At 38.0% G+C, this 72,089-nt stretch overlaps 1 protein-coding gene across 1 annotated transcript; it reads right to left on the bottom strand.

Moving 5' to 3' along the window:
- Nucleotides 1-33,743: 33,743 nt before the first annotated feature.
- LOC308700792 (interferon-induced very large GTPase 1-like) lies at nt 33,744-45,835 on the bottom strand. The gene is made up of 2 exons (XM_081382575.1): nt 45,702-45,835; nt 33,744-37,644 (listed from the first exon to the last, which is right to left on the bottom strand). Exons 1-2 carry the CDS (start codon nt 45,702-45,704, stop codon nt 35,764-35,766), a joined length of 1,884 nt encoding a protein of 627 aa, XP_081238701.1. The 5' UTR covers nt 45,705-45,835; the 3' UTR covers nt 33,744-35,763.
- Nucleotides 45,836-72,089: the final 26,254 nt, after the last annotated feature.

Genomic DNA, 72,089 nt, shown 5'->3' with positions numbered 1-72,089 from the left:
TCTTACTCCTGGCATATTAGTATTTTGGCAATTATTTTCATCAATTATATGTAGGTCAAACTCAGGAGTTTTTTACACGACTGCACAACTGATGTGGGAGTTCATGAGCAACTTGTGAATAAAAGCCTAAAGTAAATATTTTCCAGCATTTAAAGCGATAGTCTCTTCAGAAAATTTGGACTAAACCGCTCAATTCATATGGATTAGTTTTACGATCTCTTTATGAACTTTTTGAAGCGTCAAAGTGTTAGCTGCATAGCTGTCAATGGAGGAGAAAGCTCTCAGACTTCATCAATAAGATCTTAATTTGTAATCAGAAGATGAACGAAAGTCTTACGGGTTTGGAACGACATGATGGTGAGTAAATGATGGCAGAATTTTTATTTTTGGGTGAACTAACCCTTTTAAGCCTTGCCTGTGAAACCGGGCACAAGTCTTTTATTTTTTTCTGATTGGATGTAAGTCATGCCTGGCATGTGGATTGTTGATGGTGTTGCAGGAAACTGGAAGAGACCCACTGGCAGTCCCAGAGGTCCAGTGTAGTGGATGCTGGCCGTGGAAGTGCCAAGACTCAGCGCAGCCACTCAATTGGGTTATGAGGAGCCATTAAAGGGGTCCTGTTGTGCTTTTCCATATTATATTATATTTTATTATATTATATTTATATTTTATTTTACAGAGTCCACTTTTCAAGAACTGCAACGAATGGCTCGTTCAGGCTACAACACGATTTTTCCAGATCTTATGAAATCATAATGTTTCTCATTTAATAATCTCTGCCCACGCAATACGCAAAAAGGTTGAGGCCTGGCTAAGCTGTGTTAGAGAAGATGAAGAGTCACGTTTGTAAATGATAAATCACGTTTGAGATTTGTGCTGGCTACTGTATACAGGCCACCAGGGCACCATACAGACTTTATCAAAGAATTTGCGGACTTTCTGTCACTGGCTGCAGATAAAGTCCTAATTGGTGATTTTAATATACATGTAGATAACGAAAAATATGCAGTGGGATTGGCATTTAAAGACATTCTTAACTCTATTGGAGTTAGACAACATGTGTCAGGACCTACTCACTGTCGTAATCATTCTCTAGATCTAATATTATCACACGGAATCAATGTTGATGCCGTTGAAATTCTGCAGCAGAGCGATGACATCTCAGATCATTATCTAGTCTTGTGTAAACTTCATTTAACCAAGGCTGCAAAGCGGACCTCGTGTTACAAATATGTTAGACCTATCACTTCTGCCACTAAAGATTGCTTTATTAATAATCTTCCTGATCAGTTTCATCATCTCAGCATCCCAGATAGCTTAGACGAACTCGATATTGCGACAGAAACTTTTAACTCTCTCTTTTCCAGACACAGTTGCTCCGTTGCGCTTAAAGAAGATTAAAGAAAATAGTCCAACGCCGTGGTACAACGAGCACACTCTGGCCCTTAAGAGAGCAGCCAGAAAAATGGAGCGCAACTGGAAGAAAACAAAACTAGAGGTATTTCGCGTTTCATGGAAAGAGACCTCGATTGCATACAGAGAGGCCTTAAAAGCTGCTAGATCTGCTTATTTTTCAACCCTATTAGAAGAAAATAAACAGAACCCTAGGTATTTATTTGAAACAGTGGCTAAACTAACGAAAAATAAAGCTTCAAGCTCAGAAGTTTCCAAGTAGCACAGCAGAAATGACTTTATGAACTTCTTCACTTGTAAGATTGATAATATCAGGGAGAAAATTGCAACCCCACCCTCATCCGGAATGCAGAATCCCTGACAACATTCAGAAGACAGCTGAAAACCCATCTCTTCCGGGAGCACTTAACCTCATATAAAAAAAAAAAAAAAAAAAAAAAAAAAAAACCTCCCCTTTCCCTCTAAACCTCGCTTATCGGGCTTATGCTACTCTGAATAATGCCTGAACTTTGTATCTGGAGCACTTCTTGCGCTGCTTTTTGTTTTTGCCTCTTCATGATGACTCGCTTAATCTAGTCCTACTTTGTAAGTCGCTTTGGATAAAAGCGTCTGCTAAATGACTAAATGTAAATGTAAATGTAAAATTATAACTATGTAACCGTCTTCTACAGTATCGCATCAGGCAGTGCATTGTAGTCTCCCTAAGGAAAAATTTTATTCATTCGTTGCTATAGAAGAGGAAGAATTCGTTAAACTCGTTAAATCATCTAAATCGGCAACATGTATGTTAGACCCTATACCGACTAAGCTACTGAAAGAAATACTTCCAGAGGTCATAGATCCTCGTCTTAATATCATTAATTCATCTTTGTCATTAGGATACGTACCAAAAACCTTTAAGCTGCCTATGATTAAACCGCTTGTTAAAAAAACACAACTTGATTCTACAGAATTAGTCAATTACAGGCCGATCTCGATTCTACCTTTTCTGTCAAAGATACTAGAAAAGGCGGTATCCTCACAACTGTGTTCCTTTCTTGAAAGAAATGATATCTGTGAGGATTTTCAGTCAGGATTTAGACCGTACCATAGTACTGAGACTGCTCTCATCAGAGTCACAATTGATTTGCTCTTATCATCCGATCGTGGTTGTATCTCTCTATTAGTGTTACTCGATCTTAGTGCTGCATTTGATACTATTGACCACAACATTTTTTTAAATAGACTCGAAAATTATGTTGGCATTAGTGGAATTGCATTAACATGGTTTAAATCATAATTATCTGACCGTTATCAGTTTGTAGCAGTAAATGAAGAGATGTCTCATCGATCACAAGTTCAGTATGGCGTACCACAAGGCTCAGTACTAGGACTGTTGCTTTTCACTCTGTACATGCTATCCGTGGGAGTTATTATTAGGAAACATGGAATTAGTTTTCACTGTTATGCTGATGATACTCAGCTCTATATTTCTACACGCCCTGACGAAACTTACCAATTCACAAAATTAACGGAATGCATAGGTGATATAAGAAATTGGATGACTAGTAATTTCCTACTACTTAATTCTGAAGAAACAGAGATTCTAATTATTGGACAAAAAACTTCCTCACGTAATAACCTAGAATACTGTCTAACACTTGATGGCTGCTCTGTCAAGTCTTCGTCGTCGGTTAGGAACCTGGGTGTGCTCTTTGATACCAATCTTTCATTTGAAAGTCACGTGTTTAGTATCTGTAATCCCGCATTTTTCCATCTTAAAAATATATCTAAATTACGTCATATGCTCTCATTGACAAATGCGGAACAATTAGTCCATGTGTTCATGACATCAAGGCTAGATTATTGTAATGCTCTACTGGGTGGTTGCCTTGCACACTTAATAAACAAATTACAGCTGGTCCAAAACGCAGCAGCTCGAGTTCTTACCAGATCCATGAAGTATGACCATATTAGCTCAGTTCTGTCAACACTGCACTGGCTCCCTATTAAACATCGTATACATTTTTAAATATTGCTGATTACTTACAAAGCACTAAATGGTTTAGCTCCGCAGGACTTGAGCAAGCTCTTAACGCATTATAGTCCTTCACGTCTATTGCGATCTCAAAATTTCGGCCAGTTGATAATACCTAGAATATCAAAATCGACTGCTGGTTGTAGATCCTTTCCCTATTTAGCACTAAAACTTTGGAACAGGCTTCCTAACATTGTCCAGGAAGCAGACACACTCTGTCAGTTCAAAGCTAGACTAAAAACACGTCTCTTTGACCTAGCATACACATAAAACATTATAGACATTTATAATTCAAGGTTAGAATGCATAGATTAGGTCAGCCGGAATCGGGAACACTTCCCATAAATCCTGATGTTCTTGTTACATCATAAGAAGAATGACATCTACGCTAATATTAGTCTCTCTGTTTATCCCGAGGTTTACCGCAGTCCGCCGGATCCAGGCCGTATCCAGATCTGATGAAGGACCTGTGCCTGGACGCGACGACAGCGCAGTCCTGAAATGTCAACTAGGCTCTTTCCTGTGAAGGCCTCCCTCAGTTTTTAAGGTCAGAAGTTTGTTTCCCAACAAAGCAGAAGTCTTTTTCTTGAAGATTCATAGAGGAACAGACCATTCTAAGACAGACCATTATACCGTTGTTTCTCATTCAATTACATGATTATCAGTAATAAGCATTTCATTTCCTCATAAAAGACGTTCTCACTGTCTTATACCTCAAGGCCTGGTTTCACAAACAGGGCATATATTAAGCCAGGATTAGGCCTTAGTTAAACTAGGACTTTTAAGTAGCTTTTATAAATGTGCCTTAGAAGAAAAAAACATTACTGGTGTGCATCTTGAGACAAAACAATGGCACGGACATATTTTAAGATATGCCAGTGCAAGTTGCTTTCAGTTAAAACAGCTCAAACATTCAGTTTAGTCTTGAACTAGATTTAAAGGGTTAGTTCACCCCAAAATTAAAATTTTGTCATTACTCACCCTTGTGTCGTTCCAAACACGTAAGACTTTCGTTCATCTTCAGAACACAAATGAAGATCTTTTTAATAAAATCTGAGAGATTTCTGTTCCTCCATTGACAGCTACGCAACTACAACTTTGACACTTCAAAAAATTCATAGAGATCGCAAAACTGATCCATATGAATTGAGCAGCTTAGTCCAAATTTTCTGAAGAGACTCAAGCGCTTTATATGATGAACAGATTTAAATTAGACTTTTATTCACATTTAAACATACATCAGCGAACAGATGTGCTGCGTAACACAAGAATGAACCTCATTGATTTCTATAAGAAAAATTTAAAAAAACATACCACTCTGAAATGCCCTGTGAAATCTGAGCTTGCAAAGTCCATGCTTGAAATCCGTTCTGCACGATCTTCTTGTTCGTTAACATTGTCAGGGTCTGAATCGGGTTTGAAATGGTTTGAAATTGACTCCATCGTTAATATTTGCATCTGAGTAGAGCTTGCGGTTATGTAGGGGCGGGACAATTCCTGAATACACGCTAAGCTATGCGAATCACAACACACTGTTCCAGCTAACAATCACAGCACATTTCGTATGTCGGAAGGAGGGACTTCGAAAATGATAACGACACGTTCAACCAGACTGGGGAGAGAGGAGCTGTAATAATGTAAAAATTAGAAAAATGTGTTTTTTGAACAATCAAGCATGAAAACATATTCTAGTACACCCCAAAAACAAAATCAAGACTTAGTTAAAGGATATAATAGGACCCCTTTAAACACGCACACAGCAGTGAAGAACAAAGCTGTTTAAGTTGGCTGTAAATGAAGCTATTTTACTTTTTTTATTTTACAAGCTATTTTAGTTACAAGGCTAACGGTGTTGAAGGGCTGGTAACACTGAGGTGCTGTTCTTGACCTTTGAACTTTAAATACCCTGTTTCTGCCCAAGTTGAGGCTCACAAGTTTATGGCCTGTGCTGTGTGTATATCTTATCCATGCCTGAACTAATGGAGACATCAAATTAGTCAATGGTAAACAAAGTCAGACTGTTTTTTTTTCTGGGCGGCTCCCGAGTCCCAGCAGCAGCATGTGTGAAATGATCAGTGGTGTTTGTAAGGGCAAGTATCAAACCTCATTGGTTTTCACACGTCAAGTGAACATGCTTGAGCTTCCGTTTAGCACAACTGATGTGGGAGTTGATGAGCAACTTGTGAATAAAAGCCTAAAGTAACTCTTTTCATGCATTTAAAGCGATAGTCTCTTCAGAAAATTTTGACTAAACCGCTCAATTCATATGGATTAGTTTTACGATCTCTTTATGAATTTTTTGAAGCGTCAAAGTGTTGGCTGCATAGCTGTCAACAGGCACGTGCACAGGTAGGGCTCAACCTGTGCAGAGCACATGTCCTTTTTGCCCTTACACTCCGAAGTGCCCTTTTTTTGGTGGTGTTTTTATTTTTATTTTATTTTTTAAATCAATGCTATTTCTTAAAGTGAGCTTGTGTAAATCTTATTCGATCATCCTTAAAGCCGTCTAGTCATAGCCAATGCATATCCTACACTTAAATAGCCTGTGCATACAGTAGCATTTCATCTTTTATAAAATGCGATTTTGGCCAAATGTATTTTACAACAGGAAAAACTGAGCGCCCCGCATAATAGCTACAACACACTTGTAACCTGTTGATGAAAATGTAATGTGAGTCGCCGGCGCCGTTTTAATGACGGACCAAAAAAAAATGCACATTTGCACACATTCGCTGGTCAAAAACTATATATTGATAAGTAATACAACAACATATAATTTGTTTGTACCATCGGAAAATCATAACAGGTGCGTCCCCGCGCTGTTTCGTACTGGAACTTACACAAAGCGACGAGATCCTCGTCACCTAACATATATTTCTAAGAAATGTCTTCTTTGCTTTATGCTTGCTGATACACTTAATTGATTAACATTTAGGCTAATCATGTTATGGTGATAATATTAAATTATGGTTAATTCACGGATGTTAATATGCATGTATTCGATATCTAGCTAATTTTTAAATCAATAGTAGGCTATTCTATACTCTCGTCCTCACATGTATAAAATGTAGTAGGCTATAACATGGTTTTACTACAGTAATGTTGCAGTAGTAACTAAAAAAAAACATTACAGAAGATCACTGTGAAATCTTTATAATTTATCATACAGAATGCTATAGTTTCTTATAATCTGGAATTGAGTTGGACATAATTACTTAAATTATATTTCAAAATAATTTGTCAAAAATACTTGACTCATTGCTCTACCTTCCCCTCTTCTCAATGTCATACATAATCATGTTAACCAAATAATACTTGGCTTATAAAACCACAGAATAGCTTACCCTGTTTATCTATATTATTATTATTATGGTTGTTATTAATCGTGAATAAATCTAAAGCTTTTGAGACTATTATTTTGTGTTATTGAATTTGTCATGAAGATGTGACCATTTCTTCCTTTTATGTAGGCTTAAAAAAAAAAAAAAAAAAGGCAGGGGGGTGCCCTTTTTCAGTTTCAGCACATGCCCCTCAAAAGGTCTGTGCACGGCCCTGGCTGTCAATGGAGGAGAAAGCTCTCAGACTTCATCAATAAGATCTTAATTTGTAATCAGAAGATGAACGAAAGTCTTACGGGTTTGGAACGACATGATGGTGAGTAAATGATGGCAGAATTTTTATTTTTGGGTGAACTAACCCTTTTAAGCCTTGCCTGTGAAACCGGGCACAAGTCTTTTATTTTTTTTATGATTAGATGTAAGTCATGCCTGACATGTGGATTGTTGATGGTGTTGCAGGAAACTGGAAGAGACCCACTGGCAGTCCCAGAGGTCCAGTGTAGTGGATGCTGGCCATGGAAGTGCCAAGACTCAGCGCAGCCACTCAATTGGGTTATGAGGAGCCAGCTTTAAAGGGGTCCTGTTGTGCTTTTCCATATTATATTATATTTTATTATTTTATATTATTTTTATATTTTATTTTACAGAGTCCACTTTTCAAGAACTGCAACGAATGGCTCGTTCAGGCTACAACACGATTTTTCCAGATCTTATGAAATCATAATGTTTCTCATTTAATAATCTCTGCCCACGCAATACGCAAAAAAGTTGGCGAGGCCTGGCTAAGCTGTGTTAGAGAAGATGAAGAGTCACGTTTGTAAATGATAAATCACGTTTGAGATTTGTGCTGGCTACTGTATACAGGCCACCAGGGCACCATACAGACTTTATCAAAGAATTTGCGGACTTTCTGTCACTGGCTGCAGATAAAGTCCTAATTGGTGATTTTAATATACATGTAGATAACGAAAAAGATGCAGTGGGATTGGCATTTAAAGACATTCTTAACTCTATTGGAGTTAGACAACATGTGTCAGGACCTACTCACTGTCGTAATCATTCTCTAGTCTAGATCTAATATTATCACACGGAATCAATGTTGATGCCGTTGACATTCTGCAGCAGAGCGATGACATCTCAGATCATTATCTAGTCTCGTGTAAACTTCATTTAACCAAGGCTGCAAAGCGGACCTCGTGTTACAAATATGTTAGACCTATCACTTCTGCCACTAAAGATTGCTTTATTAATAATCTTCCTCATCAGTTTCATCATCTCAGCATCCCAGATAGCTTAGAAGAACTCGATATTGCGACAGAAACTTATAACTCTCTCTTTTCCAGACACAGTCGCTCCGTTGCGCTTAAAGAAGATTAAAGAAAATAGTCCAACGTCGGGTACAACGAGCACACTCTGGCCCTTAAGAGAGCAGCCAGAAAAATGGAGCGCAACTGGAAGAAAACAAAACTAGAGGTATTTTGCGTTTCATGGAAAGAGAGCTCGATTGCATACATAGAGGCCTTAAAAGCTGCTAGATCTGCTTATTTTTCAACCCTATTAGAAGAAAATAAACAAAACCCTAGGTATTTATTTGAAAGAGTGGCTAAACTAATGAAAAATAAAGATTCAAGCTCAGAAGTTTCCAAGTAGCACAGCAGTAATGACTTTATGAACTTCTTCACTTATAAGATTGATAATATCAGGGAGAAAATTATAACAATGCAACCGTCTACTACAGTATCGCATCAGGCAGTGCATTGTAGTCTTCCTAAGGAAAAATTTTATTCATTCGTTGCTATAGAAGAGGAAGAATTCGTTAAACTCGTTAAATCATTTAAATCGACAACATGTATGTTAGACCCTATACCGACTAAGCTACTGAACGAGATGCTTCCAGAGGTCATAGATCCTCGTCTTAATATCATTAATTTATCTTTGTCATTAGGATACGTACCAAAAACCTTTAAGCTGCCTATGATTAAACCGCTTGTTAAAAAAACGCAACTTGATAGTACAGAGTTAGTAAATTACAGGCCGATCTCGATTCTACCTTTTCTGTCAAAGATACTAGAAAAGGTGGTATCCTCACAACTATGTTCCTTTTTAGAAAGAAATGATATCTGTGAGGATTTTCAGTCAGGATTTAGACCGTACCATAGTACTGAGACTGCTTTCATCAGAGTCACAATTGATTTGCTCTTATCATCCGATCGTGGTTGTATCTCTCTATTAGTGTTACTCGATCTTAGTGCTGCATTTGATACTATTGACCACAACATTCTTTTAAATAGACTCGAAAATTATGTTAATTGCATTAACATGGTTTAAATCATAATTATCTGACCGTTATTAGTTTGTAGCAGTAAATGAAGAGATGTCTCATCGATCACAAGTTCAGTATGGCGTACCACAAGGCTCAGTACTAGGACCGTTGCTTTTCACTCTGTACATGCTACCCTTGGGAGATACCATTAGGAAGCATGGAATTAGTTTTCACTGTTATGCTGATGATACTCAGCTCTATATTTCTACACGCCCTGACGAAACTTACCAATTCACAAAATTAACGGAATGCATGGGTGATATAAAAAATTGGATGACTAGTAATTTCCTACTACTTAATTCTGAAGAAACAGAGATTCTAATTATTGGACAAAAAACTTCCTCACGTAATAACCTAGAATACTGTCTAACACTTGATGGCTGCTCTGTCAAGTCTTCGTCGTCGGTTAGGAACCTGGGTGTGCTCTTTGATACCAATCTTTCATTTGAAAGTCACGTGTTTAGTATCTGTAAACCCGCATTTTTCCATTTTAAAAATATATCTAAATTACGTCATATGCTCTCATTGACAAATGCGGAACAATTAGTCCATGTGTTCATGACCTCAAGGCTAGATTATTGTAATGCTATTATGGGTGGTTGCCCTGCACGCTTAATAAACAAATTACAGCAGGTCCAAAACGCAGCAGCTCGAGTTCTTACCAGAACCAGGAAGTATGACCATATTAGCTCGGTTCTGTCAACACTACATTGGCTGCCTATTAAACATCGTATACATTTTTAAATATTGCTGATTACTTACAAAGCACTAAATGGTTTAGCTCCACAGTACTTGAGCAAGCTCCTAACGCATTATAGTCCTTCATGTCTATTGCGATCTCAAAATTCCGGCCAGTTAATAATACCTAGAACAGGGGGCGGCAAGTAACTTTGGCCGCGGGCCAATATTTTTTTTAGCCAGTAGATGGCAGGCCAGCTACACGGAGTAGGCCTATGGATACAAATTAAATACTCGTAATGAACTCTGTCTCACCTACCATTTCAATAGCAGTCGCAATCGAATAGCAGTCATGCCTCATTCGCTTACAGTCCGACTTTTGAACTGTATTCCTTTTTTTATTATTATTTATTCGGGACACACACATATACACCTAAGGTTTAAGGAGGTCTGTGCGGGACTGTTTTTTTTTTTTTTGTCCCGAAAATATAATGAATAGAATATAGAATATAATGCATAGTGCTAGTAGGCCTAAGTTTATTAGTCACATTCTTCCACTTAGAATGAAGTATCGCTACTATATATATATATAAATGAGCAAAACTTGGCCACTAAATATTTAATATTTAATTATTTTAATGATCACAATTAAAGTTTTAATTTTATTAAATTGAACAAGCGCAACATTCAGCATTCAATCAAATATTCAATCAAATATTCTAAAAGATATGTTATTAATAATAATGTTATTTTAACATAATATCTCGTTATTTCAACATAATATGTGTGCGTGCAACAAGCAAGTCAAGTTTATTTATATAGCGCTTTTCACAATACAGATTGTATCAAAGCAGCTTCACAGTATTAAATTAAAATAATACATCAATGTTTGTTTCTAGTGGAAAACGTCCACGTTTGGTAATGCTGATCAATAGTATTGTTGATTGATTAATTAAATTAAATATCCCCAAATATCCCCAACTGAGCAAGCCAAAGGCAACAGCAAGATATGCATTTGTAAATCCGGTGACGCACACATTGATTTTTATTAATAAATTAGTGTTTTCTGACCGTGTCGACTGCAAAGATGAATTTGACAATCGCCATCTCCGTAGTGAACACGCCTATAGAGAGAAATGCACATCATGGATTACATAATCAGAGAGTAGCCTTTTTCTTTTCGTTTTGAATTATTTTGTTTAAAGACATTTCAAGCTTTGTGTATTCGATGTATTTCTCATGTCTGTGTGAGGCATACGCTGAGTTTCGGTTAAAGCAGACCTCAGCAACTCTAGCGAACTCTAGTCACTTCTTCGCTGATTTTCCCTTTTGTTGTCGCATGTTTTCCCCACGAGCTCCCCCTACAGCTGTGGGGCGTATATTTCACAACACGGTCATAAAAAAACTCACTTGAGGCGGTCCCCCTCTCTACCGCTGCTCATGTGCGTTTGTTATGATCGGAGCAAGCCAACTGTATCGTGTGGAGCTATGTCTACCGAGGTGGGTAATCTGGTAATACATCATACATGCGTGTGTGTTTATGTCGTAAAGCAATTCGTGTTTCGTGCTCGTTCTCGTTCTCGCTTCTCACGAGACTTCCAATTTCTATTTTGCCGGGACGGTAGTCCCCAAGTTGCAAGGTTGGTTTTTTGCCTGGGAACGCTGGGGGGAGCTAGCCTGGTAATACCAGACTCTGCTACTTCGCTTTGCTTCGTAGAGAGAGTCTGGAGTTCCGTAATAGAAAAACGTTTTCTTTACCGCCTGGGGGCGCTAGTCTGAAGCTTAAAATCATTGGTTACCCGTAGCCAATTACAACGTTTGGCTATGGCGTGTGTTATGCGCATACTCAGCCGCATCTAACTTCCACTGTAAACACATGTATGATCCGAAAACAAAACCATCGAGCGAAATACCGGAGTGAACATGGCTGTGAACGACTTTTGCAGATTATGTGAAGTAAATCTTAGCATCCACGGTACAATCAGCGTCTACGTCACGGCTCTCAGCCCGCCCTCTGTTCGTTGATTGGCCGGCTGTTTCCAGGCCGGAGGAAAACGGAAAGCTATGATGCGGTCTCAGACTGAGTACAGAAGCGAAATGAAATTGAGCGGAAGTACGAAGTCTGACGTAGTCAGGCTAGGGGGGAGCGGGGAAAGTCACTAATATCACCAGAACAGGTTGTTTAACCATCCAAATGATTTCTAGACAGTTTTATTAAGTTACCAAGTTCTGCTTTAAGTTAGGATGAGATGCGCTCCAGTTCACGTGCAATGCAAGTGACAGCGCGGGCGCCTCCATGATTATGTTGTCTGTTATATTTGCTTCTTATTTATTAAATCCAGGCAATTGGTTGATGAAAAAATGTATTAAAATTAAGATACAATTTATACAAAATGAAATTCACTTTAAAGAAAGGTTTTCTACAAAACAAAACTTAATGAAGTGGTCAAAATCATGGCTGACCTGCTCCATGTCTCTCGATAGCGCATCCATATCTTACTCGTGCTGTTCACTTTTCATAAATCAACATAAATGGAAAAAAAATAACATTATAATATTTTAACAAATATGAAACTAAATGCGCTTATTTAATGGCTACAACAAGCCTACAGACTCTCTATTTGTACAAATTGCTGCACATTCATTTAATTCTGAATTTTACACACACAAGTCGAAAGGCATTTGTTCAAATCAAGTTCACGGATAATTGTGCGTGCATTTATTAATCATTATGATACTAAAATCATAATAAAGTAGGCTATGCTATGTACAAAAAATCAGATGAGCCCAGAATATGAATGCAACGATTAATTTTATTTTATTTTAATTTATTTTTATATTATTGTATTTATTTATGAAATACAATAAACATACAAATAAATATCGGAAATGTCATCCAGTTTTCGAATACTATTATTTGATGACAACAACACATTTGGAAAACAAAATACAGCCATTTCTGGTTTCAGCCAACCAGTTTTGGCCCGCGGGCCGCCAGTTGCCGCGGGCCGCCAGTTGCCGACCCCTGACCTAGAATATCAAAATCGACTGCTGGTGGTAGTTCCTTTTCCTATTTAGCACTAAAACTTTGGAACAGGCTTCCTAACATTATCCGGGAAGCAGACACACTCTGTCATTTCAAAGCTAGACTAAAAACACATCTCTTTTACCTAGCATATATATAACACATTATAGACTTTAATAATTAAATGTTAGGATGCATAGATTAGGTCAGCCGGAATCGGGAACACTTCCCATAAATCCTGATGTTCTTGTTACATCATAAGAAGAATGGCATCTACGCTAATATTAGTCTCTCTGTTTATCCCGAGGTTTACCGAAGTCCGCCGGATCCAGGCCGTATCCAGATCTGATGAAGGACCTGCGCCTGGACGCGACGACAGCGCAGTCCTGAAATGTCAACTAGGCTCTTTCCTGTGAAGGCCTCCCTTCCCTCCCTTTACCTATCTACAGATAAAGCGTTGTCGGGATAATTCCGATAATTCGCGTGGCTAAAAATTCTGTATTATTAATTTTAAGGCCAGACAAGTACTATGTTAAGGGTTAATTTGTAGGGAAGGACTATACGCCTGCGCACATATATTCAAACGCTCATACCTATCCACAAGTTTCCTACGTCCCATGAGGCATTGCGTCAAAAGTGGGCGCGACTTCTGGTTCGAAGTAAACAAGCGGGAGTTGACACTCATTCATTCATTAGTTGACCGTCATTCAAGATTTAGCGATCCAAACTTAATGATGTGGGAACGCAACCTCAACGAAATTAAAAGGGGTGATATAACAGTACCTTTACCATCCGCGGTAGATGGTTGGGAGGATGATGTGATGAAGTGGCCTCGTATCATGTATGGTAACATTTTTAGCTATTTTGTAGATTCAGTAGCCTGTGATGGTAAGGAGATGAGCAATCTGAAAAGCTCAGAGGCATATCAATATCTACACAGTGATAAAGTCGGTCGAGTGTTGTTTAAGGACGTCGGAAACGACCTTGCGTATCTAAAAGCTGACATTGAGCCGAGCCAGAGCCTGCACGTAACACATCATAAGGCTTGGGTGCTAGTTTCAGTGACAGGTGAAGTACAGACAGCGGGTTGTTCATGTATTGCAGGGCCAGGACGCTCTTGTTGTCATGCAGCAGCACTTTTGTGGAAGGTCAGTAAAGTTAGGACAATTAAGGGCACAAAATGTATTATTGTATTGTGTATTACTGTATATTTTTAACTAATTAAAAAATGCACTGAACTGAAATGTTTACTCTGTGTGTCATTCATATTCTGTATATGTTGCTTCACAGTAGCCTTGACTTAAAATATTTATTTTAATATTGTTGGATAATAAAATTGAATTCAATTTAGGTTGAGAATGCAGTCAGGCAGGGAAAGACAGGGATGGCATGCACTGATGTGCAAAGGAAGTGGAATTCAGGTGCGAAGAAGAATGTAGGAATGAGGAAGGTGATGAACATTAATTTTAACCATCACAGGCCATACCACATTTATCCAGGCACATCAACAATGCAAGAATCAACAATGCCTCCCCAACTTTTTAAGAACCACAGAGAGTTCATAGCCCACAGTAATTCATCAGTGATGGCCCCACTGTTTCAGCTCCAGACAAATGGTCTTATTCAGTTAAGTTATAGAGCAGATGTAGACAGCAACAAGGCAGGCCACAGCAAACATGATCCAACCCTACAGTAATACACTCTGTCATACTGAACACAGCACAACACTAACATGTCCAAAATGCACACATTTTTATGAGGCCTACATTAAAGTGTCCCCTACACAAGCAGCTACACTGATGGAAGAAACCAGGATGCAAAGTGCTTCACAGTCATGGCATGATGCTAGAAAGCTTCGTCTAACAGCCAGCACAGCAAAACAGGTCCCAAAACGAAGCACCACAGATCCTCAAAAATGTCTAAATGAGCATCTGTACCCAACATTCACCGGCAATACAGCAACACTGCATGGCAAAGAAAATGAGATAAACGTCATCACACTCATGGAAAGCAGAGGGCATACTGTGGAGAAGAGAGGCCTGGTTGCGCACCCTGACCATCCTTGGTTGGGAGCCAGCCCAGATGGGATCCTTGACTCAGCACAACTCCTTGAGATCAAGTGCCCCTTCAAGAGTTCCATGTCACTGGCAGAATTTCTGGGACGGCCAAATGGTGACATCAAAAGTTTAGGTGATGGACAGTACCTGATTTGTCCTAAAGGAAAGGATGAATACTACTCCAGGTGATTCTTTAATAATTTAATAATAAAGATTATTGTTTTTATGAAAGTAGCTCTATTATTAGACTAACATTGTATTGTAAACTTACAGGTGCTTCTCAATAAGAATGTCGTGGAAAAGTTAATTTCACGAATTCAACTTAAAATGTGAAACTAATATATTATATAGACTCATTACATGCAAAGTGAGATATTTCAAGCCTTTATTTGTTGTAATTTTGATGATTATGGCTTACAGCTTATGAAACCCCCAAATTAAAATAAATGAACTTTTCCACAACATTCTAATGTATGCACCTGTATGCATTAATTAAACAGATTATTTTCACAAACATGTACTCTTAATCCTTCTTTCAGACACAACTGACCATGATGTGTCTGGGCCTACAAAGTTGCAAGCTCTGGACACCAAGTGAGGACATGGAATTGGAGATTCCATTGGATAAGCACTACACAGATGCACAAGTGCAACAGCTGCAGAACTTCTTTGTACACATGCTACCTAAATACCTAAATTGGCTGATGATTTTGCTGACAAGAAAATACATCTCTGTCCAACATACCTGCAGATGTTTAATGCATAGTTGGGGGAATGTTTACACTGTTCTCAATATTATAATAATATTATTAATAATCAATACTTATAAAGGCATGGTTACAGTTGTGTGAGGAAACAAACCACAATTAAAATAAAAAAAATGCACACTGAATAAAAACATATTACACACTTAGTCATTGGCTTTTGAGTTTATTTATAAAAATAAATTAATGTGCCATTTGCACATTCGGTTAACAGTGGTATTCAGAACATTTCATTAAATAAAAATAGCAATACTATACTGTGAAAGTACACACACTTCTCTCTTTTGCAGAATATTACAAGATTGAAAAATATTAAGAATTTAAACAAATTTACACAGCAAAAAGAAAATAGCTGTCTGAAACAACAATTAAAAGAAAAAGTGTTGGTATATCAGTGCAAGTAAAAGTTGTGTATTGGTTTATACAGTTGATAAAGTTAGAGAGAGAATTGGACATTTAAGCTGATTGTGTAAGATATGGTGTCTGTTCTAGAAATAAGCTCTCCTCACAGATTTACGAGTGCTGCACAGATTCTTAGTATTCTGTCGATTTTAGGGACAAAATGAATAGGCACAGTTTGAGAGAGGATCTTGTACACCTTAAGACGTCTGATTGCTCGCTCAATGTGTATGCGTACATTAGCAATGCGTCTTGTGCGAGTGACCTGCTCATTTGTTAGCTGGCATTTCTCGCGCGTAAAAGCTGGCATGATCAAACGAACATTCCGTTCCTCTAGCAGATCTCTGATGGTGAATCCACGGTCCCCCATCCCATCATCCCCAGCACGCAAATGTAGAGAAACCCAGAGTTCTGTGTGATGAATCTGTCGCTACATTTGCCACCGTAAGCCTCTGAAATGAACATAACCATACCAGATGGAGCAATTGCTACTAGATACTTGACAGTATTGTTTGCATAGTAGTGACTATAAGATTCAGTTCTTGAGTCCAGATTTTTTGCCTTCTGCAAGACACTTTCTGTGCAGTCAATGACGCAAGTTGTGTTGGGGAAATTGTCCTTAAAAATTTGCGGCAAAGTGGCTTTTATTGTTTCGCGCGGCAGCCATGGAATGGGATCCTGGGTGTGCTCAGCAATCACATCTATCCAGAATGTCAGCGTTTTACTGACCTGACCAGGTGACATTTTGAAGCGTCTAGCTAAATCGGCAATAACAAAGTTCTGTCTAAGCTTCATTAATGTCAAGAGGATTTGGTCCTCTGCTGAAAATGCTGACGTTGTGGGGGCAAAACGTTGCAAGCAAGACACAAGGGTTTTGAATTCGAGAAGTGGAATCCCTGTGTACAGCAGACAGTCTGTATCGTCTTTCAAAATAACATCTTCAACAGGCAGTGTCCTCTCAGTGGATGGGGCAGTTGTCATACCACATGTGATGGTAGGTGTGGTCCTCCATTGTTGGGTCTGACCACTGTGTCTGGGCATCATGGAAGGTCTGTAAGGTAGGATCTGGGTCCCCAGAAACCTGCATCACATCAGGCTCATCTACAGGGAATACATTAAGTACATATTTAGCTGTGGCGGTCTTATATTTAGCTGGTTAGTCCTTCAATGACGATTTGTTTAGTGGCAGAAAAAAACAAAACAATTAGGGGGCATTAGAGTCTTGAAAAACATCTAGACTGCGTTTAATACCATCAATATAGATATTCTGTAACATTAAATGTTAACTAATAGAGGAAATTAAATTAGCATCTGTCACTGTGTACCATTGTGCCCTCCAAGCTCGTCACAATAAAAGTTTATGCGAGGCAAAAACATCTGGCTATACCTGTCTACCATCATGGCACAGTTTTTCATATATTAATAATAAAGTAATTCAAGAAAAACAAAGAAAAAAAAAACAAGCTAGTTGACATTAATGTTAAGTTACCTGTTGTTGTTGTTGTGACATGTCGAATCCTAGGTCGGCGTCTCTTCTCCGGTTGCTTCTCGTAACCCAGAAAGAGCGTTGGGTACGGGTTATCCAGTGTTGGCTTCTTGTCCACGAAGTGAAACGAGGCACACAAACAGGTGTTTTGGGGGTGTTTTTAAGTTTAAGTTCTTCCTCCATATTCTAATTGATTCGTCGTCTTTTGGGAGTTGATGGAAACTGTATAATCGTTCACAGGAACACTCAGATTTAGTTTTAGGCTTATGTTCAAAACCCTTAAGCCTCGTTTAAGCCACTGAATTAGTTTAGTGCGGTTATATGTACAACCACGAACAGCACATGTTGTCCCTGAGCTCCGTAACAACATCTCTCATTAATGTTTGCGACTTTAAATAGTAGAAAAATGTACTCGAAAAATACCCAACCTCTTCGCTATGTAACACAAAATACCGTTGATTTACTACACAGCAAAATCCCTATAGTGTTAAATCAACACTGATCAGAGCACATATGGTCCCACTCTACAGAGTGTTAAAGTAACAAAGTTAATGAGACAATTAAGTGATCAATTGAGTGATGATTGAGCATTAGTGATGAACACCTGTTGTTGTTAAGCAGAATCACTGAAGGAAAGCGAAACAGTAGAACTACAACTGACTTCAGCCACAGCCTTAAATTAAATCAGATGAAGATAAAAAGACATTAAATCTGTGAAGATCTCAGCAGAGGAGGATTAAACAACTCCACAAACAGAATTACCAGCTTCACTTATTACTAACCAGACCAGAGCATATGAGCGGAGTGGAGCGGTGAGAATCTCCGCTCATCGCTCACGGAACTGTTCACCCCTCCGCTCCCCCGCTCAAAGCTACATCAGGCCACTCCGCTCATTATCGCTCAGCCCTCAAGGAAGTTTGCTTCGCGCTCCACTCAAATCGCCCCCCGCTCGCTCCAAAAAAGGAAAAAAATCTACATGTAGGCCTATATCACTTTTAGCTTAGACCACAGCCTAACCTCCTAAAGAACTAATGAGTGACAACAACATTTTCCAAATAGAAATGTTTTATTTCAAATTACAGGCCTATGTAAGAAGGAATATACACTCTCAATAAATAAAGTACATAATTGTACCTTTAGGGGTACAATGGCTTGTCACTGGGGCTGTACCCTCAAGGGTACAATATTGTAGACATCAATAATCAGCCTGTGAATCTCAACAATGGTGACAATAATAAAGCATGTTGCAGTGGCTGCCACCAATCACAACTCATTAATGGCTCCCATCATGCATTGCGGTATGAATAAATTATGATCTGAATTGTCTATGTAATTTACTTTTCCTAATTGAATATTCTGCTCCTCACCATTGTTGAGATGCATAGACTGATATGCTGTAACCAACAACATAAATCGAAGTCAGAAAGAAGGACATTTAAAGAGTGCAATGATCAAGTTCAAATGATGGTTGTCATAATACAACCAACACCATCAGATCACATTTTATTCTTTGTTCAATTGGCAGTTTTAACTCAATTACAACAGCCAAACCAAATCTAAAGAACACATAATAGGGTCAGAGCCCAACTAAAGCAACTACTCATCACAATAATGGTAACTTACAATTTGCGATTTTCTCCTTCAGCGATTCTACTTGTTAACATCAGGTGTCTTCAATAATGCTCAATCATCACTAAATTAATCACTTAGTTATCTCATTAACTTAAACACTCTTGAGTGTGGACTCATACACTCCCAGGAGTGTTAATTTAACACTGGATGTTTCGCTGTGTACAAAGAGCCGTAGTTAAGTGACAAGCTGAGCCATATCGCATTAAATATCGCTGGCGATACGTCCGCGATATTGATGTGATATGGCTCAGCTTGTCAGTTAACTACGGCTCTTTGTAGTAAATGCCGCTCCATCTGAAAGCAGGTGATGGTGATTTACTACTAATCAAGGAACCGGCTTTACTGATGAGATGCGCATAACAATATCGCGATTTAAATCGCCCAGCCCTAACTGCAGCTAAGAAGCTAAACCAAACTATCTTAATATGTCTCATTTTTCAGATCACAGCATGATTATGTCAAAACATAACCAACACTAAATGATAACATTTTGCCTTGTTCAGTTAATTGTTATAAAACATTAACAGCAGACGAATAACAATAAATATTAGAGTAAACATACAACGGTCTAGAGCCCAACTAAAGCAAACACCCATCACCTTAATGGTGACTTACAATTTGTGATTTTCTCCTTCAGTGATTCTGCTTGTTATCATCAGGTGTCTTCAATAATGCTCAATCATCACTAAATTAATCACTTAATTATCTCATCAGCCCTAATGCCGCTTCATCTGAAAGCAGGTGATGGTGATTTACTACTAATCAAGGAACCGGCTTTACTGACGAGATGCGCATAACAATATCGCGATTTAAATCGCCCAGCCCTAGTTCAGAGTTGACCAGTTTATCTGAATATTTTTGATTGTCACCATTGTTGAGACACATACGCTGATTGTTTATAAGTGTGTGTGTCACACTGTAGGTAAATATTTTGTTTTCATATTTGTTAAAATGTTTTACCTGGTGTATAATACTGCTTGAGCTCATGCTGCAGTAACAGTGCTTATGATCTTAATATGTTAATTGAACAACTCAATTGTATTATACAAATTGCATCAGTGATTCAGACAATAGCATTATGATTACAAAGCCATCAATAGTTAACCATCATCACCTGCCCTGATTAAATACAGCATTCTTTGCAGCTGCAAATGTGTTTGACAAACACACTATCTCAGCAGCCAAAAATGGTAATAAGAGTTAAGAGCCCAACTAATGGAAACGCTAATCACTGTTATGGTAACTGTTGGTAAAATTAAACACGTCTCAATAAGGAGTTCTAACAGAAATAAAGTCAGTCTGGTTAGTAATAAGTGAAGCTGGTAATGCTCTTTGTGGATTTGTTTAATCCTCCTCTGCTGAGATCTTCACAGATTTAATGTCTTCTTTTCTCTTCAGTGGATTTAATCTGAGGCTGTGGCTGAAAAGTCAGTTGTAGTTCTTGTGTTTCTGCTCGTCTCTTTTTCTGTTCTTTTCAGAGGTGTAAAGTCCAGGTTCAGAAAGTAAAAGTCCTGCTCAGAATTTTGTTCCAATCACCTGGATTTGCTAATTAGCAGTTTTTCAGCCAGGAGATATAAATCAGCTGTCTGAGGTCATGGGTGGAATAAACATATGGCAGGACTTCTACTTTCTGACCCCTGGACTATACAACTCTGTTAATGGCTCCCATCATGCATTGCGGTATGAATAAATTATGATCTGAATTGTCTATGTAATTTACTTTTCCTAATTGAATATTCTGCTCGTCACCATTGTTGAGATGCATTGACTGAATATTGAGGTCTGTGTGTGTCTAAAAGAATGATTTTTTTTAAAGAAATCTTTTATATTATATCAAAAATTCTGGACATTTATTCAGATTCACAGTTATGCAGTAATCAACAACATAAATCGAAGTCAGAACGAAGGATCTTAATGAGTTCAGTAATCAAGTTCAAATGATGATTGTCATAATATAACCAACAACATCAGATCACTTTTTTCTTTGTTCAATTGGCAGTTATAACTCATATACAGCAGCCAAACAAAATCTAAAGTAAATATATTGGGTCAAGAGCACAACTAAAGGAAACAATCATCGCCATAACGGTGGCTTACAATTTGTGATTTTCTCCTTCAGTGATTCTGCTTGTTAACATCAGGTGTCTTCAATGATGTTCAATCATCTTTAATTAATCACTTAATTATCTCATTAACTTCAACACTCTTGCGTGTTCATATACTCTCCCTTGCACTGTCTGATCTTAAAAATATATCAGTGCCTTTTTAGTTTTAAGATGCACATCGGTAATGATTTTTTTCTAAGCTTGTTTATAAAAAATACTTAAATGTCCTAATTGATCTATGGTCTAATCCTGGCTTAGTCTAAGCCCTGTCTGTGAAACCGGGCCTTGAAGTATTATAATGATCTGAAATAAAAAAATATATATATTATACAGAAAAAGTTTTGAACCGGCTCATTTATTTTTTTAGGATAGAGACATCAAGAATCAACATATGAATCTCAACAATGGTGACAACCAACAAAACCTTTTTGTGACTTTATAGTACGTCAGAGTTGATCAGATTTTTTTTTCATTGTCACCATTGTTGTGATTCATACGCTGATTCTTGATGTCTGAGTGAGTCTATATGATCCTGTCAAAACATTTTCTGTATAATGATTTAATAAAATCTGAGCATCACAGCACTGCAGAATCATCTATAGCAGTCTTATCATGCAAAATTAACAACTAATATTTAACAACTTAATCAGATATTACACTTCAGAAGATATCACTGCAGCAGGACACTACATGATGACTATTATCACTAAAAAGTAACCAACATCATCTGATCTGAGTTTCTCTTGGATTCCTACCATAACTAATATATATTAATGACACACAGTTAAAGCAGCCAGAGAAAACTAGAGGTGGGCAGATCGATACTAATATCGATAATATCGATACCAATGTTGGTATCGGTATTGATCGATACCAACGTGAAAATATCGATACTTAAGTTTCAGTTTCTCTCGTTTTGCGACCTGACCGTGTTTGTCAAAATGCTGCTGCTGTCACAGAGCAGAGCAAGCAAGCTCTCTGTGATCCTCCTCCCAAGAGTGCTGCTCGACACTGCTCTCCTTCCCCTCTCCTGTGTTGCACCGTCACGTGACTCACCACTAGCGCGCTACCACCAGCAGTCAGGCGCGTGCTCAGCCGCGTATTTCTACAGCACAGTCAGAGACGGAGAATGGAATTATTATTTTTTTAAGAAAAAAATCCTGAAAAGAACTGCACTAAAGAGGAGAAACGTCATTTTATTCTCATTATATCTTACAAAGAGAATTTGTTTTACATTTTTTATAATATTTGTTGTTAAGTAAAACTTTGTGACTTTGTTTATTTAAGAAAAAAATCCTGAAAAGAAGTGCACTAAAGAGGAAAAACATTTTTTGTTAACATGCTACTTGAAAAGAGAATTTGTTTTTACATTTTTATATTTGTGAAGTAATAATTTTGTAACTTTGTTTAAATAAAACAGAAGTAACCAAAAGTTGTTTCTGAACAAAAGCTTTTGTAGTACTGATTTTAACTGATTAATAACCCAAAATGCAAATCACAAAAACAAATTTAAAGTCATGAAAATTCATTTAGATTTAGGTTGAAGACGCATCCACCTTAATTTAATATAATATTTTGATATAATAAAAAGTATCGGTATCGGTATTGGTGATACTGGCCCTGTAATTACTTGGTATCGGATCAACACCAAATCTAGCGGTACCACACACCTCTAGAGAAAACCTTAAGTTAACCACTAAAAAGGTCAAGAGCCCAACTAAAGCAAACACTGATCTCCATCATGGTGACATCAAACTTTATTCTTTTCAATAAAACTTAAACTTCTAAACCACTGTTAATTCTCAATAAGAATGTTAGTATGAAAGAAATAAAGTCTGGATTGTAATAAGTGAAGATGCTGAGATCCTGAGAGATCTGGTAGTGTTTAATGTTCTGTTGGGGTTTAAAGTGTTTCTGTATGGTGTGTTTCGTGTGTCACCATTCATTGTGTTGAAGAGTAGAGCCTGAGCTTCAGTCCAGAATGAGCAGAGAAACACTGATGAAATGCTGCATGTTGCTTTATTTAACAGACAGTAACTGTGTAGTTGCTGATGCAGTGATGAATAGTCACAGCAAATCATGCATGTAGTTAACTCTATGTTTTTCAGTAAAAAAAAACAGAACATAAATGTGAAATAACTGTGTTTCTGTAAAAGTATTTTGCACTTACTTAAATTAAGATATTTTATATTAATTTTACATTTTTTGTATGGCAGTCGTAGCTGACAGTCATTGACCCTTTTTTTAAGATTTTATTTTTTACAGTGTAAAGCCAACATTAACAGAAATTAGCATAACAAAACATTAATCACTACTAAATATCTCATTTAACATTAATCTTACACACACAAAAAACAAAAACAAAAAAAAACCCATTACATTACACCTAATTTTAGCATTTACTCTCCCTTTCGAGTGCCATCGGCAAAGCATGCTGGGAAATAGACATCCCAGCCGTTTCAGTTAAACTTAAGTTTGTCTAAATTAAAATAAATAATTTCATAAAACTCAAAACAATGAAACAGTTCAGTTTACTTAAAATATATCAGTTCTGTGAACTTGAAAGAAAAAGAAAGTGCTAAATACTCAAACAGGTTAATTGGACTGAACTAATTAGTTGAATTTAAGTTTTTCCTACTCAAACCAATTAATGATTTTGAGTGTTAGGTTTTACAGTGAGCACTTTGCAATTATAATTGATAATGTAAATTTATTTGTATTTATATGCAGAGGTGGAAAGTCCAGGGGTCAGAAAGTAAAAGTCCTGCCATATATTTATTCCACCCATGAACTCACACAGCAAAAACTCCAGTGTTAAATGAACTCTCCTGGGAGTTTATTTGGCTCCAGACTCAAGAGTGTTAAAGTTAATGAGATAATTTAGTGATTGATTGAGTGATGATTGAGCATTATTGAAGACACATGATGTTAACAAGCAGAATCACCAAAGGAGAAAATCTCTTTTTTCAAGTTGCCATTATGGTGACTTTTACTTTCTGACCCCTGGACTTTCCACCTCTGTTTATATGACTCTTATCCTCCTTTATCAGGAAGCCATGTGTAAGATTGAAAATTTGGAACAAAGACTCTAAATCCTGCTGGACCAAAAACAAGGAACTTTTATTATCTGTATGTTCTCTGTCGTCTTAAGTCTAATTTACATTGCACAGACAGATGTCAACCAACAGCAACAGACATGTTCATTGAGTTTTGTCAACCTGTTGGCGTCTGTTGCCAATGGTCGGCACTGACTAAACATGTTCAATCACCATTTGCCAGTCATGCATGTCAAGTTTAAGAGTAACCCAGAACAGAACACTGTGTTGTGTTTAATTTGTGTTGTCTTTTAACCTTGTGTATTTGCTGAAATGTTGATGAGTTCAGTCTCCCTGAAACTCAGTTCTGATCTGTGATCTGAGGAGAATCCAGAGATGAAGAGTATTGTACTTTATCTAACAAACTCTCAACAGCTTCCTGTTTTGAGTATTTTCTCCATTCATCTGGGATTTCAAATATATCAAATGTTTTATTGTAGTATTTTTCCAGATGTTTCAGGAATCGACACACAAACCACTTCCAGTAGGGCAGTTCAGAGAGATCAGGAGTGATGCTCCAGTCTGCATAAATTCCTCCTGCTCTTCTGTATTTTCTGCAGAGGACCTTATCATCTGAGGCATTGGGATACAAATACTGATTTCTGCTTGCTACCACCGATGTGCAGATTTTAACAGCCAAGTTTGCTTTTTTTCTGTAAATCAGCCCTGCAATTCCAGGCACTCTGTGGAAAGCAACACTGTGATCTCCATCATGGTTTTCTATGGTGTTGGTGCAGGTGGCTCTACAGAACGGACACTGAACCCAACAGCACTGACAGAAGTGATCAATCAGAATCTCATCTGGTCTGAGCTTATAGTCCAGCTTTACTGGAAATGTCTCTGCATTGAATCCACTGCTGATTTCAGACATTATAGCAGGAAGTTCCTGTCTTATCACATCTTCTATGAGTTTCACATCAACATCATCATGATTCACTCCACTGAGGTCTTTTTCAGAGAAGATCAGCTCGTCTGAGAGCTGCTGTGTGAAACTCTTCAACCACAGACCAACATCTCCACTGTTCACTTGAACATGTTCAGTAGATTCATGTGCTGCTGTCATTATCTTCTGCTGCAGGAGTTTAATGTTCTCCTTCATCTTGGGTAAAACACTGACACTGAACTTATCAGTGATGTACCGACTGACTTCATCTCTGATGAAACTCTTGAAGTGATCTCTGGGATTATGAATGTAGTTCATGTATTTTCCAAAATCCTCCTCTTCTGCCAGTGTCTTCAGGATGTGTTTCTCCAGTTTTGATTTGTTTCCTTTCAGTGATTCACAGTTTGATCTTATTTCACCAGCCAAATCTCTGGCAGTCTTCTTGAAGACACTCTGCTCAATGGGCTCTTTAAGTTTCTGCCAGATGATCTCTCCAAAAATGGCAGCAGAGGTTGATCCATTACAGTATTTCTGGAAAATACTATAGTACTCTTCTCTCTTCTTCTCAACATATATTACTGGATCATTGGATTCCTTGAACATCCTGTGTTGGTCAGTGATCATCATGTTTGCTCTCTTACAGATGGAAAGGACTAAATAAATGAAGAATTCATTCTTGAACTTATATTTCACAGGTCCTTCCTGATGTTCTGTTACTCTCTTCTTAGTGTAATCTGTGAGTTGTTGAATGCAGCTGATGTTGTAGCCCATCTGTGAAATGTTAAAAGACTGAATCATTATGGCTGTCTGTAAAGCAATATCTGTGATTAAAGATCTTATTTGGACTTCCTCGTCTCTTGATAGAGTATAATCAAGCCTCTCTTTAGCTGATCTGATGGCTTTTGTGAAAAATCCACTGGATCTCTTTACCTTTACATAATCATAATAACTCACCACTGAGAAAACATCTCTGCTCTCCTTCCAGTGGTTTACATCACTGAGGATCTCTATCACATCTCTCATTATATCAATGTCTTTGATTGCAGGAGTGTTTCTGATGATCTTCTTAACACTCTTTTTCCAAAGCAAATCAAACTCTTTCTTCAGTGTTTTTTTGTCTTTAAATTTGAGCTTTAAGGCAAGTTCTTTGCTCTTTTCATAGAGAGTGTTTTCATGATGTTTCCTCTGAGCATCAATCTTTTTCTTCAGGTCTCGCTGCTGAAGAACCTCATTTAATTTCCTCTTTGTTTCTCTCACAGTATTTTCCTGAAGCTCCTTAATTTTGATTTCAAATGATGTTTTCCACTGAATCAGTATATCTTTATCCTTGTCTTTCTCAAAGAAGCCTGACATTGATATTTTCAATTCTTCGCTTGTCTTCTTCAGTTCTCTTTGAAGATCAGTTTCCTCAATTTCATGAATCACTTCATTTTCTATTTTGTTGTGTAGTTGGATCTCAATTTCCATCATGACATTGCGAAGACTCCAGGTCCACTTGCTGTATTCAGTCTCCAGTTTTCTGTAGGCTGAAATCTCCAGAGAATTTCTGAAGCTGAAGATGGCTTGTTCATTAAGTAAATCCTCCCAGAGATCATTTATACACACTTTTAAGTGTGTCAGCCTTATTCCATGTGAACTAGCGGCATGAAACATAATAGTTTCTTTTAGTTCTTGAATATTCTCACAGTATTCTGGGTTTGGTGGTGCCATGGGTGGGCTTCCCTCCCAGAACTGAGCAAAATACTTCACATCTTTCTGAACATCAAATTTAATAACATCACTGAAATATTCTGCATCACACTCTTCCTCTTTAGCAGCGAGTTTTGTCATCTCATCCAATCTCTCCAGCAGTCGTCTCCTTCCCTCCATGTTTTTCTCTCCAGCTGTGATGTCTGAAACGTTCTGATGCACAAACACACATCTGGGATTCAGTCTGACCTTCTTCGTTCTCAGAAAAGCCTGAACAACAATCTGAAGAATGTCCTGCATCTCAGATGGGTTTTCTCCAAAGATGTTGATCAAGGTCATATTTCCAAGACCAACAACAAATGGGGAAAATTTATTGTCATAATGACCTTCTGTATCAACAACCAGAATATAATCAAAGTTCATCTGTGTTTTTAGCTCGTCTGAGACTTTGACCAGCTGCATGAAAGCTCCTCTGGTGCACCTGCCAGCACTGACGGCAAACTGGAGTCCAAACATGGCATTCAGCATGGTGGATTTACCAGAGCTCTGAATCCCTAAAAATGACAGCACAAAGACTCTCTGATCTCCCAGTTTCTGGATGAGTTCATCTATAACAGCAGAGATCCAGATTACAGGAACATGAGCAGTGTAAGGACCACCCATTGGCCCAACGACGGAATCCAACGGCCTGGCGAAGGTTTAAAGCGTGTATGTCTTTTCAGCGCTCCAGTGAAGTTCACTTAATCTATTGGAACTTAGTTTTAGTATTACTTTAGCTCTACGTTTGATCTGACTCCAATTTCAAATGATAATCAAATTTAGATCGTATTTCTGATTAGAAATTAATCATAAACATCGATTATGAATTAATTTAGATCTTTGATTATCCTGATTATCCCATACTTTCAGTTATTAATACGTTATGGACCCGAATGCCGCACAGAGATCACGTCGGCCAATTCGTGTTTCTCACGGACACAAACTTGTTAATTCTGATTTGAGTCAGAGGATGTAGGGTTTGCTAATATACCCCTAAAGTCAGTCGCCTACTGCTTACGGACTAGAGAGTGTAGTTTATTTTAGCCATTTCCATACAACTTGCTAAACCAGTGATAGACAGAAATCAACAGGTCTCCAAGATGACGTGCCTACTGCTCCGTTCATTCATGTGCCTGTAGTTTGACCTACCTTAACTAAGTTTGCGGTAGCACCAGCCTCCTTAAATATATTAAAATAATGATTTCAGAATACTTCAGAATAAATCAAGATGTAACATTTATTTGTCAGGTAAAAATGTATTATGCCAATTACAGAAGTAATTTATTAAAAGCCAATTCAAATATACATTTACTCAAAGATGAATCTAAAAGTAAGCAATGTTCTCCTGACAAAGACACACAGTAATGTGTCAGGATTTTCCAACAGGAAAATACTGCCATGCATTACTGTGTGGGGGATGATCCCGGTAAAAGATTCCCAATGATTGCTCTGTCCCCTCACCTTAAATACCAGACCAGAACAAAAGGGGTTAAACAAATGTTGTTTAGAGTTGGTTGGGCCAATCCATGTACCCCAGGGGGGTAGCACCTGGTTTCTTGAGATATCGTAAAGAGATATCAGCCAGAGAGGAGATACAGGATTCTCCTAAGTTCTTCAATCTTTTTCATTAAACCAATGACTGCAATGAAATTAAGACCATTTTACCAATCGCACTGTGCCCTTTAAAATGACACCAAACATGAAAAGGAAAAACAACATATTCACAAGATACATCATATGTGATATATAGACATTCTTAATGAACTTTCAGTGCCTTGAGGAGGGAGAGGGGGGATGAGTTGAAGTCAAACAGGGGAACAATGAGATAAGTTTGGGCAGTACAAGGTTCTGTGCTCTGCCTTTGTTGTCCGCTGTCCAGGGTGCATTTTATGGCGTTATTGCAGGGTGAGTTTTGTTTTAACAGGAAAATCAGTTCTTACAGACGGCCCCTGGCCCCTTGGGACAGATTTAGATCAGGCCTAAGGGGACATTTTTTGTACATTTTCCTGTTTCCACATTTTTAGTGTTCACAGACCTGACCACTGTAGTTTGCAGTGTTAGTCGATTGGTGCAGGAATCCAGTCGTCACCTGAAATAACAACATTACGACAGGTTGAACATTAAAATGAAAGCATGGCAGAATGTGTGGATTCTGCAGCAGCCGGACTGGGTGTCACATGACCCTCTTGGCCGGGTTTGCTTCCACCTGCACTTGGCTGCGTTGGTATTCAGTCTGTAGAATGATCTCGTTGTATCAAGTCTGTTTGCGTTGGTCAGCATGATCAGAAAGTGTCATTGGAAAGTGTCATTATAACGCTTTGCGGAAACATCTTTGTCCTCCCTAGGATGTTTTAACTGACCATTTGAGAAGTCCTCGGTCACCTTCAAGCAGAAGGTTTCATTTGCCGGGTAGATCAGAACTCCATTGTTGAAGGAATCATTTCACTGATGACGCTCCACTGCGTGTAAGACACCTGAACAACTTTTGAATGACCATGCAATAATTGAACACTGATGTATTTGTGGTTATTGTAAGATGAGGAAAAGTTATTGGATAAACACAAGAACACAAGATAACAAAACATGATGTACTCAAAAATATGAAACCCAAAAGTCAAAGGTGCGAGTGGTAAATATGGTCTCTTCTTCAAAATCATATATTTAATGAACAGGTGTAATTTGATCACCAAATTCTTCACTACCGCAGTGATCTGGTAGTGGGATTTAGACTTGGTCTGGATGAATCAAGGACGGGTAGCAGAAAGTCACCATAACTAGTATATTTACTAGTTGTATGCATAATTAGAGTAATTAGAGTATATCACATAATTAAACATGGAAATACACAATTTCATAATTGTAAAATTGTCTACATTAGTTGTTATAAGTGCAAATCATCAATGAAACTTAATGTTTTAATCGATTCAATTAGAGAATGAAATGTATAGAAACAGAGATTTAAATTTCTGGTTTAACTTTTGTAATCATCCTCTGTGCATTTGATTTACAGGCTAGGTCACACTCAATAGTGCAGGTCTGAATTGTTCAGTTGACAAATAGAAATGCCTGCATTTTAAATTTAGCTGTTTAGATCATTGTCATTAGTCATTTGTTGGAAACTAGGGGGCCCTCCTGGTTTGCAACAACTCTAACGACTGGACATAAAAAATATTTTGTCCAAAGACCAGTTGCATTGATTAATAGGTCTCAATAAGATTTTTTATGTGGATTTAAATCAATTGATGTGTGACCACAGCCATGCATGTCCTATGCACAGCACAGTATTTACATACAGGAAGTTGACAAGACTGTAATGCTGAAAAGAAATTATTAAAATAATTTTCCTTGTCCTATATGTATGAAGGTAAATGATGTATTGCATGATGTGAATAATTTTGGCCTGGTTAGTCTTATGATCTATGCCAGGTAGAGATGTTCTAAGATTGCCATAGTGATGGTGTGTATTGTGTATGTTTGTGTACAGGAGATGGGTGGTGTTTTATCCTACCATAATTTGTGTTGCATAATTTAGTTCCAGTGCTACACCGGGAGGCCACATACAGGAGCTGCTTCTGTAGTGTTATGAGGTGTGAGCGGCCCCTTGGAAGTTTCTCCACCCCCATCTCCTAATGTAAAGTTGTGTGTCCTGCTTAAGGCAGGCAGAACCAGACCCTTGTGGAATCTGGTTCTAAAGAAAGTCATTTGTCAGCCTGTAGGGAAATAGACCTAGAGAGGAAAACACAGTTTAATCTTGAGCCTTTATACAAATTGCATTTAAGATAGATGGTCTATCTCAATATTTATTTGATGGCTTTAGCCAGACAGTTGTTACTGATGGCTTTGATCTGTTAAGATTTTACGCCATTAGAAGAAAATTTGTTTTTGTTTACAAAGACATGTATCATTCTCATGATCATGTGTTTGCAAAGAAAAGGTCAATTAAACAGTGATAATAGTCAGATCTGACTGCTATTGCATCTAAACTCAAACAGTCTGCTGTGTTGTGAGCATTAGGACCCTCAGGTCTGCTAGGGAAATCTCTTTACATGATGTTGTTTATTTACACTAGCCAGATCTGTGTTTAGAGCAATTAGATCACCAGGGGTGGTGCTGTGCTTGTTTGTTTTAGCCTTTGGAATTTATGGTGCCATTCAACTCTTGACCATTTGGATCTCTGTGGTCCATAAAGACTGTAGATTTTCTGCCTGATATTTAAATTCACACAACTGTTCTTACATGTACAGTAAAATACCTTTCCTGATCAGATCCCATGTGAGATGAAGCTCCTAGAGAGGAGTTTAACACTTGCACCACTTTGTTTGTGGTTTTGTTGCAAGAGAAAATTTAAATTTGTACCTCCCCTTGTTACTGGGTTAAAGATCTATTAGATCAAAATGAAATCATCCTGTGGATTTGGATGGACATTTAAGACATGGTAATCAGGTTGATCATTTTAGTTGGTATATACTGGGCATTGTAATTTCTCTCATTAAAGATTTTTGCACAAATAGAAGGTAAAGAAGTTCTTTCTGATTCATTCTTCCTTTCAGTTTCCTTTCTTACCAATACTTTCTCTAACCATTTATTATCTCATTCCTCCCAACACTAGTAGTGTTCCTCCTTCTTGTTCCCTACATACACGTACCATCTTTCTACATTCTGATTCTTTTAATTCTCATTAAACATTCTTTTTTCTTCTAACCCAATGCTGAATCATCACGAGATTAAAGCCATTCTTGGCCATTACAATATAAGATATATTACAATCTGGTCATAATATAAATTATATTTTATAAAATTGTATAAATCAAACCAATTTTATTTACTGGTCTCCGGGGTTTCTACTGAGTAATTTGTCCAAACTGACTTGTTATCTTCTCACTGATCTTTTAGAAGGTGATTGGCCCTGCAGCTCCAGCTGTGCTGGCATTAGCATTGTGTACACAGCAACACCCAAACTGGAAACCAGTTACAGCTGCTTCGATGCTGTGAACATTCAATGGACTGCAGGCATTGAGAAACATGGGTCAAATCATTGCTCAATTTAAAGATTTTTGTGACTACAATTTAGAATTGGACACAATTATCTTATTTTAGGCTGAGATGTTATCAGTTGCATTCTTTTAAGAATCTTATTTAAATATGAAAGAAAGGTTGGACAAACAGGTCTCATGGAGGGCGCCAAGATTGTTTTATGGTTTGTTGCTTTTATCAGTCTCTTTTGAGACCTCGAAAGCATACAATAATGCAGTGATTGCAAAGTCTGGTATAAAACCAAATTAAAGCTATGTTTTATAAGACTGAGCCTTAAATGGTGTTGTTTAAACCATATACGGGACATCAGTCATGAACTTTTTGACACTATTAAAAGATTTTCAAAGAACCATGATTACTTTGATGTAATTCATATAGGTCTTTGTCTAAATTATCTCATAAGATAAGGACAAGCTGTGCATGTCCTCTGACACTATCAGGCCTGGTTACAAGCCTCTACACAGCAAAAACTCCAGTGTTAAATTAACACTCCTGGGAGTGTATATGAGTCCACTCTCAAAAGTGTAAAGTGTTAAAATATGAGTGTTAAATTAACACTCAAGAGTGTTAAAGTTAATGAGATAATTAAGTGATTAATTTAGTGATGATTGAGCATTATTGAAGACACCTGATGTTAACAAGCAGAATCACTGAAGGAGAAAATCACAAATTGTAAGCCACCGCAATGCTGATGGGTGGTTGCTTTAGTTGGGCTCTAGACCATTATACATTTACTTTAGATTTTGTTTGCCTGTTATATCTTATAACTGCCAGATGAACAAAGGAAAAAAAGTGATCTGATGGTGTTCGTAATATTATGACAATCATCATTTGAACTTGATCACTGAACTCATTAAGATCGTTATTTCTGACTTAGATTTATGTTGTTGATTACAGCATAACTGTGAATCTGCATAAATATCCAGAATTTTAGATATAATACAAAGGATGTCTTAAAAGTTGTTTTGAAAAAAAAAATAATTCTTTTCGGCACACACAGACCTCAAGATTCAATCTATGCATCTCAACAATGGTGAGGAGCAGAATATTCAATTAGGAAAAGTAAATTACATAGACAATTCATAATTTATTCATACCGCAATGCATGATGGGAGCCATTAATGAGTTGTGATTGGTGGCAGCCACTGCAACATGCTTTATTATTGTCACCATTGTTGAGATTCACAGGCTGACTATTGATGTCTGTGTTTTAAATAAATTTATTTGAAAGTCTTTTGATCAGAAATGTTATGAAATATTTTTGGATTATATAAAAATATTGAAAATAATAATGTAGAATCACAGAGCTGCTGTAATTAACAAGTTAAGCCATCTCAATAAGTTTTGTTTTACGGATCACAACATGATTATGTCAAAACATAACCAACGCCATCCAATCACATTTTTCTTTGTTCATCTGACTGTTATAAATCAATAACAGCAGACAAACAAAATCTAAAAGAAATATATAATGGTCTAGAGCCCAACTAAAGCAAACACTTATCACCATAACGGTAACTTACAATTAGTGATTTCCTCCTTCAGTGATTCTGCTTGTTAACATCAGGTGTCTTCAATAATGCTCAATCATCACTAAATTAATCACTTAATTATCTCATTAACTTTAACACTCTTGAGTGTTCATTTAACACTCATATTTTAACACTTTACACTTTTGAGAGTGGACTCATATACACTCCCAGGAGTGTTAATTTAACACTGGAGTTTTTGCTGTGTAGTAACACAATAATTGTCATTATATGCATCAGTTTTAAAATTTAGCGTATTTCTCCAAATTTCAGCCTAGGACTCCTGCATAGCAGCTGTTCTCTAGGACTGGAATCATTTTCCCAGATAATTTCTTTTGAAATATTCTAATTGCATTGCACTGTTTTGTCCAACTTTACACTTCACACACAAAGGATTCAAGTGAGACAATTTTACTTGTTATCTTTTAGCTCATCAAATCACAAGATTTTTTCACAAGTTAGCGTGACCATTTTCTTATTTCCAGTGTTGCAATGTTGTTGCAACAAAGCAAATAATTAAATGTAACAACATTATTTACCTCAGAATTTAAGTTTTTAGTTTTCAACCCTCTGTTGAGTACCAGAATAAAATTTGGATGATGTTATTCCAATTTAGGTTTCATCACTTGTTGCTTTGGCAAACAAGGAGGTAAAGTTAAAGCAAGGGATATCTTTTCTCATCTACACTGCCGCTATCATGTCCCTGATATGTGGTTTTATCTAATTCTCAAGCCCCACCGGATTTTGCGTTCTCCGGTCTAACTGGGTATGCCGACCCATTCTACAAATGTGTCTATGTGAGGTGCGTCTGAATTTTCCCTCAACACTTCTAAAAGGCAAAAGAGAATTGACTTACCAAACGGCTGAAGAAAGAGAAGGACATCTTTTTTCTCTTACTTGTTGCAAGTCCCAATATTTCGCTGAAAAGACACTCGCAACCTGGAGAATCACGGAGGGACTGTCACCACTTTGTAAGGACCACCCATTGGCCCAACGACGGAATCCAACGGCCTGGCGAAGGTTTAAAGCGTGTATGTCTTTTCAGCGCTCCAGTGAAGTTCACTTAATCTATTGGAACTTAGTTTTAGTATTACTTTAGCTCTACGTTTGATCTGACTCCAATTTCAAATGATAATCAAATTTAGATCGTATTTCTGATTAGAAATTAATCATAAACATCGATTATGAATTAATTTAGATCTTTGATTATCCTGATTATCCCATACTTTCAGTTATTAATACGTTATGGACCCGAATGCCGCACAGAGATCACGTCGGCCAATTCGTGTTTCTCACGGACACAAACTTGTTAATTCTGATTTGAGTCAGAGGATGTAGGGTTTGCTAATATACCCCTAAAGTCAGTCGCCTACTGCTTACGGACTAGAGAGTGTAGTTTATTTTAGCCATTTCCATACAACTTGCTAAACCAGTGATAGACAGAAATCAACAGGTCTCCAAGATGACGTGCCTACTGCTCCGTTCATTCATGTGCCTGTAGTTTGACCTACCTTAACTAAGTTTGCGGTAGCACCAGCCTCCTTAAATATATTAAAATAATGATTTCAGAATACTTCAGAATAAATCAAGATGTAACATTTATTTGTCAGGTAAAAATGTATTATGCCAATTACAGAAGTAATTTATTAAAAGCCAATTCAAATATACATTTACTCAAAGATGAATCTAAAAGTAAGCAATGTTCTCCTGACAAAGACACACAGTAATGTGTCAGGATTTTCCAACAGGAAAATACTGCCATGCATTACTGTGTGGGGGATGATCCCGGTAAAAGATTCCCAATGATTGCTCTGTCCCCTCACCTTAAATACCAGACCAGAACAAAAGGGGTTAAACAAATGTTGTTTAGAGTTGGTTGGGCCAATCCATGTACCCCAGGGGGGTAGCACCTGGTTTCTTGAGATATCGTAAAGAGATATCAGCCAGAGAGGAGATACAGGATTCTCCTAAGTTCTTCAATCTTTTTCATTAAACCAATGACTGCAATGAAATTAAGACCATTTTACCAATCGCACTGTGCCCTTTAAAATGACACCAAACATGAAAAGGAAAAACAACATATTCACAAGATACATCATATGTGATATATAGACATTCTTAATGAACTTTCAGTGCCTTGAGGAGGGAGAGGGGGGATGAGTTGAAGTCAAACAGGGGAACAATGAGATAAGTTTGGGCAGTACAAGGTTCTGTGCTCTGCCTTTGTTGTCCGCTGTCCAGGGTGCATTTTATGGCGTTATTGCAGGGTGAGTTTTGTTTTAACAGGAAAATCAGTTCTTACAGCAGCATCTCCATCCATCAGCTCCAGTGGAAATCCAGAGATCATCATCTCTGCTGCGAGACTCGGGAGAGAAGAGAAGTGAAACTGCAGATCTTTCTTGTTCTTCTTCACAGATGAACATGATTCATAGATCTGACCGATCTCCCTCATGATGTGCTCCAGACCAAAGGTTGCAGATTGAAGATCCTCAGATATTCTCTCAAGTTCTGTTTGTTCAGCTTTGAATTGCTCAGATTTATCATTGTTCTCTTTCAGTTTTAAGACTGTTGACCACTTTTCATCATACTTGTGGTGTAGAGCAGTAATATCAGATGAGATATATTCATCCAAGAGGATTCTGAGCCATTTTAGGAAATACATATTCTCATGTTGATCATGTGAGTTCATTTGTTTAATGAAGAACTTCATAAACACACTGATGTCAGATTCATGCTGCTGTTCTCGTATTTTCTTCATTTCTGTTTGTTTTCTGCTTATTTCAATTTCTTGTTCATTTGCTTGAGGTCGATGTAGTTCTTTGTTCTTCTGACTCCACTGATGCCACATTTTTCCCTGACAGGGCAGAAATGATTCTTTGATTTCTGTCAGATTTTTATCCTCCAGTAAACTCATCATCTGCTTTGCTGCTTCTCTTCCTCTCCTGCAGTCTTCATCATCTTCCTCATCTACTCTGATATCTGTGTGTTTGGACACATCTTCAAGTCTGAATGTGGAAGATGATTCTGAGAGACAATCATTTATGGCTCTTCTGAGTTCTTCAGATACATCAGACTGATTTCTGTCCTTCAAACCGATTTTGAATTTTCCTTTCTTCATCTCTGTTCCCATAGATTCATCTTCAGTAAAAATACAAATAAGTGGTTTTCTGTTCAGGTACAGATTTTGAAATGTTGCTGCACTTCTGCCATTACTGTCCAGTCGTGGAAGAAGAACAACATTGACTGAGGCCATTTCAGTGAGGATCTCCAGCTGTTTCTCATGATCTCTTGCATCACCGTGTAGATTACAGAATGCAACACAGTCTGTGAATTTATCTGTGTTTTTCCCAGAGGGGTAGAACCAGGCGATCTCCACCACTCCATCCATCAGGACTCTGGTTCTGCTGCTGCCTGGGCAGTTCCTGTGGAAGAACGTGTTGTGTTTCTCATTGATCAGACTGTTCATCAGATGAGACTTCGATGAAGACACAGAGCCAAACCTGAAGAAAAACACCATTGGAGTTTGTGCTTTGTAGACCGGATGGGTTTGACTGATGATTTCATTGTTGGAGTTTCTCCTCTTCCAGCTCTTGTTGATTTGTCTGAATGTCCAGAGAGGAAACTCAATCTGTTGTGTGTCTGGATCAGGAACAAGCAGAGGCAGAGCGTACTGACACTGGGACAGTTTAGTGACCATCAGCTGCTTCAGGAAACCATCAGCACAATGAAACACAGCCATCTGAACATCCATCGAGTGGATTCGCTCAGACTGACTTGTTCTTTTGTTTGACATAGACATTTCTTTGAATATATCACCACTGTCTTCAGTTGAGTCATTGTCTCTTTCAGTGTGATCGTTTTCACTGGCCTTATTAACATGAATGTATCTTGCTCTGTAGTTCATCATCAGTAGTTTTTGTAGGAATGTCTGAACCAGCTCCTCTTCAGCACAAGACTCATGGGACTCTAATGAATGTTCAGTTATTTGAAGAACATCTGCAGTTCTCAGTTTATTGTGGCACCTGCCTTCAAGATGAAGTTTGTGAAATATATGCTGTATTTGTTCTCTTCCAATCTGTTCCTGCTGTCGATGTTGATCTGGTCTGACTCCAGAGGTTCCAATGTCCTTGTTTTCTCCCTGTTTTATAGACAAAATAGAATTTAGAAACACTCCTTTGGGTACATGTGTATCAAAGTTCTAAATATGGATTTATCGATACCAATACTGGCCCGATACGGCACAGCAAAATCCCCAGTCTTAAATTAACACTCCTCAGTGTACACGTGTCCAACTACAGGGTGTTAAAGGTCCCAGATTTAGAATGTTTCCTGGGGTGCCCTTATAATGTTAGTATGTTTTTTAGATCAAAAGTTGTTATAATTTAGAAATAAAAGGCATATTTCCTAGCCTGATTTTAGCCTCTGGGGCCGGTTTCACAAAGCTATTGTAGACCGGTCTATAGTGTTAGACAAGTCTAAAATTTGCTCATAGACTAGTCTAATGCAAGTTAGACTGTTTCACAAAAATGAAGACTGACTTAATTTAGACCAAAAAAAATTAGACACCTTATCCCCACACTGTAAAAACTGTACAATTTACAGCAACTTACTGGCAATTTTGGTTGCCAGTAAGCCTGTAACATTTACAAGAGTACTGTAAAACATCAAATACTATTTAACAGTAAAAATACAGCACTAACAAATTGCTGTAAAATTTACAGCAACTTACTGGCAATTTTGGTTGCCACACAGTAAATTCCCCGGTGTTAAATTAACACCGCTCTGTGTTCATATGGGAACCACCAGCAGGGTGTTAAAAGTAACACTGAAGCTGTGTTAGAGTTAATTAGATAATTAAGTCATTAATTGAGTGATGATTGTTCGATTATTGAAGACACCTGATGATAACAAGCAGAATCACTGAAGAAAAGGGAAACACAAGAACTACAACTGACTTCAAGACAGCCTTAGATGAAATCAACTGAAAATACTGAAATTGCTCTTATTACAAACCAGTTTAACTTTATTTCTGTCATTCATCTACAAAAGTTCTTTTTGAGAAGGAACAAATTTTTAGATGTTGAAGTTTTATTACTGTGTGATGGCACCATTATGGTGATCAGTGTTTCATCTAGTTGGGTGGTTTGACAATTTATATTTTTTATGTTAGTTGTTGTCTTTGTAACAGTGTTTACTAAAACACATAATTTGTTGCAAAGGAATCCATAAACAAAGATATGATGTATATTTAAACATCATAAAGAAACATGTTTGACAAATGTCATAACTAACCAAAAGAGGTTACTTGTTATAAATATTTTTTTTATCAACAATGCTTTTTTTTTTTTTTTGCCAAAAATCTAACATTCTGAACCTTAACTTTTAAATACTTTGCAAATAATTTAATTGTAGATACACACACAAACATCAAGAATCAGCTTATGAATCACAACAATGGTGACATGCTTCATGCTGCAATGCATGCTGGGAGCCATTAGTTTTATAATATGGTGGTACCCTAGCCTAGAAATCTAGACGCACCCTAGCGGCAGCAAAATGTATTTCGCAGCCAGGGTAGTCTAGCAACTCTCAATAAACCTTCTCACTGCAAAAACCCAGATTGGGTCAGGCCAATCACGTTGTGTATAGAGTAGGCGGGGGCGGGCTTAACATACACGACAGAGTTGCGACGGTTACCTGGCTGCTGCTACTTGAAAACAAAGAATGGCGGCTGCTGATGGAGAACAGCGGTCTTTTGAATCGGCTTTGGCCGCGACTCTGGAGGACTTGGAGTTAAGTTTTTCTTTGAGAAAAGAGCAAAGTACGGCACTTAAGTCATTCTTAAAAAAAGGAAGATGTGTTCGTCGTTTTGCCAGACAGATATGGCAAAAGTTGAATCTATCAACTAAGCTCCGCTGTTGGGAAAACGCTCTGGTTGGTTGAAGCGCTGTCCTATTGCGTGCAGAGGGAATTTGAAAGACAGCCGTTTATCCCGCCCCTCGGATTGAGCCGTGACTATGGTGAGTTTCCAGACCTAACATCTTGATGTAGGTCTGGCTTGCCAGGCTACCCAGATAGCAAAAATCATCTGGCCCAGATCTGGCCCAGACACTTCGTAAGTTCTGGGCCAGATCCGCGCAACGGACTCGGGCCGGTGTCTTTTGGCACAACGGGCCAATACCGGCACGGATCCGTTTTTTCCTCATCTGGACCAGAACTGGGCCAGCTCCGGATTCCTTTATGGCGATTTGGCCCACGTGTGGGCCAGATCTGGTCCAGCTCTGTTCTGGATCTGTTCCAGAATCATGCCAGATCAGGGCCAGCTCATTTTGTTGACAGTACACAAACACACTCGCTCGCTCTATCCAAGTAGTATACATATCAAGAATTTCATGAATCTTCTCATTTACATGATCTAATATCTTATGGTCTTATGCCACTGATATTTTTTTCTATTTTTTCTGTTTTTAATACAAAATGCTTAGGCAATAAAAAGTTGAATTACTGTACTTTTTTACACTAAAATACAACCTGATAATCTAGTGTCAGCACTAACTCACAGCCACTACTTCACAGTAAACATGCATTCAAAGAAAAATTATTTGGACAGTAAATTTGACATATTCAAGGGCTTTATCTTTTGATACATTTTTTATTTATTAAGCATATTAAAACAAGTTCACAATACAATGCAAAACAGTGCCACTGTGCATCTTTTTTTTTATTTTATAATTTTTGCACAAGTACTCAAAGTTTACATAAAACACTTAAGTCTCTACTTGCCGTTAACGGGATAGTTCACACAAAAATGTAAATTCTGCCATTAATTACTCACTTTCATGTTGTTCCAAACCCGTAAGACTTTCATTCATCTTCTGAACACAAATTGAGATCTTTTTAATGAAATCTGAGATTTCTTTCCCTCCATTGACAGCTACGCAACTACAAGTTGAACAGTAAAGAAGATTTTTAGCTGAAAATGTGGTCCTTGATGATTCGTACAATGCAAGTCAATAGCTACAGTCAGTTTGAGAGTCAAAAAAACATTACAGGCAAAACAAAATTAATACCTGTGGCTCCTGACGATTCATTGAGGTCGTATGAAACAAAACAATTGGTCTGTCAAAGAAACTGAACATTATTTACAACATTATTACCTGTAATCCACAGCCTCTGCAAACAGTCCTGTGTCACGGCAGTCTTGGTTTGCCTGTAATATGTTTCTTTTTTTACTCTCAAAGTGACAGTAGCCATTGAATTGCATTATATGAATCACCAAAGACCACAGTTTCAGCTAAAAATCTTCTTTACTGTTTAACTGAAAAACAGTCACCTATATCTTGGATGGCTTGAGGGTGAATAAATTAAGAGCAAATTTTCATTTCTCAGTGAACTTTCCCTTTAAAACAGTGACACAATCTCAGAACTTTTCTCAATGTATATTTGAAAGAATGTTTTTGAATGGGTATTCATGTTGTGTAGTGACATAAGCCTCATGAATGTATTATTTATCCCAAAAATGTGGCATTGATCAAAGAGGCAGTGAAATGTTGCAAAGAAAAAACATACAAAAAATAATGGTAACACTTTGCAATAATTTTCATTAGTTAATGTATTAACTAACATGAACTAACAATGAGCCAAACATTTGTTACAGTATTTATTCATGTTTGTTAATGTTAGTTAATTAAAATCCAGCTGTTCATTGTTTGTTCATGTTAGTTCACAGCGCATTAACTAATGATAACAAATCACCTTTGATTTGAATGTATTTGTAAATGTTGAAATTAATATTAACTAAGAATTAATAAATGCTGAAGAAGTGCAGTTCATTCTTAGTTCATGTTAACTAAGGTAGTTAGCTAATGTTAACCAATGAACCTTATTGTAAAGTGTTACCAAAATAATTTTATAGAATGTAAACACATCAAAAAACAATCAGGACAGGTCGGAAAGCCATGGTATTACAAACCACTTCATATGTGCCGTTTAATTCCCATGAGGCATCTGAAAAAGAAAAAAAAAAGATCAAGAAGAAAGATTTTAGATATTCATGTAATTGTCACACTAAATAAAGAATCTGACGGCTGTTCTGTACTGTGCTGTGCTTCTTATATCTGAAATTTACCTCAGTTAAGGCCTCTTTGGCACTTGAACGTTCCTTCCAGCCACCATCACAGGTCAAAGGTTAAATCAACGGATGCCGCAAGAACCTATTCCACTATCTGCTGCACTGGTAGAAGACCACTGGTAGAAGTTTTTCCTTACAGCTCCTGTTGAGAAAAAAAAATATGTGCAACAAACATCAACCTCCAACTAATAAGCTTCTGAGTCCTGATTTATAGTTTTTCTATAATGTAGATCAGTTAAGGGATAAACTGGTAGGCCTATATCAATTACTTAAACATTAATTTAAATTGATCAGAATCAGATATCACATGATCCTTCAGAAATCATTCTAATATGCTGATTTGGAACTCAGGTAACATTACTTATTATTATTAGCAATGCTGAAAACGGTTGTGCTGTTTAACATTTTTGTGGAAATCAAGTTGAACAGCATGTATTTGCATTTATTAAATTAAGATTATTAAAGCATTTACTAAATATAAATTCTTTTGTAACATTTTAAATGTCATTGACTGTTAATTTCGATCGATTTAAGACATCCTTGGTTAATAAAAGTATTAATCTTACAACAGATGTTTGAATGGTATAGTTGTTTCCACAAAAATATGAAGCAGTACAACTGTTTTCAACATTGATAATAATCATAAATGTTTCTTGAGCATCAAATCATCATATTAGAGAGATTTCTGAAGGATCATGCGACACCGAAGCCAGGAGTAATGATGCTGAAAATTCAGATTTGATCACAGGAATAAATTAGCCTATATTTTACAATAGAATGTAATAATATTTCACAATATTACTGTATTTTTGATTAAATAACCACAGTCTTGGTGAGCAGAAGAAAATAGCATCATTAGTTGACAAACTAAAAATGAACTGCACTTCTACATCATTTATTAATATTTTTTAATGTTAATTTCTACATATACTAATGTATTATTTAAATAAAATGTTGTAGGCTGTTTGTTAACCTTAGTTAATGCACTGTGAAGTAACATGACCAAACAACGAACTGTATTTATATTAACTTACATTAACAAATACAGTAACAAATGTATTGTTCATGGTTAGTTAATTGTAATTAATATTAACTAATGTTAACAAATGAAACCTTATTATAAAGTGATGGTCTGCGGGAGGCCTTATAGCTAGTTTAAGCTAACGTTAACGCTAGCTATCACTAACATTTCCGCAGTTAAAACTTTAACAACAGTGAAAATAAATGAAAGCAGTTAAAATTCGTCAATTACATATAATTACAATCCTCTGGGTCGTCTTCGTGTTAGCATATGCCCTCTGAAAACATAAATAAGAGGTAGGCTAGCTAACATTACGATTCAATGCCGATCTAAGGAGCAATAAAAACTCCAAAACTTACGTTTAAAATTTAAGCTAACGAATACACAATATAATCAATAAGAAATTAATTAATTAATAAAACAGTTTGACCATGTGTGACTTACCTTGGTGAAGTGTTTGAGGTAGGATACCGAGTACCGACTGTGGCAGCCTCCTCTTCTAAACTCCAGAAAAAAAGGTTTCGCGCGCTCGTCTCCACGGATACGGCCCGAATCTGTTTTGCGACTGTTGTTCCCGCCCACTGAAACCGGGCCCGGGCTGGATCCGTTTTAGAGCAGTGAAACGGAGGTGACTGTGACGCGGATTTGCCGGTTTGAAGACGGATCCGGCTCGCAGTCACCTGCTGTCTGGGTAGTGGTACCCAGCATGCATTGCTGCACGAAGCATGTCACCATTGTTGAGATTCATATGCTAATTCTTAATGTCTGTGTGTGTCTTAAATAAGTTGTTCCACAATGTTCAAAAAAATAAATATAATAATTCAGAATGTCTGTTCTGTGGCAATAAAATTTCTTTGGTGTAAAATAATCTATTAAGAACAAGCAATCATTTTTGCTACTTTATGATCTTAGTGAATCATTCTACTTCATGATGGTTAAAGCTACATCACCTGTTCATTTTTGCTTCTGGCTTCCTTTGTAACAAAATGATGTGTTTTGGTAAACGCTGTTACAAAGACCACAAATTTGCATAACAAAGCCAAGAGTCAAACTGCCCAACTAAAGCAAACACTGATCACCATAACGGTGAATTTACAAAAACACATTATTTCCAATAAAACATCATCTACACCTCTATTAATTCTCAATAAATAGTTAGTAAAAAGTGAAGCTGTGGAGTTGTTTAATCCTTCTCTGCTGAGATCTTCAGAGTTCTTGTGTTTCTCTTTTCTTCAGTGATTCTGCTTGTTATCATCAGGTGTCTTCAATAATCACTTAATTATCTCATTAACTCTAACACTGCTTCGGTGTTACTTTTAACTAGGGCTGGGCGATTTAAATCGCGATATTGTTATGCGCATCTCGTCAGTAAAGCCAGTTCCTTGATTAGTAGTAAATCGCCATCACCTGCTTTCAGATGGAGCGGCATTTACTACAAAGAGCCGTAGTTAACTGACAAGCTGAGCCATATCGCATTAATATCGCGGACGTATCGCCAGCGATAATTAATGCGATATGGCTCAGCTTGTCAGTTAACTACGGCTCTTTGTACACAGCAAAAACTCCAGTGTTAAATTAACACTCCTGGGAGAGTATATGAACACTCAAGAGTGTTTAAGTTAATGAGATAATTAAGTGATTAATTTAGTGATGATTGAACATTATTGAAGACACCTGATGTTAACAAGCAGAATCACTGAAGGAGAAAATCACAAATTGTAAGTTACCGTTATGACGATCAATGGTTGCTTTAGTTGGACTCTTGACCGATATATTATTGACTTTAGATTTTGTTTGTCTGTTGTTTCTGAATTATAATCAGTAGTTGAACAAAGAAAAAGTGATCTGATGGTGTTGGTTATGTTATGACAATCATCATTTGAGCTTGATCACTGAACTCATTAAAATCCTTCTTTCTGACTTTGATTTATGTTGTTGGTCAGTGAATCTGCATAAATGCCCAGAATTTTTGATAATAATATAAAGGATTTCTTAAAAGTTGTTTTAAAAAAAAAATCATTCTTTTAGGCACACACAGATGTCAAGATTCAGTCTATGCATCTCAACAATGGTGACGAGCAGAATATTCAATTAGGAAAAGTAAATTACATAGACAATTCAGATCATAATTTATTCATACCGCAATGCATGATGGGAGCCATTAATGAGTTGTGATTGGTGGCAGCCACTGCAACATGCTTTATTATTGTCACCATTGTTGAGATTCACAGGCTGATTATTGATGTCTGTGTTTTAAATGAAATTATCTGAATGTCTCTTGATCAGAACAATGTTTATTAAATATTTTGAATATGTTGAATATGTTGTTAGTGTGCATTTCAATGTATTCTCTGTGGAATTATGTGCATTTCTGTACTGTTTAATAATTCTACATTTAAAATAAAAGAGGTTTTCACCGAAAGCAACTTTGCTAATTAAATTCTGTCTCATGAATAAAATGTTGTCCATGATTAACAATATGTCCAGTCAACTAGGTTACTAGTGTCAACCGTGTGATTTTCATTGTCACCTAGGTTACACTTAGATTTTTAAAGTTAAAATAGCCAATATTGATGTTTCTGACATTTTTAAGCATTCTACTTATTTGCATAGGTTCGAGTTTACATATATGTCAGACTGAAAATCACGTGAAAATCGGCCAATTCTTCTCTAAAATATTAACATTAAAAGTATAATGTTAAGATAGGCTATGCAACAAATTATTATAATGGTATTTCATAACAATACTCATATTAGCAAATATTTAATATTTTATATAAATATATATTTTTTTACTTTTTTCCGCTTTTTTTCCCCAACTTGCTGCGGCCCCCCTGGCGCCCCCTGGCGGCCCCCACTTTGAAAACCCCTGATTTAGAGATATTGTTTGTAATTTTACAGTGTTTTGAGTATAATTTAAAGTAAAATAAAACAACCTTTAAAAAAGTTATTTTCCATTTTTTAAATGAATTAATTGTTTTATTATTTGTATTTTTATTAGAGTGAGGATATAACATACTAAGATAAACATAATAAAACTTACCATCCCTGCTGCTTTTGTCTGTAATAGTCTTTGCTCTTGTGATCCAAAAATTGCAGATTTTGCTCCTGCCACAAATCCTAATCCTCCTCCCAGTAATCCTTGGCCTAATCCAGCTGCTCCTCTTGATGCTTCAGATACTGCCTGTGATACTCCTTCTGATGCTGCTGATACTGCCTCTGATGCTTCTTCTGATGCTGCAGATACTTTCTGTGATGCTCCTCCTGATGCTGCTGATACGTCCAGTGATGCTCCTGCTGATACTGCTGATGCTGCCAGTGATGTTGCTCCTGATGCCACTGATGCTGCCAGTGATGCTCCTCCTGATGCTGCTGATACTGCCTCTGATGCTTCTTCTGATGCTGCAGATACTTTCTGTGATGCTCCTCCTGATGCCACTGATGCTACCAGAGAAGCTCCTCCTGATGCCGCTGATACTGCCAATGATGCTCCTTCTGATGCTGCTGATACTTCCAGTGATGCTCCTGCTGATACTGCTGATGCTGCCAGTGATGTTGCTCCTGATGCCGCTGATGCTGCCAGTGATGCTCCTCCTGATACTGCTGATGCTGCCAGTGATGCTCCTCCTCATACTGCTGATACTGCCAGTAATGCTCCTCCTGATGCTAGTGACACTGCCAGTGATGCTCCTCTTGATGCTGCTGATACTAACTGTGATGCTCCTCTTAATGCTGATGATACTAACTGTGATGCTCCTCTTGATGCTGATGATAACTGTGATGCTCCTCTTGATGCAATTGATTTTGCTTGTGCTTGTGATGCTACTGCTTGTGATGCAGCTAGTTCTGCTTGTGATGTTCCTCCTGATGCTGCTGATTCTGTATGTGATGCAGCTGGTTCTGCTTGTGATGTTCCTCCTGATGCTGCTGATTCTGTATGTGATGCTGCTGATTTTGCTTCTGATGCTGCTGATTCTGATTGTGATGTTCCTCCTGATGCTGCTGATTCTGATGCTGCTGATTCTGCTGGTGATGATGCTGAGTCTGCTTGGGATGTTCCTCCTGATGCTGCTGATTTTACTTGTGTTGCTCCTCCTGATGATGCTGATTCTGCTTGTGATGTACCTCCTGATACTGCTGATTCTTCTTGTGATGCTCCTCCTAATGCTGCTGATTCTGCTTGTGATGCTGATGATTCTGCTTGTGATGCTGCTGATTCCGCTTGTGATGCTACTGATTCTGCTTGTGATGCTGCTGATTCTGCTTGTGATGTTCCTCCTGATGCTGCTGATTCCGATTGTGGTGTTCCTTCTGATGATGCTGATTCTGCTTGTGATGTTCCTCCTGATGCTGCTGATTCTGCTTGTGATGCTGCTGATTCTGCTTGTGATGCTACTGATTCTGCTTGTGATGCTGCTGATTCTGCTTGTGATGCTGCTGATTCTGCTTGTGATGTTCCTCCTGATGCTGCTGATTCCGATTGTGGTGTTCCTTCTGATGCTGCTGATTCTGCTTGTGATGTTCCTCCTGATGCTGCTGATTCTGATGCGGCTAATTCTGCTGGAGATGTTGCTGATTCTGCTTGTGATGTTCCTTCTGATGCTGCTGATTCTGCTGTTGATGCCTCTGATTCTGCTTGTAAGGCTGCTGATTCGACTTGTGATGCTCCTTCTGATGCTTTTGGTTGTGATGCTGCTGATTCTGCTTGTGATGTTCCTCCTGATGCTTCTGATTCTGCTTGTGATGCTGCTGATTCTGCCTGTGATGTTCCTCCTGATGCTTCTGATTCTGCTTGTGATGCTGCTGATTCTGCTTGTGATGTTCCTCCTGATGCTGCTGATTCTGATGCTGCTGATTCTGATGCTGCTGATTCTGCTGGAGATGTTGCTGATTCTGCTTGTGATGTTCCTTCTGATGCTGCTGATTCTGCTGTTGATGCCTCTGATTCTGCTTGTAAGGCTGCTGATTCGACTTGTGATGCTCCTTCTGATGCTTTTGCTTGTGATGCTGCTGATTCTGCTTGTGATGTTCCTCCTGATGCTGCTGATTCTGCCTGTGATGTTCCTCCTGATGCTTCTGATTCTGCTTGTGATGTTCCTCCTGATGCTTCTGATTCTGCCTGGGATGTTCCTACTGATACTTCTGATTCTGCTTGTGATGCTGCTGATTCTGCTGGTGATGTTCCTCCTGATGCTGCTGATTCCGATTGTGTTGCTCCTCCTGATGATGCTGATTCTGCTTGTGATGTTTCTCCTGATACTGCTGATTCTTCTTGTGATGCTCCTCCTGATGCTGCTGATTCTGCTTGTGATGCTGATGATTCTGCTTGTGATGCTGCTGATTCCGCTTGTGATGCTACTGATTCTGCTTGTGATGTTCCTCCTGATGCTGCTGATTCTGCTTGTGATGCTGCTGATTCTGCTTGTGATGCTACTGATTCTGCTTGTGATGCTGCTGATTCTGCTTGTGATGCTGCTGATTCTGCTTGTGATATTCCTCCTGATGCTGCTGATTCCGATTGTGGTGTTCCTCCTGATGATGCTGATTCTGCCTGTGATGTTCCTCCTGATGCTTCTGATTCTGCTTGTGATGCTGCTAATTCTGCTTGTGATGTTCCTCCTGATGCTGCTGATTCTGATGCTGCTGATTCTGCTGGTGATGTTGCTGATTCTGCTTGTGATGCTCCTTCTGATGCTGCTGATTCTGCTGTTGATGCCTCTGATTCTACTTGTAAGGCTGCTGATTCGACTCGTGATGCTCCTTCTGATGCTTTTGCTTGTGATGCTGCTGATTCTGCCTGTGATGTTCCTCCTGATGCTTCTGATTCTGCTTGTGATGTTCCTCCTGATGCTTCTGATTCTGCCTGTGATGTTCCTCCTGATGCTTCTGATTCTGCTTGTGATGCTGTTGATTCTGCTTGTGATGTTCCTCCTGATGCTGCTGATTCTGATGCTGCTGATTCTGATTGTGTTGCTCCTCCTGATGATGCTGATTCTGCTTGTGATGTTCCTCCTGATACTGCTGATTCTTCTTGTGATGCTCCTCCTGATGCTGCTGATTCTGCTTGTGATGCTGCTGATTCCGCTTGTGATGCTACTGATTCTGCTTGTGATGTTCCTCCTGATGCTGCTGATTCTGCTTGTGATGCTGCTGATTCTGCTTGTAAGGCTGCTGATTCGACTTGTGATGCTCCTTCTGATGCTTTTGCTTGTGATGCTGCTGATTCTGCTTGTGATGTTCCTCCTGATGCTGCTGATTCTGCCTGGGATGTTCCTCCTGATGCTTCTGATTCTGCTTGTGATGTTCCTCCTGATGCTTCTGATTCTGCCTGGGATATTCCTACTGATACTTCTGATTCTGCTTGTGATGCTGCTGATTCTGCTTGTGATGTTCCTCCTGATGCTGCTGATTCTGATGCTGCTGATTCGGATTGTGTTGCTCCTCCTGATGATGCTGATTCTGCTTGTGATGTTTCTCCTGATACTGCTGATTCTTCTTGTGATGCTCCTCCTGATGCTGCTGATTCTGCTTGTGATGCTGATGATCCTGCTTGTGATGCTGCTGATTCCGCTTGTGATGCTGATGATCCTGCTTGTGATGCTGCTGATTCCGCTTGTGATGCTACTGATTCTGCTTGTGATGTTCCTCCTGATGCTGCTGATTCTGCTTGTGATGCTGCTGATTCTGCTTGTGATGTCCCTCCTGATGCTGCTGATTCCGATTGTGGTGTTCCTCCTGATGCTGCTGATTCTGCTTGTGATGTTCCTCCTGATGCTGCTGATTCTGATGCTGCTGATTCTGCTGGTGATGTTGCTGATTCTGCTTGTGATGTTCCTTCTGATGCTGCTAATTCTGCTGTTGGTGCCTCTGATTCTGCTTGTAAGGCTGCTGATTCGACTTGTGATGCTCCTTCTGATGCTTTTGCTTGTGATGCTGCTGATTCTGCCTGTGATGTTCCTCCTGATGCTTCTGATTCTGCTTGTGATGCTCCTCCTGATGCTGCTGATTCTGCTTGTGATGCTGCTGATTCCGCTTGTGATGCTACTGATTCTGCTTGTGATGTTCCTCCTGATGCTGCTGATTCTGCTTGTGATGCTGCTGATTCTGCTTGTGATGCTACTGATTCTGCTTGTGATGCTGCTGATTCTGCTTGTGATGTTCCTCCTGGTGCTGCTGATTCTGCTGGAGATGTTGCTGATTCTGCTTGTGATGTTCCTTCTGATGCTGCTGATTCTGCTGTTGATGCCTCTGATTCTGCTTGTAAGGCTGCTGATTCGACTTGTGATGCTCCTTCTGATGCTTTTGCTTGTGATGCTGCTGATTCTGCTTGTGATGTTCCTCTTGATGCTGCTGATTCTGCCTGTGATGTTCCTCCTGATGCTTCTGATTCTGCTTGTGATGCTGCTGATTCTGCTTGTGATGTTCCTCCTGATGCTGCTGATTCTGATGCTGCTGATTCCAATTGTGATGTTCCTCCTGATGCTTCTGATTCTGCTTGTGATGCTGCTGATTCTGCTTGTGATGTTCCTCCTGATGCTGCTGATTCTGGTGCTGCTGATTCTGCTGGTGATGTTGCTGATTCTGCTTGTGATGTTCCTTCTGATGCTGCTGATTCTGCTGTTGATGCCTCTGATTCTGCTTGTAAGGCTGCTGATTCGACTTGTGATGCTCCTTCTGATGCTTTTGCTTGTGATGCTGCTGATTCTGCTTGGGATGTTCCTCCTGATCCTGCTGATTCTGCTTGTGATGTTCTTCCTGATGCTGCTGATTCTGCTTGTGATGTTCCTCCTGATGCTTCTGATTCTGCTTGTGATGCTTCTCCTAATACTGTTGATTCTGCTTGTGATGCTGCTGATTCTGCTTGTGTTGTTCCTCCATATGCTGCTGTTTCTGCCTGTGATGCTGCTACTATTGCTGCTGATCCTGATCCTACAATTAGTGTTGCTGTGGGTAATACTTTTCTACCCACTTGTACTGCTGCTTTTACTCTTTTTACAAAGGCTACAACCAATTGTAGTTTATCCATTACCCTCTGTGTTTTATTGATCACCCATTGTAATTGTTTTCTTGCTATTGCTACTATTGCAGCTCCTGCCATTGCTCCAGCTACTGCTGATCCTGTTATTGATTGTGCTACTATCAATGATCGCAAGATTGCTGCCGTTGTTCCTGCAAGGCCTCCTGCTACTGCTGTTACTAATACTGCTGCTGTTCTTCCATCTCCCCATAGTGATTGTAAAATGCCCACCCCAGCTGCGGCTCCTGCTGCTGCTCCTATTACTGCTTCAGCTATTGTTGTTCCTGCAATTGCTACTACTACCGCAACTACTGCAACTGTAAATGCTATTGTTACTTTTAGTGGTGTTTGTTTCCATGCTGCTTGCAGTGTGTTTTGTAGAGTTCTTTGTTCCCCTGCTGCTTCTTCTCTTGGCTCTGCATCAATTAAAGGAAGGAACAATTTACATCATCAAATGTTATCATTCCAGAAATACAAACATCTTAAAATATGCTCAGCGTACGTATAGGATATTGATGTTATCGAATCATATAAATTACAATATCTTACCCATGCTGCTTGATTTTAAACCATCAGGATATGATGACTGAGATCTTCTAATCACTTTTGTCAAGTTCACACAGGGTCGCCCGTAGTTTGTGGGACCCTAGGCGATATCATAATAAAGGGCCTCACCAATATTGACATAATATTCAAAATATATAACCTCTACAAACACAACAACTGCTAAAAAAGAAATACATAATAAGTACAGGTGCTGGTCATATAATTAGAATATCATCAAAAAGTTGATTTATTTCAAGAATTCAACTTAACAGGTGAAACTAATATATTATATATAATATATTAGTTTCACCTGTTAAGTTGACTCATTACACTCTCAGAAAAAAAGTACAAAACTGTACCTTTTAGGGTACAAGTGGCCGTCACTGGGGTGGTACCCTGAAGGGTACACTTTTGTACCTTTAATGTGAGGTACAAAATTGTACCTTATAACTGTGTACCATTTAAGGGTCAATTTTGTACCCCAAGGAACGATTGTGCATACTGCAATTAAAGCACAAAATTGTATCTTATTAAAGCAGCAGGTCTGAGTCGAGACAAGAATTGTTAATCGCACATAAAGGCTTGTCATACATTACTCAGCAACAGTGGCGATTTCTTTAAGACTGCAAGGGAAGCTCGGCTTCCCCTATAATGTCAAAAAAATGAATGGTCAAATATGTACTATTGTATTAACATTTTATTGACTAAAATGCATTAGAAGACGTTCGTCTCAAAGACGAGTTCGTTCAGAATCAGTTACATACAGCAGGTCGGCTGACTCGATTTCCTTACATTCCCGTAGCGTCACAGTGCATTTCCCCGTTGAAGCCCAGCTTCCATTGACTTCTATGGGGCTGCTTCAATCGTTTTTTTCAGCGCTTTGAAACTAGACGGTCATTGGATAAATGCTACGATTATGTCCCGCCCATGGAAGCTCAGCTTCTCTGGGGGTGAACGGGGAGTGGGCTGGCCCGGACTCCGGGCTTCCGCGTGATGATTGGAGGGTCTGTCGAAAGGCTGTGTCTCCTTTTGATTGACAGCGATTTCATACAATAAAAAGTCACTGATGTTGAAGCTGTTCGAGCTCAGTCCCATCGCGGATTTTTCAAAGACAAAGTGCTGCAACTTATTTCTTTCTTGGTATTTGCTTGTCAAAATTTCTAGCCAATTTTTATAATACATTTCACACAATTATACATTTATACCTTTATTATATTATTACTTATTATATATTTTTTATATTATTATTATTAGTAATAACTCAAAAATAATTAAAAAAATATCTTATTATTAGTAGTATTATTATTATACTTTATTATATTATTATTTCTACCTTTATAATATTATTACATTCATTTTTCACAGAGCATTTTCTTGAAAAGGAAAGTAGAATTTACGTATAAATAAATGAATAATTTTTATAATGTAGGCCGAAAATGAGCTTCCCCTCTTTGAAAGACCAGCAGCCGCCACTGCTCAGCAAATATAATCAGAGTTATGAAAAAGTCCTTTAAAACAGTAACGCCTGTCGTACGTTGAAAAGACGTCCACTGAGGAGCCAGAATGAAAGTTTTTATGACGTCTTTTTTTGACGTGTTCTGCACGTCCGATATAGAGGTTCATCGAACTTTCATACAACACTGTAAAAAATAAAATCGTAAAAAACGGTCAATGACTGTCAGCTGCGGCTGCCAAACAAAAACCGTAAAAATAAAGTAAAATATCCTAATTTAAATGAAGTGCAAAAAACTTTTACAGAAATTTTCCTTAAATTATTTACAGAAAAACACTGTTATTTTACAGCTATTTCCTGAATTATTACGATCAAACACCTTCACTGTAAAAACATCCCATAAAATAACAGTCAAATGACTGTCAGCAATGGCTGCCCTACAAAAACCGTAAAATTAATGTAAAATATCCTAATTTAAATAAGTGCAAAATACTTTTACAGAAATCTTCATAAAACTTTTTTAGCAGAAACACACAGTTAAAACTAGGGCTGGGCGATTTAAATCGCGATATTGTTATGTGCATCTCGTCAGTAAAGCCGGTTCCTTGATTAGTAGTAAATCACCATCACCTGCTTTCAGATGAAGCAGCATTAGGGCTGAGGAGATAATTAAGTGATTAATTTAGTGATGATTGAGCATTATTGAAGACACCTGATGTTAACAAGCAGAATCACTGAAGAAGAAAATCACAAATTGTAAGTTACCATTAAGGTGATGGGTGTTTGCTTTAGTTGGGCTCTAGACCAGTGGTTCCCAACCTTTTTTTGTCTGAGACCCCCTTTTTCCCAAGAAAATATTTTAGGGTCCCCCTTCACATTTAATGATATTATCGCTCTTGTAAGCTTGCAGCAAGGATGACAGAATATGTTGTTTTCAAGCAAACGGTATGTTTACTATAACCAGATATGTTTATGCAAAAATAATAGCCTATAATATTGAAAATACAATAACAAAAACATCAGTAGGCCCTTTGTAATTTAAAAACGTAAGCCTAGGAGTAGCCTATAAATTGGCCCTATTTGAAATGCAATAACAAAAATATTCAAGTATATAGGCTATTACTAAATGACTGCTGTCTGGGACCTCAATACTTGCATGTTATTTGTGAGGCTTCATCAATGTGAGGCTTTATTTTTGATGCTTTTGGCGCTATAGCGAGCGATAATAAACTCGTTTACTAACAGAATAATGCGTCTTTCGGAAGAACATTGTTGCCAGAACTACTTCTCTCTGTGTACGTCTATGACGAGTCACGCAGGTACTGGGCTACTCCGCAGCGGCAGCGATCCGAACCAGTGTGAAATAGTCCTAATGTAAACACTTATTATAGGTGTACCATTGTGGTTTAGGATAAGACCAAAACACGAATTGGAAAATGGATTCATGACGAACTCGCTCATTATATAAATTTTGAACAGAAAAAAGTTAAGGACTTTTATTTAATGCTCAGTGCTCAAAACCAGAGCCATAGAGAGAAAGAGTTGTGACACTCCCATAGACCTCTGTTGTAAAAAATGGTGGCGCTTTTAACCGCCTACTTCCGGGATTTGAAGATCGGATTAGGCTAGTTCCAAACACTGTCATTTGGGCGTTGGACCCCATTCATTTACATTGCTGCGGGTCGAGTTGTTCCAGAGGTAAGTTTCTGAAATATCGACCTCTTTTGAATTGTCAACTGTCTATATTGTATCAGAGGCCCTTTGCGATGCTTATACTGTTCTTCATTTGTATATGCACAGCGTAATTATTTATATTTTATCTTGGTTGTTTCAACCAATTTTCTAGGGTTGCCTGCTTGCTAGTTAGCTAGCTAGCGCGACTTCGCCAGCTGTGAATGTAGCATCTAATTATACCTCTGGATCAACTCGACACGCAGCATTCACCACTCAAACTCAGCCAACAAGTCACATAATGAAAAGTTAGTAGGCTATATCCCAAAAATTAAATAAAATAAAAGTTGCTACCCATGCGAACATGAACACTAAGCTTTTCCCTCCAAAAATATAGCCTAAACTTATCTAAGTAATTAGTAATACAGTATTTCGTTGTCACCCTGCCTCTCCAAATGCAAAACTGACATTAACAAAATGCAATAATGCAATAACAGCTTAAAAAGTACTTGGGTGTGTGTTTGCAGTTGGGCTCTGACCCTTTTATATGTACTTTAGATTTTGTTTGGCGGTTGTATCTGAGTTATAACTGCCAGTTGAACAAAGAATAAAAAGTGATCTGATGGTGTTGGTTATATTATGACAATCATCATTTGAAGTTGATCACTGAACTCATTAAAATCCTTCTTTCTGACCTCGATTTATGTTGTTGGTTACTGCATAACTGTGAATCTGAATAAATGGCCAGAGTTTTTGATATAATATAAAGGATTTCTTAAAAGTTGTTTAAAAAAAATCATTCTTTTAGGCACACACAGATGTCAAGATTCAGTCTATGCATCTCAACAATGGTGAGGAGCAGAATATTCAATGAGGAAAAGTAAATTACATAGACAATTCAGATCATTATTCATACCACAATGCATGATGGGAGCCATTAATGAGTTGTGATTGGTGGCAGCCACTGCAACATGCTTTATTATTGTCACCATTGTTGAGATTCACAGGCTGGTTATTGATATCTGTGTTTTAAATGAATATGTCTGAATGTCTTTTTGATCAGAACAATGTTTATTAAATATTTTGAATTATAAGTAAAGTACTGATAATCATAGGCTGAAGAATCACTAGACTGCAGCTAACAAGTTAAACCAAACTATCTTAATATGTTTTATTTTTCAGATCACAGCATGATTATGTTAAAACATAACCAACACTATAAAATAACATTTTACTTTGTTCAGTTAATTGTTATAAAACATTAACAGCAAACGAACAACAGTAAATATTAAAGTAAACATATAATGGTCTAGAGCCCAACTAAAGCAAACACCCATCACCACAATGATAACTTACAATTTGTGATTGTCTTCTTCAGTGATTCTGCTTGTTAACATCAGGTGTCTTCAATAATGCTCAATCATCACTAAATTAATCATTATCTCCTCAGCCCTAAATGCCGCTTCATCTGAAAGCAGGTGATGGTGATTTACTACTAATCAAGGAACCGGCTTTACTGACGAGATGCGCATAACAATATCGCGATTTAAATCGCCCAGCCCTATCACAAACCCTGTGTTACTGCAGCATGAGATCCAGCGATATGACAATTGGTTTAAATCTTTTAACAAACATGAAGAAAAAAGGAAATTGGCCTGTGCTGACACACACAGATATCAACAATCAGCGTATGAATCTCAACAATGGTGACAATCACAAATATGCAGATAAACATATTCAGCACATCACTGAAAAGCTAATAATTCACAACAAAAACAACAGCAAAAAATAAAAGCAATTTTGAATCAAACAAAATTATAGGACAATTCAGCTGCATAATTTATTCATGTTGCAATGCATGCTGTGAGTTTTGTACTATGCTGGTACCCAGCATGCATTGCAGCAAAGTACTTTTGATTGTCACCATTGTTGAGATTCATACGCTGATTGTTGATGTCTGTGTGTGTCAGCATAAACTGGCTTTTTCATGTTCATGTTTGTTAAAGTCTTCTGATTGTTATAATATTGCTGGATCTCATGCTGCAGTAACACAGGGTTTGTGTTGTGGAAAAAATATTAATGTGACAACATAATTGTTAAATTATAAAAACCTTAGTGAATCAGGTCGTTTCATGATGATTATCAAGCCATCAACAAGTAACCATCTTCATCTGATCTCAAGTCAATTTAGCGTTCTTTGCTGCTGTAAATGTGTTTGACAAACACACTGTCACTGCGGCCAAAAAAGATATAATACGAGTTAAGAGCCCAACTAATGGAAACACTAATCACTGGTATGGTGACTTCAAATGAAACACAGAGTTAAACCTCTGTTAATTCTCAATAAAACTTTTGTAGACGTCTAACAGAAATAAAGTCAGTCTGGTTAGTAATAAGTGAAGCTGGTAATGCTGTTTGTGGAGTTGTTTAATCCTCTGCTGAGATCTTCACAGATTTAATGTCTTCTTTTCTCTTCAGTTGATTTCATCTGAGGCTGTGGCTGAAATTACTCCATATTTAATATACACAGATTATTTTGGCTACGATAAGGTCCAGTTCTGGTTTATTTCTTTACTCTTGGCTGACATGTGGCATTGCTATGCAGAGGTGTAAAGTCCAGGTTCAGAAAGTAAAAGTGCTCCTCAGTATTTTGTTCCAATCACCTGGATTTGCTAATTCAGCAGGAGAGAGAACTAATTAGTGAAATCAGACTGAGTTCATGGGTGGAATAAACATATGGCAGGAGTTTTACTCTTTGGCCCCTGGATTACCCACCTCTGCTAATATGTACCTTTGAGGGACTAATATGTACTCTTTAGGTACAAAAGTGTACCTTTTGAAAAGGTACCATCACAGTGACAGCTTTTGTACCTTTTTTTCTGAGAGTGTGCAGCAGGGGAGAAAGTAGTTAGAGTAACAGAAATCCTGAGGGAGCAAAGGAACCTCATTGCTGTGGCAGTAGAGAATAAGCCGGAGAAACAGAGCTCTTGTGAGAGCAGGAGACAGCCTTGTTACAGCAGCATATAAAATTAGTTTGGGAAATAGAGTTCCTGCGGGAGCAGAGGAGACATCACTGCTGTGGCAGTGGAGAATTAGCCGGAGTTACAGAAAACCTATGGGAGCAGAGGAGACATCACTGCTGTGGCCGTGGATAATTAGCCGGAGTAACAGAAAACCTGCGGGAGCAGAGGAGACATCACTGCTGTGTCAGTCGAGAAAATAGCCGAAGTAAAAGAAAACCTGTGGGAGCAGAGGAAACATCACTGCAATGGCATTAAACAAGATTAGCTAAAGAAAGAGGGCTCCTGCAGGAGCAGAGGAAACATCACTGCTGTGACAGTGGAGAATTAGCCGGAGTTACAGAAAACCTGTGGGAGCAGAGGAAAACATCACTGCTGTGGCAGTGGAGAATTAGCCGGAGTTACAGAAAACCTGTGGGAGCAGAGGAGACATCACTGTTGTGGCAGTGGGGAATTAGCCGGAGTAACAAAACCTGCGGGAGCTGCGGGAGCAAAGGAGAATTAGCCGGAGAAACAGTTCCTGCAGGAGTAGAGAAGACATCACTGCTGTGGCAGGGGAGAAAATTAGCGAGAGAAACGTAAATCCTGTGGGAGCAGAGGAGACACTGCAGTGGCAGTAAACAAGATTAGCTAAGGGAACAGAGCTCCTGCGGGAGCAGAGGAGACACTGTTGCGGCAATGGAGAAAAAGCCGGAGTAAGATAAACCTGTGGTAGCAGAAGAAAACATCACTGCTGCGGCAATGGAGAAAATAGCCAGAGTTACAGAGAACCGATGATTAACAACGTCAAAGTACACTCTGATTTTTGATAACGATTGTTCGTTTATCTGTTGCTGGTTTCTAAGGAGACAGCTTACGTAAAAAAGACAACTCTTTGCCTGAATTTAGTTTAGGCACTTTGTGTTTGTTTCATTTATCACTGAACTATTGGTGTAAAGCACATTGCTTGTAACCATGTATAAAACATTTATGCTATAACTAAGTTTTCTACGCGATTTTTGCAGAGAAATTGCAGGACATAGTTAATGATACAAATTAGGTTAAAGATTCTGAGCGCATGCGTTCAGCACGTAATGCACGAGGCCGCAAGCTACTGTAGGCCTAATTGTGAGTTTTAGCCACAAGAAAGCAGCGCGTTAATGATAGAATATAATCTGGACTGACACCATTTAAAACGTGTCCCCCTCGTTATAACTGAACAACTGAATGCAATGCGAAATTTAACCACAGAGCGGAGCGTTTGCGGTGTTCAGCCAACGGGGTTGAGAGCGTAGGCTGGCTGACCCATACTGAATCTGCGGCGCTGCTCTTCAATTGCCTGCGGCTTCGGCCTAGAGCTGCTGGAGAAGCCCGTTCTTTCACGTGAAGAGGGCGGCATTGCCCGAAACGCGAGGGTGGTGCTTGCAGGCCCTATGACCATTCTCCATGGCAGGAAAAAACGTTACTTGAATGATCTGGTTTAGAAAAAAGAAATAAAAATAAATGCGGAAGAAGATCGCTGGTATTTCGCCCGTGGTGGCAAAGACCCCTTTATTTGGCTTGGCGCCCGCAATATAACACCCAAGGATTCTGGCAAATATTCCAAAAGGACAGAAAATTCCTTCATCGGATGGGAGAGCTTGATTCGGACATCTTGGGAAGATAGGGCGCAGCCAAATGCTGACAAACTTTCAATGAACAGAGACAGGTCTGCTGTGAATTTATACTCTGTCATTGAGTTGATTACTGATTAATCAACAGCTGTGCATGATTTGGTTAATTATCTGAACCTGCTCCTCCCGAACTTTGTTAAATAAAACCTCACTTAACGTTATAACAGTTACTCATTTAAGAAATAATTTCTGTTCCTGCTGCAAACTCGCTTCGGAGGATTAACAGACAAGACTATAGTTTAAACCCTTAACAATACCTTCTTTAATCGTTCAACCATTTTGTAACATTTAGTTTATTTAACGTTACGGTGAGACACAAAAGGCGTTTTCTCCTATAGAACCATAATACACCAAAACACAATATAAATTAACAAAATAAATCATTTTTATTAGCTAACATAACTTTAGATGTAATCCAAATCTTTATAATCCATACGCAAGCAAGAAACAGATCCAAATTCAGCCCTTCATCCACATCCAGCAGTCTCCATCTCCATTCTCAGCAGCGACCGTATGTCAAATCCCACGCTCGTGATGAATTTAAATTCAAAAATTGCGCCCTCAAGAAGCGTTACGACATGTTTTACGGCAGTGATATCAAACGCTCATTGGCTCTCGCCTGCTTCGTCACAGATTGCAGCATGCCGTGTTTCAGTTGAAACAACATTGAAATGCAGAAGTGTGTGCGCGCGCACCGTCTTCACGCAGAGGGAAGCTGGGTTAACATTTTCATGGATTAATAACTTAAATTCTGCTCTGTCTCTTATACAAAAATATTTTAAACTGCCAGAGAGGACTGCAACACATCGTCATTTGAGCGACTTTTGGTAGCCTACCGATTTACATTTTCGCAATAAATTATTATGATTACTCATCTGTTGTTTTTCTTCATAATTTTAGCCTGCATAGTTTTAAGAAATGGTTATGGGTAGGTTTAGGGGCAGGAGTAGGATTAATGTTAATGGCTCAGAATATATTTTAATGCTGTTAATAAAACTGCCATTTCCCTACACATCTCTGTCCATAAAGTGTTTTATTCTTTTTATATTCTGTATAAAATGAGTAATTTATATTTAGGTTTGGGAGTAGGGTTAAGGGAACTTACATTTATCTATAAAACAGTATAAGGGAAATGATACAGATATCTTTATGATTCGTAAACATTTTGTAGCTGTGAATTCGTAATAATTCTACGTTGCAGACACGTCTGTATCATACGTTTCAGCATCTATCCAAAAGTACAAAAAAAGTATGTTTACAATCAGTTGATAGGTTATAGACTTTCTACTGATATCAACTGTTTTTCACTTTAATTAGATAGTCCTAAAAGATATCTACTAACACTTAGTGGATAATGTCTATTAATAGTCAACTGATCATAAACAATATCACTGCATGAAAAGACTCAAATCCGGCAAAATACGGGCATGGTAAACTCCTGTGTAATTTGATGTTTGCCGGATGTATGCGGGAAAAAGCGGATCAGAGTAACATGGAACAGTATATTTCCAGATAAACCCGGAAACCTCACATATGCGGACATATACAGGAATCCGTGAAATTTCACGGACATATACAGCTGAAACACTGCTGGGTGTGAGAGGACTGACAACTGTTAGGTGTGAAGACCTTTCATATGTTAATGACTGACACTAAAGGTGCTGGCTGTTCTCAGAGGGAGGGGTGGCCAGGGAGGACTTCAGGGTTGAGAATTATCTCTGGATTACTATAGGCTAAAGCAAACAAGCTTTTTGTACAGAAAAATAAATAAATTCTTAAGGACCTGAAACACAAAACCGACGTCAAAGAACTAGCAATGACTAAAGCCGACTCTAGGGTTGGCTCACGTCGCCTGTGTCAGGGCCTTAAAACCACTGCATGAAAAAAAGTCTCTTAATCAAATATTTTTTATAAAAACAGGACAAAATAAACACCCAGTCTGAACATATACGTTCACAAAAACATCTGAATATTTAATGAAATAAACAAAGGAATTTAATTAGTGCTGGGAAAAAATTAATCGCATCCAAAATAAAAGTTTGTGTTTGCATAATATATGTGTGTGTACTGTGTATAATTATTCTGTAAATACACACATATGCATGTATTTATCTAAGAAATATCTGCATGTATATACTGTATATACATTTATACACAATTTATATTATATATAAATATAAATAATTTAATAAAATAAAAAAAATAAAAATCTTAAATATATACATGCATATGTGTGTATTTATATATACAAAATAATTATATACAGTACACGCACATATATTATGCAAACACAAACTTTTATTTTGGATGCGATTAATCGCGATTAATTTTTTTCCCAGCAATAAATTTAATGGAACAAATAAAGAAAAATGAACCAAACATTTCAGAATATCTCAAATTTTATTGTGAAGTTTTACAAATTGCAGACAACAACAATTGTCACCTTTTTTACAATTGGCTTTTAGCTTGCTTAGTTGGGGAAATTTAATTTAATATTCAACAATATTATTGATCTGCCTGCGTTGACACTATTATATGAGATCTGAGCTGAGCTGGACGATGACATCACGGTTTTCTCCAAAGTGGCTATATATATCCACATTTAAATTTATTTATTTATTTATACAACAAAATGAATCACCACTGAACTGACTTAAGCTGGACTGTGAAGCTATTTTCTTCTGGAAACAAACTGTCTTGCATTATTTTCCTGTTATCTCTGTAAAGCTACTTTGAAACAATCTGTATTGTAAAAAGCACTGTATAAATAAAGGTGACTTGATATTTAATAAAAAGGTAGAAGGAACCTGAGCTTTTCTACTCCACTGAAGTGAAGACCGAGGTCACTACAGTTAAAATCTCTTGCTGATGTAATCCACCTTTAAACTATTACTGTCTATGAACAAATAGCCTATGTATTTTTATGTTTGTGTGCCTCAGCGTTTCTGAGTGAACACCGCTGGTTTAGGCCCCGTTTACACGTACATGGTTATTTTGAAAAACGAAGACATTTCCCTTCGTTTGCACCCTCGTTTACACGCAAACGGAGGATTCGTCAATGAAACCGATTCTTTCTAAAAACTCCGGCCAGAGTGGAGATTTTGAAAATCTTCGTTTGCACGTTTGCATGTAAACAGAGAAAACCGGAGTTTTAGGTAGCGACGTCACAGAATGTGACTATTTTCGGGATTCTGATTGGCTAAGGTGGGCTTGAGCTTCTCGTTACACTGCCACCTACAGGCTCGGCATGCTCTTGACAGCATATACACAGGTTCGTGTGCACGATGTTATTTTTGAAAACGAAGAGGGGTGAAATGTCCGTTTATGAAAATAGCCACCTACGTGTAAACGTAGCCTTACTCACTATTTTAAAGTGTACTGTCGATCACGTGATATGACGTCATGACGTGCAGCTGACGTTACCTGAAAAATCTGTCCAAGATGGCTACCCTCTTGAGCGACGTGTATCAAGAATGAAACAACTGTAAGTAAACCAAAACACTTCAAAACTACTTTGCTTGTTGTAATATTGTAAGAATATCATATTACACGTGATATTTGACTTAGACAAGGCTATTTTTAAGTTGCAAGCGCGGTGCCGCGGGCGCGATTGCCGTCAGTCCGCCTGCTAGTTACAGATAATATCCTGTGTACTGTTAATGTCGTGGCAGGGCAATAATGTTAACGTTAGTCAATAACTCTTTTCAGCAAGCGATAGTCCTTCTGTTTTTGAGTGTGTTGCTGCTGTTTGTGTTAAGCGCCCTGCTCTGGCAAGTTCAATGTGATGTTATCTACATGCTGATGCACCCAAATGAGCTAGTGGCTAACGTTAGCAGTTACGTTAACTTTTACTCAAACAAAGTTAAGGTTATGGACATAATAGTTACCGAATGAACTATGCAAGTTTTTATTAAACCCTTTACAAACGTCTTTTCATTATAGGTTTAAGTGGAAGGAGTGCAGTGAGCATCCCCAAAATCAAGGTGACTCAAATGTTAATTTAGTCTGTAACTATTTTTCACCATTTCTTTTATTTGGAGCCTAATTCATTAGCATCAATCAAACGTCTCTTAAAAATTAAATCTCTTGCTGTCTGTTTTTGTGTGCATGTGCAGACCTACATTGTCACCAGAGAGCAACTTTATCGGTAAGTTACATTCACTTGAAATTCTGTATCATTAATTTGTCATTAAAGAGGTTGATTGCATAATTTGACTGGTTTCATATTGATTGTTTTATCTGTGCAGGTGAAGGACTTCTTGGGGAAATGGCCGGCTCTTCGGATTGAATCACAGGTAAAACAGACTCACTTCTCTTTTCTGCCACTCTTCACACATATTTCACTGCCAAATTTTTAATATGTATCACATTCAAATGGAACAGCAAATGCCACTATTCACTGTGTGTAAGAACTATCACTTTGCATGTGACCATGTTGCTCAACAATGTATTTTAACGGAACATGTTGCATCACAAATGTGTTTTCTGTTGCAAATCGAGTATTAGTCTTTTTATATAATTATTTTTGTTTGTTTTTGTAGCTTTGTGCTGAGTTCCAACTCATCACAAACGTCAACATACGGAACCAGTTCTATGCTGTGCTTGACCAACACACACCTGCACTGGTGGCCTTGTATAGGCAGAAAGCGGCACGAACCGGTAAGATATCAGAGGCGCTGAGTGACATCTTAAAGACTTATGAACTGATATGTTTTGTCTCTTATGTTTACTGTGATGGCCAACTTATTCAAACTGAAAATTCACTTTTGAGGTTCTTGCAGATTGTGAATCCATTTAAACGCTTTTTAATTTCAAACTTTACAGGAACCCGTAAAGCGCCTCCATAATTCAGAGAACAACCCACACAAATACGATCCACAAACCGGGTAAGACTGCGTATTGTATACTGTAAATGTTAGTTTAATCTACCACTATATGGATTTGAAATACTAAAACTGAATTTCATTAATGATGCCTGCAACTTTTTCCCCCAGAATAAATTCATCACATAACCTGGCTGTGACCACTTATCTCTTCAAAGAATTAAGGACAACTTTTACAGACGTTGACCCTGAATGTGCAAAAGGTAATCTTAAAGATGTTGTAATCATTTTAATGTCCTCTGTTTTACTTAGTTTTATTGGCATTACATTTATTTATGATTTATTTAACAGGTTGCAAGACGTATTTTGAGACTTTGCGGAGGAAGTATTCTTTGGCTCAGCCTGAAAAGGCCAAGAAAAGAAACACTATGAAGAACACTGCAAAGAACCGTCAAAGAAAGAGACGGGTAAGTTAAGAAACTGGTTAAGCAGTTGTTGTTTTTTTCTTCTTCAGAATGTAACTGTCCTCCTCTCTGTGTTTTAGTGGTTAAATTACTGTCATGTTTTGCAGTTGCTGGAGACCATGTCCAGTGTTGTACAAACCCAACACATAAAGGGAACTGTGGAAGACTGCAACAATAGAACTGATGTCTGATGAAGATGCTATTGTTGATGGAAGGCCAGTGTGGATGCTGAGGTCTCCACCAAACAGAACCACAGAGTTATCTGCTCTCTGCCAGGTACTACAAACCAGACTAGAGGCTGACCCACGCTACGTCACACCACCAGTGCATCATGGCAGTTTGAAAAAAATAATATTTACATATATACACTTTAATTTCTATATTTATTTATTGATTTTAAATTGTTTTATATTGTATACTTTGTATATTTGTTCCTTTTTGATGTGCATGTTGCTGATCTCCACGTTTTGTATTTTATTCCTTTACACCTTTGTTAACATTTCTTTTTCCCCATTCATTTTAATGTATGTTTATAATGTTCATGTTATATTTGTTTTTGTTCCTTTAAATTTTCATCCCCTCAAATATTTTTGTTCCCCCATTCCTTTTTAATGCTTGTTTATAATGCTCTTTGTAATGTTTTATTTACCTTAATAAAAATGTCAGACTTTCTCATTGTTCTTTGTGTGTGTTTTTAAAATTATATTTGAATGTATTAAAATTGGGGTAAGGGGGGGTTAGTGTATACTGAGCAATATCTGTATAGCTGGCCTATAACCAATCAAATCACTGTGCGAAAAGGCCTAGGGTGGGTTATGTTCTAAAAGTAACCAATCAAATCACTTTCCTGGGTTTTCAATGTATCCTGTCCTCCAATAGTGGTCTGGGTAATGGGAGTGGTTTTAAAAGAAAAGGACCAATAGGGGGGAAGGCCAAAAGGTGCACAAAGGTGTGAAAATGTTCTCTTGAAAAAACCTTTGAGGGATTACTTGCCATGGCAACAAATGGCTGTAGCACGGGAGTATACGTCCACAACATACATCCGATTTGGTATCATTTCGGATGTATACGGATATATACAGACCCATGGAATTTGAGCTATCCGGCCAGTATACTCCCGGATTCTTCCGAATTCCAGCAGTGTATACAGGAGTATACTGGTCCGGATACACCTCTTTTCATGCAGTGTATATTAATCTGTTGATAGGTTATAGACTTTCTACTGATATAAACTGTTTTTCACTTTAATTAGATAGTCCTAAAATATATCTACTAACGCTTAGTTGAGAATGTCTATTAATAGTCTACTGATCATAAACAATTTATTTGTTGACAAGCAACAGATCTAATCTTTAGTTGACTATCAACAGATTATCTACAAATGGTTAACAATTTTTAAAACAGCTTTAAATCAGCTAAAATAATCATTAATTTGATGCACATCAGACCCCTTGAGTAGGATATACAGTATCATATAGGCTACTTCATATGCTGACATGACTGTTGACATTTAACTGACAGAATGATCTTAAGTTGTTGGTACTCAATCTACAGAAAGTTAGTTGACAATTGAAAGTTAGTCGACAATTGGTTAATAACCTGTTGCAAAATAATATTGACAGTCAACAGGCACTTTTTTGTAAAATCTGTAGATTAACACTTGAATTGTACCTTATAGTCTATAGGCAGTCAGTTGAACGTATTTTTCTTGTCAGTTGAAACAGTGTTGTTGAATGTCAACTGATGCACTGTTGACAAGCTACTGAATGGCTACTCATAACTAGTAAAGTCTCAACAAACGGACTATCAAAATAAAGTGTTACCGAATGGTTTTTTTTTTTTTTTTACAACTTTTAAGAAATCCTTTATATTATATCAAATATTCTGGGCATTTATGCAGATTCACTAACCAACAACATAAATCGAAGTCAGAAAGAAGGATTTTAATGAGTTCAGTGATCAAGTTCAAATGATGATTGTCATAACATAACCAGCACCATCAGATCACTTTTTTCTTTGTTCAACTGGTGATTACAATTCAGAAACAACAGACAAACAAAATCTAAAGTTAATAATATATGGGTCAAGAGTCCAACTAAAGCAACCATTGATCGTCATAACGGTAACTTACAATTTGTGATTTTCTCCTTCAGTGATTCTGCTTGTTAACATCAGGTGTCTTCAATAATGTTCAATCATCACTAAATTAATTACTTAATTATCTCATTAACTTAAACACTCTTGAGTGTGGACTCATACACTCCCAGGAGTGTTAATTTAACACTGGAGTTTTTGCTGTGTACAAAGAGCCGTAGTTAACTGACAAGCTGAGCCATATCGCATTAACCCTCAGATGGTCCTCGTAATTTCTGACCGAAACATTTTCTGTTTTGAATTTCTAAAAATCACAGCCTCATCGGAATGTTATGAAACTTGGTGACTTTTATGGCATTAGGTATGTGAATACAAAAAGAAATTGAGGTCATGATCCGAGCATGCTAAGTGGTCGTAAAAAAAATAGTGACGATTTTGGTCTTTCGGTCAAAAATGAGTGACCCATAGGAAATGAATGGGAAATTGACAAAAAAAATAATAATTCACCAAATTTTTGTGTGTATAATCTACAAATCGGCCTCAATCCTAAAAAAAAGTACACCGCTGTAAAGGGGTGACACTCTACAACATCAAGAGTACAAAAAAGACACACCCACCCACCCACACACACACTTTTATACACATAAACACGAATAAATTTTGATTACAAAAAATCCGTTTAGAATTTTTAAAAATCACAGCTTCATCGGAATGTTACGAAACTTGGTGACTTTTATGGCATTAGGTATGTGCACACACAAAAAAAATTGAAGTCATGATTCGAGCATGCTAAGTGGTCGTAAAAAAATAGTCACACTTGTGGTCTTCGGTCAAAAATGACCCCCATAGGAAATTAATGGGAAACTGAAAAAAAAAATAAAAAAAAATGTAATATTATTTTACATAAAGTGTTATAATTTAATGAATTGCATTTTTTGTAACAAATTCTGTAAAAAAAAAAAAAAAAGTAAATGTGTCCATAAACAGCTGGGGAATTCACATGCCTCTCCATAGAGAACTGTAGATGCCATCTAGTGGTTACACCATGGTTCTACGCTTTCTCTCCATACTCTCTTGAATGCGCATGCGTCGCGTCTGAGCGCGTTGTTGTCTTTGGAGCTCCATCGATTGATTTATAATTCTTGATTTCTCTTTAAACTCACTTACAACGAACATTTTCTACTTTTCCTCACCTCATAGTTATAACGCGGATTGTTGAGCAGACGCGTCTCAAGCCTATCCAACGCTGGATACTCTTATAGGTTACGTCCGTGGATCACGGCTGAACGCGTCTTCTCCGCACTCATTTACAAACAAACATTTTTTCGCCTATCGTGCGTCTACTCTACACCCGTACCACTGAAAAGACGGATTATATCCAAGACTTAAGCCATAAATTAGTATTAATATTGATAGCACCACTGGTAGCGTCGTTGCTAACTTAACTTACTGTCCATCTGTTAAAATGGCGAATATATCAAATGTAAGTAGTCTACCTTTTGGTGCAGGTGAGGACACATTTGAGCTGCACGCGGTGCAGTCTGAGCTGGAAGCTGTTGAGAAACAGATCCACGACCTTTTAGTAAAAAAAGCCGAGCTGATAGACCGGCGGTTAGCTCTTGAAACATCACGTGCCGAGGCACACAAATCAGAGATTAACGTTACTAACCCGCTGACTCCGACCTCGTCTACTCCGTGCGTTCCTCAACATCGGTCCCGAACGTCGAGGTCGCGATCAGCCATGGTCTCGTTCACTCCGGCTCCAACATGCCATCACGAAGCCTGGATTTTTCCGCAGCGGAAGACGCGAGCCAGGTCTAGACCAAGAAAACTCTCTCCGACCCTCCCGGTTTTTGAGATATCCACACAAAACCGCTTCTCCCCTCTTCGCGAAACAGAACGCGATGCTGTGATCATCGGCGATTCCATCGTTCGACACATACACGTTACGTTAAATAAAAGTAAGGTGCATAGTCACTGCTTTCCTGGTGCTCGTGTTTCTGAAATCGCTGCTCACGTTCCCGAGATTTTGAACGAGCGCGTCGGAACTGTTGTCCTGCACGCGGGAGGGGCCGACATCAGACTGCGCCAGACGGAGGTTCTGAAGAAAGACTTCAGGAATCTGATCGATACGGTACGCAGCACATCGCCTGATATAACGATTATTGTGTCAGGACCGCTTCCCACGTACCGACTAGGTCATGAAAAGTTTAGTAGATTATTTGCGCTTAATGAATGGTTAATGTCATGGTGCAATGAGCAGAAACTTCTCTTTGTAAATAATTGGAATCTGTTTTGGGAGCGTCCTAGGCTTTACCGTGCTGATGGCTTACACCCAAGCAGATTCGGATCGGATCTTCTGTCAGATAACATCTCCAAAATGTTAAATACCTTTTGACTAGTAACCAAAAGTCCAAATCATAGTCTCTGCTGCACCAGTTTAACTGATATAAATAGTGTAGAACATTGCATAGAAACTGTGTCTATTCCTCGTTTAGTGAGATCAAATCATAAATCTACTGCAGGATCTAGAAAAAATCTAATTGTTATTAAACCAGAAAATGTTGCTATTGGTAATCAAAAACAATTTTTAAAGCTAGGTCTTCTAAACATTAGATCACTCACACCTAAGGCAGTTATTGTAAATGAAATAGTCACAGATAATAGCTTCGATGTACTTTGCCTTACTGAAACCTGGCTTAAACCAAATGATTATTTCGGTTTAAATGAGTCTACTCCAGCAGGATACTCCTATAAGCACGAGCCCCGTCTGAATGGTCGTGGCGGCGGTGTTGCAACAATCTATAGAGATTTTCTCAATGTTACTCAGAAAACGGGTTATAAGTTTATTTCATTTGAAGTACTTGTACTAAATGTTACGCTCTTAGATGTTCGAAAAACATCCCTATTATCTCTAGCCTTGGCTACCGTATATAGACCGCCTGGGCCTTACGCTGATTTCCTAAAAGAGTTTGCAGTTTTTCTCTCAGACCTATTAGTTAACTTCGATAAAGCATTAATTGTTGGAGACTTTAATATCCATGTAGATAATCAAAATGATGCGTTAGGGGCTGCGTTTACTGATTTATTAAACTCCTTTGGGGTCAAGCAAAACATTACCGGACCGACTCATCGATTTAATCATACACTCGATTTAATTATATCACATGGAACCGATCCAACCGATATAGATATCATTCCACAAAGTGACGATGTCACTGACCATTACATGGTAACTTGCATATTACGTACTCCTGTAATATATCATGCTGCGCCGCGTTATCAATTAGGTAGAACAATCCTTCCATCCACCATAGATAATTTTTCAAACAGCTTATCGGATCTGTCTCAGCTGCTCAGTGAACCCAAACAAACAGATGAACTTGAGGAATTAACTAGCACTATGAGCACCATTCTCTCTGGATCATTGGATATTGTTGCGCCCATTAGATTAAAAAAGGTCAGAGAGAAAAGTAAAGCACCATGGTACAACCATACTACGCGTGTTCTAAAGAGAGAAACACGTAATTTAGAGCGTAAATGGAAACAAACCAACTTAGAGGTCTTTAGAATCGCATGGAAAGACAGTATGTCACGTTATAAAAAGGCCCTAAAAGCGGCCAGGGCTGAGCATCTATGCAAACTAATAGAAAACAACCATAACAATCCTAAGTTCTTATTTAACACAGTGGCGAGACTAACAAATAAACAGATGTCTCCTGAACAAAATATTCCATTACAGTTTAGTAGTAATGATTTCATGAAGTTCTTCACTGAGAAAATAGAAAACATCAGAACCACAATTGTAAACGTTCAATCCTCAATCGCGCCTTATAATTCAGCCTCAATTATCACCCCGCAAGAACAATTACAGTGCTTTACAACTATAGAACAAAAAGAGTTAAATAAACTTTTTACTTCATCTAAAACAACAACATGTTTACTAGATCCTATACCAACTAAACTATTGAAAGAAGTGTTACCTGTAGTGGAAGAGCCTCTCCTCAATATTATTAACTCGTCTTTATCTTTAGGTTATGTTCCAAAAACATTTAAAATGGCAGTTATAAAACCTCTCATTAAGAAACCACAATTAGATCCGAATAATCTAGTAAATTATAGACCCATTTCAAATCTACCTTTTATGTCTAAAATACTAGAAAAAGTTGTGTCCGCTCAACTGGGCTCTTTCTTACAAGAAAATGACACCTATGAAAAGTTTCAGTCTGGGTTCAGGCCGCATCATAGCACTGAAACTGCGCTCGTTAAAATCACAAATGATTTACTTTTAGCTTCTGACCAAGGCTGTATCTCAATATTAGTTTTACTTGATCTTAGTGCTGCGTTCGATACTATAGATCATACAATACTCTTAGATCGACTACAAAATTATACTGGTGTTCAAGGACAAGCATTAAGCTGGTTTAGATCGTATTTATCTGACCGCTACCATTTTGTTTATTTAAATGGAGAAAAATCTATCATAACTCCAGTAAACTATGGAGTGCCGCAGGGATCTGTGTTAGGCCCTCTATTATTCTCAATATATATGCTGCCACTTGGAAATATTATAAGGAAACATGGAATTAGTTTCCATTGTTATGCTGATGACACTCAAATCTATATTTCAGCACGGCCAGATGAAAACGCTAAATTATCCAAATTGACAGAGTGTGTTAAAGATATAAAAGATTGGATGACGCATAATTTTCTTTTATTAAATCCAGACAAGACAGAGGTACTACTTATCGGTTCAAAAAACCACCCACAAAACCTCTCACAATACAACTTTAACATAGTAGGATGTCCTGTTACTTCATCCTCTACAGTAAAAGACCTGGGTGTTATATTAGACTGCAACCTGTCTTTTGAAAATCATATTTCATATGTTACAAGAACAGCCTTTTTCCACCTTAGAAACATTGCTAAGCTACGTAATATGCTATCTGTTTCTGATGCAGAAAAGTTAGTTCATGCATTCATGACCTCGAGACTAGATTACTGTAATGCGTTATTAGCCGGTTGTCCTGCATCCTCAATAAACAAGCTACAGTTAGTCCAAAATGCCGCCGCTAGAGTTCTAACTAGATCAAGAAAATATGATCATATAACACCGATTTTATCATCTCTACATTGGTTACCTATAAAGTCCCGTATTAATTACAAGGTATTGCTACTGACTTATAAAGCCCTAAACGGCTTAGCTCCAGTCTATTTAACGGATCTTCTATCGCCCTATAATCCATCGCGCTCTTTAAGGTCACTAAATTCGAGGCTTTTGGTCATACCTAGGATATCTAGGTCCACCAAAGGAGGGAGAGCATTTTCACATTTAGCACCAAAACTCTGGAATAGTCTTCTGGATACTGTTCGTTGCTCAGACTCGCTCTCCCAGTTTAAAACTAGATTAAAGACGCATCTCTTCAGCCAGGCATTCATATAATACTTTTAATCCTACAGTTAAATCCGACCTCTAGTTCATAAACGCCAGAGGAGAACTGGGCCCCGACTGAGCCCGGGTTCTCCCAAGGTTTTTTTTCTCCATTAGGTCACCTGATGGAGTTTTTCGGTTCCTTGCGACTGTTGCCTTTGGCTTGCTCAGTTGGGGATATTTGGGGATATTTAATTGAATTTATCAATCAACGATACTATTGATCAGCATTACCAAACGTAGACGTTCCACTAGAAACA

Source organism: Scardinius erythrophthalmus (assembly GCF_964197995.2).
Source record: "Scardinius erythrophthalmus genome assembly, chromosome: 1".
Taxonomy (NCBI): Eukaryota; Metazoa; Chordata; class Actinopteri; order Cypriniformes; family Leuciscidae; genus Scardinius; species Scardinius erythrophthalmus.
This window is presented reverse-complemented; position numbering and strand designations above follow the sequence as displayed.